Source organism: Leopardus geoffroyi, chromosome A1 (assembly GCF_018350155.1).
Source record: "Leopardus geoffroyi isolate Oge1 chromosome A1, O.geoffroyi_Oge1_pat1.0, whole genome shotgun sequence".
In the NCBI taxonomy this organism is placed as follows: Eukaryota; Metazoa; Chordata; class Mammalia; order Carnivora; family Felidae; genus Leopardus; species Leopardus geoffroyi.
Window position 1 is genome coordinate 203,206,082 of NC_059326.1, and position 72,089 is coordinate 203,278,170.

Sequence of the window (72,089 nt, forward strand, 5' to 3'; positions counted from 1 at the left end):
TTTAACAATAATTGTTTTTCCAATTCATGGGCATTGAATATCTTTCTATTTCTTTGTGTTGTCTTGAATTTCTTTAATCATTTTTTTTATAGTTTTCAAAATGCAGGTCTTTTGTCTCTTTGGTTAGGTTTATTCCTAGGTATCTTATTAAATGGGATTGTTTCCTTAATTTCTTTTTCTGCTGTTTCATTATTGGGCATAGAAATCCAACAAATTTCTGTACATTTATTTTGTATCCTGCAACTTTAGTGAAATCCTTTATCAGTTCTAGCAGTTTTTTTGTTGGCATCTTTAGAGTTTTCTATATAGAGTATCATGTCATCTCCAAATAGTGAAAGTTTTATTTCTTCCTTACCAATTTTGATTCCTTTTATTTCTTTTTGTAGTCTGATTGGCTGTGGCTAGGACTTGCACGACTACGTTGAATAAAAGTGTCGATAGTGGACATCTTTGTCTTGCTCCTGACCTTAGGGGAACAGCTCTCAGGTTCTCCCCATTAAGGATGATGTTAACTGTGGGTTTTTCATAGATGGCCTTTATTATGTTGAGGTTTGTTCCTCTTATTTTTTGAGAGTTTTATCATTATTTTCTTATTTCTTAATATTCAAAATAAATACTTGACTCTCAAGAAAATACATGGCCCTTCTATTTATTTCTTCAAAAGTCAATTTAAAAATAATTTATTTTTTATCAAGTTAGATTATACTACCAAAACAAATTTGTTTAAACTAAAAACAGTGATCTATATCAGTCTGAACTTTCTTTAATAGTAAGTACATGTAAACAAAAGTAAATTATAAGCTGGCAGTTTGGTCTAATATGATATTTCTAATATAGTCACACACCACATTATCTGTATTTTTAAAAAAACCTGAAAAGTGCAGTTACATCTTTTGTTATACCTTTGGGGTGCTCTGGAATCTTGTAGTAGAAAAACCAAAGAACATATGTTAAGCGCAATTAGATGCTATTCCGTAATCCCCAATGTTTTCATTTTTATCCAATCTAAAAATGACACGATTCCCTTTAAGCATTTCTTTTTACAAATGAAAAATAAATGATGTGTTTAATAAGATAATTCAGAATATACTTTCTGATGTCTCTGATTCTTTAGATAAAATGGCCTACAGACGACAAGAAATTCACTCACTCATTTATGCTGACATCTACTGAATACATACAATATCCCAGGCATTGTTAGATGCACAGAATGTGCTGAGTCCAGTAGAACATGTGGGCAGAGACAAATGCATTTGTAAATAGAAGGAAACCCAAATAATTGTGTTTTCAGGCACATTTAATAGCTTGACAAAGGCATGTGGTGGAATTAGGTTGTACAGGAAGAGAATTAGATCATCAAGAGGCTTATGTATACTAGGTTAAAGACTTTGAGAGTTATTTTGAAAATATAAGAGATTCTAGGAAGTATAATGACTTTAAAAAGTCCAATGATATAAAATTACTCTGAATTAAGGGCTATAAACATATATTAGAGATCATTATCTTTATCCATTTCTTTCTAATGACCAGTGAGTTAATCAACTAGTTATACCCCTGGGGAAAGTTATTTAACTTCTCTACTTTGATATTTACAATTATTGATTCTCAAACCACATCCCCAAAAGGTTTGCCATTCCATAGAGCCCTTCCAAAACCCTCTGTATGGAGGAATCTGGGAACACCCGCACAAAACACCATCCCCATACAAAGTTTTGGATAAGATTAGATTTACACAGAGCATGATCTACCCTGGACAGATATGCTTATCTACTGTCATAAGATAATGTGCCCAGATTCTAATCTAACTCAGATGATAGCATGTGATTCACCTTTCCTTCCCCATCTCCAACTCTGTCCCAACTCTACTTCCTTGTAAATTGGATTCAATTTCTCAAGTTTTCTTCAAGCAGAGAAGTTGGCCAATGACAGCTTGAGGTTTTCATCATTCAAGTTGGGAAGAACATAAGAGGAAAATGAGAACTTCAAATTCTTTGCACTCACATATGAATACTGGACAAGAAAAGTCTGAATGGCTAGTCTTGGATCATGTGTTTAGGTCACATCTCCACATCCATAGGTAATAACTTCTGATCAAATTAAATCCACACACGTACATACATACACACATACACACACACACACACACACACACACACATACACCACACACACACACACACACACACACACACACACACACACAGAGTTTCCTTTATATTGAAACATATATTTTAAGTGAAAATCTCACAACTGGTAGTAAGGAAAGGAATGATCAAAACTACTCTTCTTTCCTGTCAGTGTAAATAGAATTTGGGGGAAAGAGAGTGTTAACATGGGCTTGTAGCACAATTTAGAGTATTTCTACTTCTTATTTTTTATTACAATCTTGTACTTTATTGTCTGGATCAATGGTCCTGTTCTTTCACCCAGGCTTTTCATAGATACTCATTCTTCATTCATTTATTCAACAGACATTACTAACTACTGTAGAGCTGAGATACAGAAATGAACAATAACAAAAGCCTAAAAATCTTAACACTTTATGGGGAGCTTATTTTCTACTGGTAGAAACACACACTAAGCAAGTAAGTAATATAAAAAAAAACACAGCAATTTCACATACTGACAAGTGCTGTAAAAGAAAGTAAGTAGGTTAAAAGGTAGAACATGACAAAGGACAAGGACAGTGCACTTGAAGGAGAAATCTACTTCAAAATCTAGAGAACATACCCAGGCAGACGGAAGAGGAGGTGTGTAAAATTTTTAAAGTTAAAAAGGATAATTTTGGCATTAAAAAATGTTTTTAATGTTTATTAATTTTTTGAGAGAGAGAAAGAGAAAGCGCAAGCAGGGGAGGGGCAGAGCGAGAGGGAGACACAGAATCTGAAGCAGGCTCTAAGCACTGAGCTATCAGCACAGAGCCCGACGAGGGGCTAGAACTCATGAACTGCGAGATCATGACCTGAGCTGAAGTTAGACGCTTAACTGACTGAGCCACTCAGGCACCCAGATAATTTTGTTTTTTTTAAGACAGGCCACAAATGCCTAAGTCTGAAGCAGACTGAACTGGATTGGGAGAGCATGAAGTGAGCAAGAAAAGGGGTCAAATCAAGCATCCTTTTTAAGCCACAGTAGGAATGCTATATTTTATTACGAGTGTGCTAAGAAACCATGGAGGGATTTTGTGCCAGAGAGAGAGACATGATTTGATTTGCAAAGGATCACTGGTTGCTGTCTGGAGAATAGACTGTGAGGGGTTAAGAATAGAATCTGAGAGACCAGCTGGGCGGCGATTGCTATAAATCATGTGACAGATGATGGTGGCCTGGTTGCTCGGAATAGAGTGATAGAGTGGAAGTGGAAAGGGGGAATTTAATTCAGGATAGATTTTGAAAGCAGGAGTGACAGGGTTTGCTGATGGGTTGAATTCAGGGTATGAGGGAAGGGAAAGAGAGGAATGATGATGACCCCTAGGCTTTTGGCCTCAGAAACAGAGCGGAAGAAGCAGCAAAAACAATAACCTGGATTGTGAACACCTGAACTTGGCCTATAGCTCTCAGTCCATTCCCTGGGCAAAATTTTCAACTGGTATAAATATAATCCTGCAGAGAAAAGTTTCTGAAATGATCACAGAAAGGGAACTATTTGGGAATTTCAGATAAATTCCAAAGATTGTTGAAAATGCTAATTCTGGTAAACAGGCCTTAGAAGTACTGTTTTCAGAAATTCTGGTTATGCTCTTTTCCAATTGTTTATATTCATTTAGCACTGTTGGTTTGATTGATGGTGATTCTTTTTGAATATTTATTGTGTGATGATTATTTTTCACTGACTTATTTGGTAGCATGTCCACACTTTGATTAAATTCCCACTAGTTTTTCTACAAATATGTTCTTTTAACTTAAAGGATCCCAATAGGCTGGTTATTTATAAGCATTCTACTTTGTAGGAGCCTCTGAGCATTTTAACTAGAATATCTAACTGAAAAGAAATTTAAGTGTTAAGAAAGAAACAGTAATGTATGTGAGAGAAGTCAATTATTGTAATCCCTAGAAACCCAATGATAAGAAAATGCCAAGATTTCTGACATATACCAAGCTCTGAATATTTTCCATTATCTTTAGATTTATTTATAATATTCTACATCTAGAAACTTCATTTCAAATGCTTCCTGATGAACAATACAGCTGTACCTTCCCATATGTGAAGCCAGTGGTTTGTCCACTCGATTACTAAAAAGCAAATCATCATAATTACCTAAAGTTAATGTTAACTACACATTTTAGACCAACATGAAAATAATGCATTCTCTGGGGTTATTCAATTGTTTTGCCCATCAATTCTTAACTCTGCTCTTTCTATGGTTAATTTAACAAATAAATAACATTCAGCAAGTGAGTTAGAAAAACCAAGTAGTCTTCCTTCTATTTTTGCTTTCCACTACTTAACCACACTTAAAACACTTCTGACACCAGGGGCGCCTGGGTGGCGCAGTCGGTTAAGCGTCCGACTTCAGCCGGGTCACGATCTCGCGATCTGTGAGTTCGAGCCCCGCGTCGGGCTCTGGGCTGATGGCTCAGGGCCTGGAGCCTGTTTCCGATTCTGTGTCTCCCTCTGTCTCTGCCCCTTCCCCGTTCATGCTCTGTCTCTCTCTGTCCCAAAAATAAATAAACGTTGAAAAAACCACTTCTGACACCAGATACTTCAGGCTTTTCCTCACCAAAAATCCTGTGACACCAGCTGCCTGTCATAATTTAACTCAATTCTGACACGATCTACCAGGATATAGAACCAGATTCCACAGGTTAAGGGCTCAGTCCCATGAGACTTCTCCCCACTTTCAGATGTCAATTGCTAAGCACTAGGTCCCCAGGTTACCCATAACTTCTGCCTGACTTGGCTACAAATTGGAGGTTCCTGTGACCTTCTTCTCAGGTTTTATTAATTTGCTACAGCAGCTCACGGAACTCTGGGAAACGTGTTATTGAAACTGTGCCCCATAGGGCTAAAGAAGTTGAAACTAGCAGAAAGTTTAAAGCTTATTTTTCAAAGAACTGTTTCCCCCAGTCAGCTATTGTGTCTTTTCAGACCCCACTCACAAACTTACTAGCTGTCTCTGCAGAAGCCTGGACTTAAAATCAACTGATATAGTTTCAGCCTATGAATAATCAAGGACCTGCATTCCTTTCCCAAGGTAATGAACTCAAGACCTCATTGAGTTATACAGGCTCTTGAAACATGCACATAGCCCCTTCCCCTTGTCCTAAGATAACCTCCGGTATCAGTGCTGAATTTTGCCTCCTTCTGATATTGTCTCCACCCCAAAGTGAAGAAGGGATGTATGTTACATGCATGCTTGCTCCATCTTTCCTCATGAATAGTCCTAGGTTTCCCTGCCCTTTTCATCTATATGTATGTACTCTCAACCCCTATCATTATAAAAATCTTGTTCTCTCTCCCTTCAGGGAGGCAGATTTGAGGCTTGTCCCAGTCTCCTTTTTGGCTGCCTCTTGAATAAACTGTCCTTATAGCAAACCTGATGTCTCAGTTATTGGCTTTGCTGCATATTGAGCAGATGGACATGGGTTCAGTTACACTACCAGTTTATTAAAGAATATGATAAGAGTTACAGACGAACAGCCAGATGAAAAATATGTAGGGCAAAGTCTGGGAGATTCCCAAGTGCAGGCAGTACTATCCCCATGGAGATGGGGTATGTCCCCCTTCCACTATGTGACTGTGTTCACCAACCAGAAGTTCTCTGAACCCCCATAATAATGAGATTCTTATGGAGGCTTCATGACGTAGATATGATCAATGATTAACTCAATTTTCTTCTTTTATAACTTTTTTTTTTGAAAGAGAGAGAGAAAGTGTGAGTCATGGAGGGGCAGACAGACAGGGAGAGAGAGGAGAGAATCCCAAGCAGGCTCTACAGTGTCAGCACAGAGACCCACACAGAGCTCAAACTTGTGAACAGTGAGATCATGACCTGAGCTGAAGTCTGACGCTTAACTGACTGAGCCACCCAGGAGCCCTGATTAACTCAATTTTCTTTTTTTTTTTTTTTTTTTAATGTTTTATTCATTTTTGAGACAGAGAGAGACAGAGCATGAACGGGGGAGGGGCAGAGAGAGAGGGAGACACAGAATTGGAAGCAGGCTCCAGGCTCTGAGCCATCAGCCCAGAGCCCGACGCGGGGCTCGAACTCACGGACCGTGAGATCGTGACCTGGCTGAAGTCGGACGCTTAACCGACTACGCCACCCAGGCGCCCCTATTAACTCAATTTTCAATCCCTCTTCCTTCTCTAAAGACCAGAGAATGGGGCTGAAGTTTCCAAGCTCCTAATCATAGCTTGGTCTTTCTGATGACCAGCCTCCATCCAGAAGCCCACCAAGGGTCACCTCATTAGAACAAAAGACACTAATATCATCCAGAAAGTTCCAAGGATCCCTGTGTTAGAAACCAGGGTCAAAGACCAATAGTAGAACAAAAAATGTTCCTAGTGCTCTTCTCACTTACGAAATTATAAGGGTTTTAGGAGCTCTGTGCCAGGATCTGGAGGCAGGGAATAATATGTGTATCCTCTATTATTTCACAACAAGCATCTATACACATTGTATAGGCAGACTTGAATCCTACTAAATATTTAATTACTGATCTATAATTTCTTGCTAATAATTTTAGGGCAGGTACTGTACAACTATCTAGTTACACTTAATAAAAGAAATAGTAAGTACCCTTTAATCATTTCATTTTCAGAGTATAAAACTTAAGGAAAAAGGAAGAGAATCAACATATTTGAATATCTGCTATGTCCCCTTAGTTTGTACATAACACCCACTTTAACCCTCACAACAGCCCTGTAACAGATATTTTAATATTCACCTTTTCTAACTTAAAAAATGGGCATGGAGGTTGAGTAATTTTTCTGAAGTCACACAACTTGTAAAAGGTAGAATTGTAAACAGCGAACAGTTTTATCTGTGTGCCAGCCAATGCTATTTCTACTATTACGTTCTAATCTATTCCACTAAAGAAGAAACAGGATTTCATCTATCTGTGAATAATTTAGAGGTGGCTGTTGCCCATATGCAACCTTTGTTCTCACCCCACACTCATTTTATAGCAGGATTCAGCCTTTGTCTAGTACAAAGTCAGTTCTGACTCCGTGATATTGGAGTGTGTGGTTAATGGTTTACATCAATTTAGCTAGGCCGTGGTGCACAGTTGTGTAGTCAAACACCAGGCTCAATGCTGCCATAGTGATATTTTAGATGTGATTAAAATTTTAAATCTTAAAGTAGGCTTCAAGTAAAGCAGACTACCCTCCATAATGTGAGTGGGCTTCAACCAATCAGCTAAAGGCCTGAAGAACAAAGATTGAGGTTTCTCAAAGAAGGAATTTGGCTTTAAGACTTCAACAGAGAAACCCTGCCCAAGTTTCTAGTCTGCCTGGCCTGCAGACTTTGTTCTAAAAACTACAACATCAACTCTTACCTGAACTTTCTTCTTGTCAGTTTACCACATGGATTTTGGACTTACCAGCCCCTATTCCCATTTTTAAAATTAAGTTTTAAAAATAAACCAGTATCTCAATCTCTCTCTGTCTCATTCTCTCTACCTCTCTCTCCCCATGACTCTGTCTCTCTCTTTTTCTCGTGTGTGTGTGTGTGTGTGTGTGCGCGCGCATGTGTGTGTGTGTCTTATTGGTTCACTTTATATGGAGAACCCTGCCTAATATAGATATTGGTACCAGGAAAAGGCTACATTGCCTTGAAGACACTGTTGTTAGGAATATGAATGTTAATGATGCTTCTGATGAGGTATCAGATGGACATAGATGTTGTTATTGGAAACTGGCAGAAAGATGGATCCTGGTTATAAAGTGGCAGAGACGTGGGCTGAATTGTGCTCTACTGTTCTGTGGAAAGTAAAACTTGTAAGTGGTGTACTTTGGTATTTAGAGATTTATAAGCAAAGTGTTGAAGGTATGGCCTGGTTTTTTCTTGCTGCTTATAATAAAATGTGAGAGGAGGTAGATAATTGAAGAAGCAATTGTTAAGTGAAAAGAAGCCAGAACTTAAAGATTTGAAAAATTCTCAGCCTATCTATATTGCAGAAAAAGAGAAAGCATGCTCTGGAGAGAACACCGAATATATGGCTGGAAATGCTTTCCTAAACAGATTAGGTGTGTGATTTGTGGATCCAGTTAATAATCTTAACAGAAATGCTGGCAATATGGACCAAAGAGGAAAGAAAGCAGATACAGTAAAGGAAGGCTCTCAGACTCCTTGGATGCTCCAGACAGGAAATGGGCTAATATATTGATCTGACTGTGAACATGTGTTATCTTTCAAGAAAGGGAAGAATGACCCCCAAGGGCAGGGCCCAATCATCAGTTCCACCAGTGGGGCCATGACCCCAGTGGGCCTCCAGGACACAGATTCAGACCAACAAGGAGTATTCCCTTGCCTTAAAATCTAATAGAATTTGCCCTTCTAGGTTTCAGATTTGCTTGGGAACCATGACCTTTTTTTTTTTTTTCCTTTAAAATTTTCCCTTTCAGAATGGGAATGTACATACTATTCCTGTCGCACCATTGCATTTTGGAAGAAGATAACTTGTCTGGGATCACAAGTTCACGGAAATAAATTTTCCCCCAGGATGAATTTTACTCCAATTCATTTCAATTATGAGATTTGGAACCTTGAGTTGAAAACTTTCAGATGATATTTTGGATGGAGAGTTAATGCTGGAATGATTAAGACTTTTGAAGATGTTGAGATAAGGTGAATGTATTTTGCACATAGGAAGTTCCTGATTTTCGAGGAGGTTAGAGGGCAGATGTACTCCCCAAAAGGTGTGTTGGATATACTAACCTTTAGTACTTTGGAATGTTACCTTATTTGGAGACAGGGTCTTCATAGAGGTAATCAGGTTAAAACAAGGACACAGTAGTAATACTTCCTCTTTTCTATGTACAGTGCTTCTAATCCACATCAGAGCTATGTATAACTTAATCCTGAGAGCATGTATCATACACTGGAAGTTACCTTCACTGAAGTTCAAATTAAATGTAACAAATATTTGTAAAGCTCATACTATGTGAAATGTTCTGTCAATATTATAAAACAACTAACTAGACATGATCTCAGAGAACTCAAATGGAGGAAGTAGATGACTATAATTAAATAGTTGTAGGTTCTCCCCAATTTCCACACCAATCCCAAGATGGTTTTATTTCAAAAACCAATCTCAATGTAATTATATCCCAAAAAGTCTTTCAAGTACTTATTCAAAGTTAAATTGAGGATTACATGGAGGGAACAGAACAAAAATATCACACTGGTGAAGAAGAAGAAGAAGAAGAAGAAGAAGAAGAAGAAGAAGAAGAAGAAGAAAAAGAAAAAGAAGAAGAAGGAGAAGAAGAAGAAGAAGGAGGAGGAAGAAGAAGAGAAGAAGGTCTCTGTGAGAATGATAATAAATTGAAGATGTTAATAAATATAGATTAAAAAATTTCTAATGTTTACTTATTTTTGATAGAGAGAGAGACAGAGTGTGAATGGGAGAGGGGTGGAGAGAGAAGGAGACACAGAATCTGAAGCAACCTCCAGGCTCTGAGCTGTGGGCACAGAAAAACTCACAAACTATAAGATCATGACCTGAGCTGAAGTTGGACACTTAACCGACTGAGCCACCCGAGTGCCCCTGAATATAGATTCTAGCATGTGGATATTATTAAGCACTAACTTAAAAAGAAAACCAGAGGGGCACCTTGGTGGCTCAGTTGGTTAAGCAGTTGACTTCCGCTCAGGTGATCTCATAGTTTGTGAGTTTGAGCCCCATGTTGGGCTCTGTGCTGACAGCTCAGAGCCTGGAACCTGCTCCAGGTTCTGTGTCTCCCTCTCTCTCTGCCCCTCCCCTGCTTGCACTCTCTCTCAAAAATAAACATTAAAAAATTTTTTTTGAAGAAAAGAGGGAAAGTCTCCAATCAATAATTCAAGCTCCCATTATGAAACCTAGAAAAATAAATGCACACCTAAACCCTCAGCAAGAAAAAGAAAAAATAAAGATATAAACAAGAAATCAGTGAAATTAAAAACAGAAAAATAACAGGAAAAAAACAATAAAAAAAAAACTAGTTCTTTGAGAGAATAACAACACTGACACATCTCCAGCAAGATCACTGAAATAAAAAAAAACACAAATCACCAATATCAGGAATGAGGCAGGGAATATCACTACAGGCCCTTGCAGGCATCAAAAGAATAATCATATAGAGAATAATCATAGGGTGCTAGGAATAACTCTACACACATATATTTGACAACATGGATGAAATGGACTACTTCCCCAAAAATTAAACTACCACAATTCATGAAATATGAAATATCAGGAGCACCTGGGTGGCTCAGTTGGTTAAGCATCCAGCTTTGGCTCAGGTCATGATGCCACAGTTCATGGTCAGAGACCTGGATTCTGTGTCTCTCTCTTGCTCTGCCCCTTGCCAACTCATGCTCTGTCTCTCACTCTCTTTCAAAAATAAATAAGCATTAAAAAAAAGAAAGAAAAGAAAAAAGAAAAGAAAGAAAAGAAAAGAACAGAAAAGAAGAGAAAAGAAAAGAAAAACCAGAGGCCCTAATGGTGTCATTTGGGCCAGGCCAACTCACCAAACTGGGGCTTAATATCTAATCTAATCGCAATTTCAACCTACCCCAGAAACATCTTAACCTGTCAATCAGGAATTTTGTGATAAACACCAAGGAGGCAATCTGTCACAGTGGCTCATCCAATACCCGAAGGAAGATGAGGTAATCATCTAATAAGACCCCCTGCCTTCCCACCTAAAGGAAAGTGACTCTGTCTGGAACAATACTTTCTTTTCTTTTGTTAATAACTTTCTTGCTCCACCCTCCTTCTTAATAATAACTTTCCATTTTCACAACTACATGGAGCTCCCCTCTACTTGCTACATGCGATGCTGCCTGATTCATGAATCCATTAATAAAGCCAAGTAGATCTTCAAATTTACTCGGTTGAATTTTTTTCTTTAACAGGTGCTACTACTAAATTCACTAAGGAATGGAAATAAGAAGTATTGGCAACATCCTAAAAAATAAACGTGTCAAGTTCTGCATAGCTCTACCAGTTATCACCTACATGATCAACACTCTCATTTAAATGCTGCAGATTACTGGGGCGCCTGGGTGGCTCAGTCGGTTGGACATCCGACTTCAGCTCAGGTCACGATCTCGCGGTCCGTGAGTTCGAGCCCCGCGTGGGGCTCTGGACTGATGGCTCAGAGCCTGGAGCCTGCTTCCGATTCTGTGTCTCCCTCTCTCTCTGCCCCTCCCCTGTTCATGCTCTGTCTCTCTCTGTTTCAAAAATAAATAAAACGTTAAAAAAAATTAAAAAAGAACAAGAACAAGAATAAATGCAGATTACTTCTAAAAGCAACAGAAAAGTGACATGTCTTTAAATCAACAACTGGAGTGTCAGGTCTAGCAATCTGTAAAACTAGATTATACTGTTGTTATATAAAACAACGTAAATACTGTTGGAGAGGTTTTTATTTCCATTACAAATTCTAGAAGAGTTGATCACTCTGAGTTGGATATGCTAGACTCATGACCATTTGGTTCTCAGGACAGCCCATATATAGGTACTCTAGTATGCATTTTTCACAGTTAGAAAGATACACAAATCTGATCCCTATGTAAGAAAATTGCATGGCTTTTTGGTAGGTCGGAGTTGTAATATACAACACTAAAAGTATGTACCATAAGAAAAAAAGTTGATAAACTAGACTTAATCAGAGTTTAAAAAGTTTTACTCTGCCAAAGGGGCTGTGAAAAGATTGAAAAGATAAGCCACAGACTGGGGAGAAATCTGTGCAAAAAACATATTTGTTGTGAGAATTGTACCCTGAATTTATAAAGACTTCTTAAAATTCACTAATAATGAAATGAATGATTCCATAAAAAAATGGGCAAGAGATCTGAACAGACACTTCACCAAAGAAAATATATGAATGGCAAGTAAGGATGTGAAAAAAAATACTACACATCATTTGCCAATAGGGAAATGCAAACGGAAACCACATTGAAATGCCACTGTACATCTATTAGAATTGCAAAAATCAAGCTGACAATATCAAACCCTGGCAAGGGAATGGAAAAATAGGAAGTCTTATTCATTGCTGGTGTGAATGCAAAATGGTAAGCTACTTGGGAAGTGTTCAGCAGTTCCTTATAAAGCAAAAATGTAGTAATCCTACTTCTGGGTGTTTACCTAAGTAAATTTTTCACACAAAAATTCATACACAAGAAGCTTATAGTTGCTTCATAATCTCCCCAGACTGGACACGAGTGTTTTCATTTCTTGTTCATTGACCTTTCCACTATATAAGTACATGATTTTACTATTCCCAGACAAGTAAACAGTAAGGCTTGATTAAGACCTAACAGTAAGACGTTAATGTCCACAGTAGTATAGATTAAAAACTTGTGCACAGAAATATCTTTCATTAAAACTTATGCCGGGCACCTGGGTGGCTCAGTCCGTTAAGCTACCGATTTTGGCTTCGGTCATGATCTCACGGTTTACAAGTTCAAGTCCCACATCAAGTTCTGTTCTGGCAGCTCAGAGTCTGGAGCCTGCTTTGGATTCTGTGTCTCCCTCTCTCTGCCCCTCCCCTGCTCATGCTCTGTCTCTCTCTCTCAAAAATAAATGTAAAAAAATTTTTTTTTCATAAAAAGAAAAAATTTATGCCAGCAGTTAAAATTAAAATAATAATCTGGAATCATCTGATATTCCCATTAGATTTCTGAGCATTTTGAAGATTGCTATAAAGCCCAATCTGATGATAACCCACTAATATTCTAATGCTTTCTTGGTTTTATAGCAGTTCAGAGGCAGTTCCTCCGCTTGGGAATAATATTCTCTGATGCATTCCAAGGTTACTGGCAGGGAAAATTATGTGAAAGTCTTGTAACAGAGCCTTGGTAAATATCAGTTTTTCTCTAATTTCACTTAGGTTCAAAAGCAACATATTTTACGCTCTATCCTCTTTGTTTCTGGGCTTTGCTTCATGCAGTCAGGCCATCTTTCAAGTCAGGGTAGAATGTGGGGTACAAATGGAAGCAAGGTTAGATGGCAAAAATATTAATTAGGCTGACACTTCCTCATACTACAAATTCATTAAAAAGTTTTTTGAATTATTTTTTCTTTCAAATTTTAATGATAAAAATATAAAAAAAAGGCATTCTCTAACAACTTCCAAAAATGAATGAATTTCTTGTTGAAAGTAACACATTCCCCTTACTTCTAACAACTTCAAGCATGCCACTTTTAAGATGAGCTGACAATGCAGAAGTAGCATTCTCTTCATTTGAAGAAAAACAAAAGCAAAACACAACTTTTGTACCCTCAACACAAGCAAATAAAGATTATATGTTTACAAAGCAAGAAAAATAAACATCAGAATTATCTATCTGCAAACATTACTAATGCTTGCTTAGTTGTCTGTATCACCTACCTGATCTCGTGGCATTTGCTTAATTCTTCTCATTGCCAAGAATCACCTCCCAGCACTTATCACATGATAGAATAGATACAAGTTCTGCAGAGCAAGCTATGGTCTAACATTTTATCTTAAACAGGTTAAGGGTAAAAGGGGAAACAAAGAGACAGGTTTTCAAACCCTCTTCAGATCTTCTGCTTGGTCTGCATTGGAATGGAAGGCTAGGTCATATAGAAAGCAGATGTTCCCCCTTTAGCAGATAGTGCCTACTTTCAGAATAATTGTACCAACTAACACTCTCTATAGCAATGTGTTAAGTTTAGTTTCTCTATGTCCTGGCCCCAGACTTGATATTACCAAATTTTTGGTATGTTTGTTTGTGTGTACGTTTGTTGAAAAAGAGAACATTCTAGTGGCTATGTAGTGCTATTTCATTGCGATTTTATTTTGCACTGTTCATGTTACTATTTTTTGGACACAGCCTTTTATTTCACTTTATTTTTTTTTTAATTTTAACGTTTATTTTTGAGAGAGACAGACAGAGCCCGAGTGGGAGAGGGACAGAGAGTGAGGGAGACACAGAATCTGAAGCAGGTTCCAGGCTCTGAGCAGTCAACACAGAGCCAAACGTGGGGTTAGGACCCATGAACCATGAGATCATAACCTGAGCTGAAGTAAGATGCTTAATCAACCAAGTCCCACCCAGGCACCCCTACCCTTTTTCTTTCACTTTAAAGTGGCTGATCAAGTCTTTTGTCCTTTTAAAAAGTTGAGTTGCCGGTTTCTTTTGGGTAATTTTTAAGGATTGTTTATATATGTATCATATGAGATATGTCTACTGCAAGTATCTCCTACCATTCTGTGGCTTTTCTTTCCACTCTCATGTGACTCCTTTTTAAAACATAATTATATTTTAATGAAATTGCATTTATTAATCTTGTCCTTTATAGCTAGTATTTTTGTGCTCTGTTGAGAAATCTTTCCCTAACCCAAGATTATGTCTTTTATATAATCTGTATTATCTTCTCTTTATAATTAGATCTATATATTTAGATCTGTAGTGGAAATGGTATTTTGTGTGTATGGCTTAATGTAGAGGTGAACATTCATTTTCCTTCCCTATAGAAGCCTGAATCTTTAAGCAGCCTTGTTATTCTCTGATGTCTTTAATGTTTATTTCCATATTTCATAGTTGTTTATGGTGGGAAGTTTGGTCCTATGTATATTTTAGTCCTAGAGTTCTAAATGTAGCACACCAAAAGATTTTCCTCTTCCATTAACTTTATATATCAAATGACAAATATTTCTTCAGAACAGTCATAGGATACATATTATATGATGAAGAAAGAATTTTCTGCTTAGAGTCAAGTTCAGGTAAAACCAGTTTTTACTATTACATTAACTTGGAAGGAACATTCCAAAAACACCTGAAAGCCAGTAAGTCATAATGGTGTTTATTATATTGATAAATATGAACTATTTCTTGGAAATTTAAGAAAAAAATATATATTAAAACATTCCATGGGGCACCTGGGTGGCTCAGTGGGCTGAGCATCAGGCTCTCGATTTCAGCTCAGTTTGTGACCTTAAAGTTTGTGAGTTTAATCCCCGCATCTGGCTCTACACGGACAGCGTGGCGCCTGCTTGGGATTCTCTCTCTCCTCCCTTTGCTCCTTCCCCAACTGCACTCTCTCTCTTTCTCTCTCTCTCAAAATAAATAAACTTAAAAAAACTTTTTTGAGAGTTCAAGATGGCGGCGTAGGAGGACGCTGGGCTCACCGCGCGTCCTGCTGATCACTTAGATTCCACCTACACCTGCCTAAATAACCCAGAAAACCGCCAGAGGATTAGCAGAACGGAGTCTCCGGAACCAAGCCCAGACGAGAGGCCCACGGAAGAGGGTAGGAAGGGCGGAGAGGTGGTGCGCGCTCCATGGACTGGCGGGAGGGAGCTGGGGCGGAGGGGCAGCCTGCCGGCCAAGCAGAGCCCCCGAGTCTGGCTGGCAAAAGCGGAGGGGCCTGACGGACTGTGTTCCCTGTGTTCCGACAGCAAGCGCGACTTAGCGTCTAGGAGGTCATAAGTTAACAGCTCTGCTCAGAAAGCGGGAAGGCTGGAGGACAAAGGGAGGGAGAGCTGCTGAGCCCCCTGACGACAGAGCTCAGTTTGGTGGGGAACAAAGGCGCTCGCCAGCGCCATCTCCCCCGCCCATCCCCCAGCCAAAATCCCAAAGGGAACCAGTTCTTGCCAGGGAACTTGCTCGCTCTGCGCAAACACCCAACTCTGTGCTTCTGCAGAGCCAAACCGCCGGCAGCGGATCTGACTCCCTCCCACTGCCACAGGGCCCCTCCTGAAGTGGATCACCTAAGGAAAAGCGAGCTAAGCCTGCCCCTCCTGCCCCCGTGCACCTTGCCTACACACCCGAGCTAATAGCCAGATCCCCAGCACCACAAGCCTGGCAGTGCGCAAGTAGCCCAGATGGGCCAAGCCACCCCACAGTGACTCCCGCCCTGAGGAGAGGGGAAGAGAAGGCACACACCAGTGTGGCTGTGGCCCCAGCGGTGGGCTGGGGGCAGACATCAGGCCGGACTGCGGCCCCGCCCACCAACTCCAGTTATACACCACAGCACAGGGGAAGTGCCCTGCAGGTCCTCACCACTCCAGGGACTATCCAAAATGACCAAGCGGAAGAATTCCCCTCAGAAGAATCTCCAGGAAATAACAACAGCTAATGAACTGATCAAAAAGGATTTAAATAATATAAAAGAAAGTGAATTTAGAATAATAGTCATAAAATTAATCGCTGGGCTTGAAAATAGTATAGAGGACAGCAGAGAATCTCTTGCTACAGAGATCAAGGGACTAAGGAACAGTCATGAGGAGCTGAAAAGCGCTTTGAACGAAATGCAAAACAAAATGGAAACGATGACAGCTCGGCTTGAAGAGGCAGAGGAGAGAATAGGTGAACTAGAAGATAAAGTTATGGAAAAAGAGGAAGCTGAGAGAAAGAGAGATAAAAAAATCCAGGAGTATGAGGGGAAAATTAGAGAACTAAGTGATACACTAAAAAGAAATAATATACGCATAATTGGTATCCCAGAGGAGGAAGAGAGAGGGAAAGGTGCTGAAGGGGTACTTGAAGAAATTATAGCTGAGAACTTCCCTGAACTGGGGAAGGAAAAAGGCCTTGAAATCCAAGAGGCACAGAGAACTCCCTTCAGACATAACTTGAATAGATCTTCTGCACGACGTATCATAGTGAAACTGGCAAAATACAAGGATAAAGAGAAAATTCTGAAAGCAGCAAGGGATAAACGTGCCCTCACATATAAAGGGAGACCTATAAGACTCGTGACTGATCTCTCTTTTGAAACTTGGCAGGCCAGAAAGAATTGGCACGATATTTTCAGTGTGCTAAACAGGAAAAATATGCAGCCGAGAATCCTTTATCCAGCAAGTCTGCCATTTAGAATAGAAGGAGAGATAAAGGTCTTCCCAAACAAACAAAAACTGAAGGAATTTGTCACCACTAAACCAGCCCTACAAGAGATCCTAAGGGGGATCCTGTAAGACAAAGTACCAGAGACATCACTACAAGCATAAAACATACAGACATCACAATGACTCTAAACCCGTATCTTTCTATAACACTGAATGTAAATGGATTAAATGCGCCAACCAAAAGACATAGGGTATCAGAATGGATAAAAAAACAAGACCCATCTATTTGCTGTCTACAAGAGACTCATTTTAGACCTGAGGACACCTTTAGATTGAGAGTGAGGGGATGGAGAACTATTTATCATGCTACTGGAAGCCAAAAGAAAGCTGGAGCAGCCATACTTATATTAGACAAACTAGACTTTAAATTAAAGGCTGTAACAAGAGATGAAGAAGGGCATTATATAATAATTACAGGGTCTATCCATCAGGAAGAGCTAACAATTATAAATGTCTATGCGCCGAATACCGGAGCCCCCAAATATATAAAACAATTACTCACAAACATAAGCAACCTTATTGATAAGAATGTGGTAATTGCAGGGGACTTTAACGCCCCACTTACAGAAATGGATAGATCATCTAGACACACGGTCAATAAAGAAACAAGGGCCCTGAATGAGACATTGGATCAGATGGACTTGACAGATGTATTTAGAACTCTGCATCCCAAAGCAACAGAATATACTTTCTTCTCGAGTGCACATGGAACATTCTCCAAGATAGATCATATACTGGGTCACAAAACAGCCCTTCATAAGTTTACCAGAATTGAAATTATACCATGCATACTTTCAGACCACAATGCTATGAAGCTTGAAATCAACCACAGAAAAAAGTCTGGAAAACCTCCAAAAGCATGGAGGTTAAAGAACACCCTACTAACGAATGAGTGGGTCAACCAGGCAATTAGAGAAGAAATTAAAAAATATATGGAAACAAACGAAAATGAAAATACAACAATCCAAACGCTTTGGGATGCAGCGAAGGCAGTCCTGAGAGGAAAATACATTGCAATCCAGGCCTATCTCAAGAAACAAGAAAAATCCCAAATACAAAATCTAACAGCACACCTAAAGGAAATAGAAGCAGAACAGCAAAGGCAGCCTAAACCCAGCAGAAGAAGAGAAATAATAAAGATCAGAGCAGAAATAAACAATATAGAATCTAAAAAAACTGTAGAGCAGATCAACGAAACCAAGAGTTGTTTTTGAAAAAATAAACAAAATTGACAAACCTCTAGCCAGGCTTCTCAAAAAGAAAAGGGAGATGACCCAAATAGATAAAATCATGAATGAAAATGGAATGATTACAACCAATCCCTCAGAGATACAAACAATTATCAGGGAATACTATGAAAAATTATATGCCAACAAATTGGACAACCTGGAAGAAATGGACTAATTCCTAAACACCCACACGCTTCCAAAACTCAATCAGGAGGAAATAGAAAGCTTGAACAGACCCATAACCAGCGAAGAAATTGAATCGGTTATCAAAAATCTCCCAACAAATAAGAGTCCAGGACCAGATGGCTTCCCAGGGGAGTTCTACCAGACGTTTAAAGCAGAGATAATACCTATCCTTCTCAAGCTATTCCAAGAAAGAGAAAGGGAAGGAAAATTTCCAGACTCATTCTATGAAGCCAGTATTACTTTGGTTCCTAAACCAGACAGAGACCCAGTAAAAAAAGAGAACTACCGGCCAATATCCCTGATGAATATGGATGCAAAAATTCTCAATAAGATACTAGCAAATCGAATTCAACGGCATATAAAAAGAATTATTCACCATGATCAAGTGGGATTCATTCCTGGGATGCAGGGCTGGTTCAACATTCGCAAATCAATCAATATGATATATCACATTAACAAAAAAAAAGAGAAGAACCATATGATCCTGTCAATCGATGCAGAAAAGGCCTTTGACAAAATCCAGCACCCTTTCTTAATAAAAACCCTTGAGAAAGTCGGGATAGAAGGAACATACTTAAAGATCATAAAAGCCATTTATGAAAAGCCCACAGCTAACATCATCCTCAACGGGGAAAAACTGAGAGCTTTTTCCCTGAGATCAGGAACACGACAGGGATGCCCACTCTCACCGCTGTTGTTTAACATAGTGCTGGAAGTTCTAGCATCAGCAATCAGACAACAAAAGGAAATCAAAGGCATCAAAATTGGCAAAGATGAAATCAAGCTTTCGCTTTTTGCAGATGACATGATACTATACATGGAAAATCCGATAGACTCCACCAAAAGTCTGCTAGAACTGATACATGAATTCAGCAAAGTCGCAGGATACAAAATCAATGTACAGAAATCAGTTGCATTCTTATACACTAACAATGAAGCAACAGAAAGACAAATAAAGAAACTGATCCCATTCACAATTGCACCAAGAAGCATAAAATACCTAGGAATAAATCTAACCAAAGATGTAAAGGATCTGTATGCTGAAAACTATAGAAAGCTTATGAAGGAAATTGAAGAAGATTTAAAGAAATGGAAAGACATTCCCTGCTCATGGATTGGAAAAATAAATACTGTCAAAATGTCAATACTACCCAAAGCTATCTACACATTCAATGCAATCCCAATCAAAATTGCACCAGCATTCTTCTCGAAACTAGAACAAGCAATCCTAAAATTCATATGGAACCACAAATGGCCCCGAATAGCCAAAGTAAGTTTGAAAAAGAAGACCAAAGCAGGAGGCATCACAATCCCAGACTTTAGCCTCTACTACAAAGCTGTCATCATCAAGACAGCATGGTATTGGCACAAAAACAGACACATAGACCAATGGAATAGAATAGAAACCCCAGAACTAGACCCACAAACGTATGGCCAACTCATCTTTGACAAAGCAGGAAACAACATCCAATGGAAAAAAGACAGTCTCTTTAACAAATGGTGCTGGGAGAACTGGACAGCAACATGCAGAAGGTTGAAACTAGACCACTTTCTCACACCATTCACAAAAATAAACTCAAAATGGATAAAGGACCTGAATGTGAGACAGGAAACCATCAAAACCTTAGAGGAGAAAGCAGGAAAAGACCTCTCTGACCTCAGCTGTAGCAATCTCTTACTCGACACATCCCCAAAGGCAAGGGAATTAAAAGCAAAAGTGAATTACTGGGACCTTATGAAGATAAAAAGCTTCTGCACAGCAAAGGAAACAACCAACAAAACTAAAAGGCAACCAACAGAATGGGAAAAGATATTTGCAAATGACATATCGGACAAAGGGCTAGTATCCAAAATCTATAAAGAGCTCACCAAACTCCATACCCAAAAAACAAATAACCCAGTGAAGAAATGGGCAGAAAACATGAATAGACACTTCTCTAAAGAAGACATCCGGATGGCCAACAGGCATATGAAAAGATGGTCAATGTCGCTCCTTATCAGGGAAATACAAATCAAAACCACACTCAGCTATCACCTCACGCCAGTCAGAGTGGCCAAAATGAACAAATCAGGAGACGATAGATGCTGGAGAGGATGTGGAGAAACCGGGAACCCTCTTGCACTGTTGGTGGGAATGCAAACTGGTGCAGCCGCTCTGGAAAGCAGTGTGGAGGTTCCTCAGAAAATTAAAAATAGACCTACCCTATGACCCAGCAATAGCACTGCTAGGAATTTATCCAAGGGATACAGGAGTACTGATGCATAGGGGCACTTGTACCCCAATGTTTATAGCAGCACTCTCAACAATAGCCAAATTATGGAAAGAGCCTAAATGTCCATCAACTGATGAATGGATAAAGAAATTGTGGTTTATATACACAATGGAATACTACGTGGCAATGAGAAAAAATGAAATATGGCCTTTTGTAGCAACGTGGATGGAACTGGAGAGTGTGATGCTAAGTGAAATAAGCCATACAGAGAAAGACAGATACCATATGGTTTCACTCTTATGTGGATCCTGAGAAAGTTAACAGAAACCCATGGGGGAGGGGAAGGAGAAAAAAAAACAAGAGGTTAGAGTGGGAGAGAGCCAAAGCATAAGAGACTCTTAAAAACTGAGAACAAACTGAGGGTTGATGGGGCGTGGGAGGGAGGGGAGTGTGGGTGATGGGTATTGAGGAGGGCACCTTTTGGGATGAGCACTGGGTGTTGTATGGAAACCAATTTGACAATAAATTTCATATAGAAAAAAAACTTTTTTGAAAGGCTCTCTTTTCTCAAAGGAAAATTAATTAAATATAGACCACTTTTCAAAAATTGGATTTGGTATTTATTAAAAGAAAAGTGAACAAAGCACACACAAAGATAACTCAAGATTAGAGTAGTACATGAAAGTTTTGGCTTAATAGCCCCTAGAAAATTAACACAGTCCACCTTAAAAAAGAGATGGAAATGATATTATTTCCTGAGTATACTAAAAAACAAAAATTTCACAAGGAACAATAACTTTTAAATAAAGAATGGAATTAAGAAATGGTGTTATTGGGCTGTTTTTAAAGCAATAACAAAAATGTCTCAAACACAACTTGAATATATTCTGAAATGCTTAGGGTATGGATTCTTACACATTCCTCCTTTAAACAGTTTTAAGCAAAAGCCTGGATTTAGCACTTCTCTTCCTTCTGCAAAGAGCCTTCTTCCAGATATTGACTAGGACTTCCAAACACATCTTTGAAAACCCTGGTCAAATGTTCTCCTCATCTCTTCCCCTATAATGTTCCTTCTACAGTGATGCTCTGTCTTTCCACTCTGTGTCACTTTTCTCTGGGGACTTAACCTGTATCTTAAATTTTATTTTGTGCTGTTGTTTGCTTGTTTGATATCTCTTTATAAAGATATAAGAACAGAAACATTATTTTCTTTAACTCAATAAAGGCATTAATTCAGACAGTCCCTGAAACTCTATGTATATATTTAAAAACAAAGAAATAAGTGATTGAATAAACATATGAATTTGGCATCTTTCTTATATGTGGTCAAACACCAATTGCAGATTTGGAAATATAATCAGATTTCTTGGATCCCACTGTGTTTTCCTGTCAACAAACATGACATCATTTTTTCTTTGTGTAGACTTTTAAAAAATCAATTGTATTGAGGTATAATTTACACACATGTAAATTCATACATATATATATATAGTTATATATATATAGTTATATATATAGTTATGTAACCACCATCACAATGAAGATATAGAATATTTCCATCACCTCCAAAAATTCCCTTGTGCCCTTTTTAGTCAACCCCCTCTCATTGACCCCAACTACTGGTAAACATGGGTCTGAGTTTTGACTACTAGTAGTAGTTTTACCTTTTCCAGATCATGAAAAAGGAATAATAACATATATAGTCTTTTGTTTCTGGCTTCTTCTCCGGAGCATCCTGCATTTGAGATTGTATCAGTGTCACTGTTTGCCTTTTATTGATACTCTTGTTCCTCCTCAGAAGCTCACAGGGTTCAATTTTCTTTAGTTGTTGATTGAGGTTCTTACCTTGTGCTTAGAGTGGCAGCTGAGCATCTAAAGGGTTTAATTTGTCTACTCCCTTTGGTAATCCCTGTACACCTGTGCTACAGAGAAGCTTTCTCCTTTCTCCATGTTCTTGTACCTCCCCCAGTGGTAGATTGTGGTTGTTACAAATATGTTAAAAGATAGACTGAGGCAGGTTACAATTTCAAGACTTTATCTGAGCAAACATCAATTTGGAATGCAACAGCACCAAACCAAAAGGAGTCACCAGCGCAAAATCATGGCTTTTATAGAGAGGATGAGAAGGAAAGCAAAGAATTTATCTAATTGGTTACCGCTTAAGCCATTACTTTATTTGGGAAAATCTGGTTGGCTGTTTGTGATTGGTTGTTCGTCTGTTTCATTTTCACAGATTGGACTGCATGGACTGGCTTAGGCTTTGGTTTGCTTACCTAGGCTGTCAAAACATTAGAGATAACTCAATCTAATGGCTTCCTTGTGTAATTACTTTAACAGGTGCCAAGTTTGTCATGGAAGTCGGTGGGGTTCTCTTTTGCCTTGGTCCAGGCTCAATCTTAAGCCTGGTGCTTTCTCATCGGTCCTGCCCCTCTTCCCTGTGACAGCAAAACTCTGCCTATATCTTGGCTGAGAATTTTTTGCCCAAGGGATATTACACCTACTTTTCCCAGAAGCAATGGCACTTTGTGTATTGGGGCCACAGGGTGTTTTATCTCTCCACTGGCAGCTTAAGGCTATACTTAACAGGAGAGAAGTTTCTGTGAAACTGGACAGGTTTTTCCCCTGTTCTCCAGCAGCCACTGACCATCCCCTCTACACCTTGTTATACCAAGAGAGATCCTCTCTTTATCTCATGCCCTGCCCCCAATCTTTCCCTTAAGCACCCTACAGAAGCCCGTAATAGAAGAGTTTGAGAGAGATGAGTTGTGTTTTGTGTTTCAGCAATTCCAAAGTGGTGTTTACGTGGTTACTTCATAACCTCAGCTTTCTGATAGGCTTGAGAAAACATGCTTTTGGTGATTATTTGACATTTTTGCATTAATAATATGAAAGCAACACTTTTTTGTAGAATTCTTCATCCTAAGCAGAATAAAAATGTTTGTACAGTCAGCATGGGGATTTTCTGCAAATGCTACCCTATTTTAGGTAGGATTCATTACTGCAGGTTGCTTACCATGAGCCACAATTTATTTTACATGAAAGGATTATTTGAGATCAAAAACCAAAATGAAATTGGTCTTTTATGCCAGACATAACTCTTTTGAAATCGTCTGTCAACAGGATAAAATTTAATAAATACTATTATTTTGAAAAATAGCACAACTGAGAAATGTCAGAACAGTAGATGAACATTCTGGGTGATTTTTACCGTATTATCAATCACACACAATTTATCTGTTGCCTTTTTCATGTACCCTATGTCCGGTTTGCTTGTTTGTACTTTTTTACATGATTTCAGCTTCATCTTCTACTTTGATTTGAGCAATCAAGATATAGCTAAAAAATTCTTACAGTTTTTAAAGGCTATAAAATTGTAAACTTTCTTATGCCATCCATATAAAAATGCATAGAAAACTGAGAGGAATTACTTCAAAATGTCACAATAGTTACCACTGGGTCTTAGAAATATTGATTTCATACTTAATTTTTCTTCCTTTTCTCTTTCTCAATTACAGAAATGAAACATTACTATTAGAAAAAAGAGCTTAAAATATCCTAATATTCAATAGACTTTTTGTGTATAATATACCATCCCAAAAGTCCAATTACAAATTTCACTTCAGTGTAGAAAAAGGCCTTCTTCTCTACTCCTAACTTCCTACCCATCATTTTCTCCTTTGACTGTGGAAACTCAATCCTCAATCTTTGAAGCTTTTATCTTTGTTTCTTTCTTTGTTATTCTTCTGTCCTTCATTGATAGTGTCACAAAATCCCAATATTTTAAAATGTAATCATTATTTTCCATCTCCACAGTCCAGCCTCTCAATTGTACATTAAGTATCTAAGGTATTTATCTTAATAATGCCCAGCTAAAATTGAGAGACTATTAGTTATGCCTATGACTTTAAGATAAACATTTCATCTTTAATTGTCTTTGAATATAAAGACAAATTTCTTAACTAAGAGTGTTTCTTCTTCCAGTCAATACTATTATTTAGTAGGAAGTTACTACTCTGAGTAACTATATTTAAGTATTATTAATTTATATTAGGGAGATAAATTTTCCAAGTTTCCTTTTCTTGTTGATCTGATTATGTTACTTGCTCTGTTGGGTACTTAAATTGCTTGATTTTTACTCCATGAAAATAATCTAATAACCTTACTATGCTGTATTTATTTGTTGCTGTTTTTTTTTTTTTTAATTTTTTTTTCAACGTTTTATTTATTTTTGGGACAGAGAGAGACACAGCATGAACGGGGGAGGGGCAGAGAGAGAGGGAGACACAGAATCGGAAACAGGCTCCAGGCTCTGAGCCATCAGCCCAGAGCCCGACGCGGTGCTCGAACTCACGGACCGCGAGATCCTGACCTGGCTGAAGTTGGACGCTTAACCGACTGCGCCACCCAGGCGCCCCTGTTGCTGTTTTTTTTAAATCATAAACCTAGTCTTTACTTTTCTCATAGATAATTTTTTGGTGCCTGCAAGTTCTTCCATTATGTTCCTTAGCCCTGCCGGCTTCTACATTTTCATAAAATACTACTTCCATTTATAAATAACTTTTCTGGGGCACCTGGGTGGCTCAGGTGGTTAAGCATCTGATTTCAGCTCAGGTCATGATCTCCCAGTCCATGAGTTCCATGAGTTCAAGTCCCACATCAGGTTTTGTGCTGGCAGCTCAGAGCCTGGAGCCTGCTTTGGATTCTGTGTCTCCCTCTCTCTCTGCCCCTCATCCACTCATGCTCTCTCTATCTCTCTCTCTCTCTCTCTCAAAAATAAATATTTAAAACTTTTTAAAATAAAATAAAATAAAATAAAATAAAATAAAATAAAATAAACTTTCCAAATCTTTCTCATACGACAACAAACCCTTGGCGGGGCAGAATGGTCATAGGTCAAACAGCAAATAGTTATGTCAAGGTCATCTATCAATGCTTCATGATATTTTATGGTTTCAAAGTCTTGAATCAAACAGAATTTAAGAGGAGGCTGTGTCAGTAATCTTAATTATTTTCACGCTGCTTCTTTCATTCTTTCCTAAGTCCCTCACTTTTTACTTTGTTTTATTTTTTGATCTTCCAGCTTTAAACAAAATTCTGCCTTGAGGCACGGAGCACTTCAGCTTCAACCGTGATATTACCTGGCAATCTCTAACGTGGAATCCCTGAATCAGCAACAGTTTGCCACCCACCTCCTTATTATTCTGAGACTCCTGTGCTCATATCAAGCCCAGAACCTACTGACTCTAAGGATACATCTCTTCCCTTCACTGTCCCTATGCAGATCATGATCACCAAATTTAGCATCACTTTGGTCCTCCCTTCAAGTGCTAATTAATAATTTTATGCAAAAAAAGTAGTTCTTTTCAAGTGTAGAAGATTTGCCCCTGCACACCCTAGTACAGGCACTAAAGACCTCCAAGCCCAGGAAAATTATCCAGGACAATGACTACCTGTCTGACAGAAATTCCCAATAACAAAACTCAGCCCTCTAAAGCTCCCCCACCAAGCTCATGTACACCTGCCTTTTTCCTGTAGCGTGATCTATATAATGAAGGCCATACAGAGATCCTTATTCCCCAATACTGAGTTAAACAGTGCATACAGAAGGAATACATAGATGTGAAAAGCACTGATACCATATTGTTAAAAACAGTTGTGTGAAGTAGAATTGGAATCTAGTCCATAATGCAAGTTTTTCTGTTGCCTCTCTCAATAACAAGTTGTAATGCTATGAGGTGACATTTTATCACTTTGAGCCCATTTCCTTTTAGCAAAATGAGAAGTTTGGACTAGATAATATTAATGGTTTCCACTAGATAGAATATTCCTCAATCATTTTATATGAGTTGAAAACTTACAAAACGGATATATCACATGAAGCTTGTTCCCATTATTTAACAACTATTTATAAGCAAAATACCAACAAGACTAGTATGTTGATGAAAAAAATAAGTGTTAAAAAAAAAGAAAAAAGAAAAGTTTTGGAATCACATAAACCTGGGCTAAACACCTGCTCTACTACTTACTAATTATATGCTTTTTGATAAGTTAGTAATTATCCTGAGCAATAGTTAGCTAATTTGTAAATACAGATAATAAAGAACTGCAGAGTTATAAAGATTAAATGAAATCATTTTTCTTGGTTCATCTTACATAATTCCTAAAATATATTTTAGGCCTATCACTTGTTTCTTTTCTCAACACCATTTATGAAAGAAACCACAACATGTTTTTAACTTTTTTTTTAAGCCACCTGGTCTATGGTATTTTATTATGGCAGCCTGAGATGACTAATACAAGATTCCATTATTAAGAAACCACTAATTTTAGAAGACTAAAGTCAAAGAAATCCCACCTTCTAAATAGTAGATATTTGACTGCTTTTAATGTATGCGTTTAAGTGGCAAAATTTTTATGCAAATAAATAGTTGAGGAACATCTGATGTCATAGGAACTTCCAATTGGAAAATATTGTCGAACACAAGACTTCCTCAAGTGTATTTATTTGAATTTCTTTAAATTCTCTTTTTGATTTCCTTTCTAACAGATAAAGGAAGTATGACAAAGATACAAATCAAAGCACAAGATTATAACACACATACATATCATAAGCAAAAGAATATAATTGGCAGACTTTTTAAATTATGTTTACCAAATTTATTCACAAAGCTCTCTCAATATTCTAACATCTATGCATCACAGCTGAAGAATAAGTGTTGGCTAATTTGTCTCAGCAGGGAATAACTCTTATCTAATGATAATTTATAGTTTTGTTTACCTTTCTATTATGAAAGCTAATTATTTGTCTGAGTAAGAATTTCTGCCCTATTAAGCCATTGGTGAGTGAAAATACAATTTAAATTTTATGATTGCTTTCAATTCACAAGTTTTATACCTCTCATTAGGGAATCATATTCCTTCAGGACTTTCGTGAATGCATATCCCTAGAAGAACTAACAAGTCCTTCTTACATTTTTAAGTTTATTTATTTATTTATTTATTTTGGTGGGGGGAGGTGCAGAGAGACATAGAGAGAACCCCAAGCAGGCACTGCGCTGTCAGCACAGAGCCCAAGGCAGGGATCCATCTTATGAACCTCAAGATCATGACCGGAGCCAAAATCAGGAGTTGGGTGCTTAACTGAGCCACCGAGGTACCCTGAAATCCTTCTTATATTTTAAATCATGATTAGCAGAAGCTGCAGTAAGCACCAAAGACCAAAACCTAAGTCACTTGACATGTAGTGACTCAATTATGTGACCAGGATGGCAAGTTATTATTAGCCTTCTCATCTAAATAGCTCTATTTGACATGAATCAAAAAAATATTTTCTTCCTACTGTTACTAAATGGCTTGTGGATGACCTTTAATAATTAAAAACCGCCCCTATTCCATCATTCCTAGACCACTTCCGTGTGTAAAACCAATTCAACAGTCAAGACCAGGCACTAAAAATAAAGTTCTAGAGAAATATGAAAAAAACAAAGAAACAGCTGTCATCAAACACCTCAAGTCCTCACTTTCTGATCTCCTTCTATACCACTTAGCCTTATTTATTTATTTATTTATTTATTTATTTATTTATTTAAAATAAATACAATGTAGCAGATTCAGAGCTAATAGCTCCTGTTAAACAAGGACTCAGCTATGTGATTCCCCAACTTTCCTACTCTGAGAAGAGCCAAAAGAAAAGAGTTTTCTCCCAAAGAGAATGGATCTCTGTCAATAAACATAGAAACATGGTTTCTTACACATTCTAGAAGTGTGCACTGTTAACAATAATGTCTATTTCACAAAACCCTGGTGAGGATCAAACTAGACAATAATATGTACATGAATTCCTTGCAAACTATACTAGTCATTGTTTCATATTATAAATGTCTTGAGGTTTTTCAGGGAAGGCAGAAGAACATGGTGTAGTATATTGTATAAGTACCTTAAAATTCTAAGTTTGGTAAGTGAAATGAACTGGAGGGTTGGTTTTAGTTTGTGTACAATAACAATAAAATGAAACAGGTAATATTTGTAGATACAGATGATTTTACCAATAACGACAAAAGACAATATATAGGCACATTGGGGCTTCAGGGTTATTACACACTCTCTCTCTCTCTCTCTCTCTCTCTCACACACACACACACACACACACACACACAATCAAAAAACAGACTTTTATTAAAGAATAAATTCCCAGCCAACTCATTTACTAAGACCTTATTTTTAAGAACAATATTTACTCATTGTATCATTTTAATTCTTCTCATTTGTATAACATTAGAAGAAAAAATGATGTCAAAATTAGTATTTCCAAACATTTAGTACAAATCTTCCTCAATCTATGATGGGATTACAACCCAATAAACTCATTGTAAATTGAAAATATCCTAAATCAAAAACGCATTTATTATACCTAACCTATAAAACATCAGAGCTTAGCCTAGCCCATCCTCAACATGCTCAGAACGCTTATGTTAACCTGAAGTCAGGCATAATCATCTAAAACAAAGTCTATTTTATAATAAAGAGTTGAATATCTCATGTAATATATTGAATACGGAACTGAAAGTGAAAAACAGAATGGTTGTGTGAGGACAGAATGGTTGTAAGCGTATCAATGGTTTACCCTCATAATCATGTGGCTGGTTAGGAGCTGTGACTCACTTCTACTGCCCAGCATCATGAGAGAATATTGCACTTAATTCTCTGGCTCAGGGAAAAGATCCAAATTCCAAACTCAAAGTTTCTACTAAATGTGTATCACCTTCCCACCATCATAAAGTTAAAAAATCTTAAGTTGAAACGTCACAAATCAGGGACCATTTGTAATCAGCAGTAGATATAAGGTCTGTAAGAAGATAATAAGTCACACTGTTTCAGTAATCCCCTGAAGCTGCTTGTTCACCTCCACTGCCTACAAATCAAAGAGAATTGCTCATTAATAAAAGTGAATATCCCAATAACACAGTGAGATTGTGTCAGTTTAATGTGCCATTGAGAGCTGATTATGCATTGCTTTTTATTTTGCTTTGTTTTAGAAAGTGACAATTCTGGTACATTCAATAATTCCCTCAACTCACTTTTTCAGATTCATTGTTGGAAAAAAAAGTTATCTGTTTCGACCTGAGAACACAAATATTTTCAATTTGGAACTAAATATGTTTAGGTAGATGATGGATGAACCAGGAGTGATTTACATTAAGAATGGAGGAGGGGCACTTGTATGGCTCAATGGGTTAAGCGTCAGACTTTGGCTCAGGTCATGATCTCATGGTTTGTGAGTTTGAGCCCCACATTGGGCTCTGCACTGACAGTGCGGAGCCTGCTTGGGATTTTCTCTCTCTTTCTCCCTCTCTGCCCCTCTCCCAATCACTCTTGCTCTTTCAAAATAAATGAACTTAAAAAAAAATGGAGGAAACATCTGGGAAAAAACTCAGCCTATGCAAAGAGAAGTAAAATGCATCAACCATCTCCTTCAGCTAGAGTGTCAAGTCTATCTATTTACATGGCAACTAGTCTCCCCCAGTCTGAGACCAACTCACTTCTCTATCTTCGCTTCCTTACATTCCAAGATGTTTTCATCAGCTTAGGCTGCCATAACAAAATCCCTTTGACTGAGTGGCTTAAACAACAGATATTTATTTCTCACAATCCAGGGGACTGGAAACTCCAAAATCAAGATCTAATAGGGTTCAGTTTCTTCTGAGAGCTCTCTTCCTGGCTTACAGAAGGCCTCCTTCTTGCTGTATCCTCATTTGGGAAAAACAGCAAGCAAGCTCTCTTCTTATAAGGCATGAATCCCATCATGAAAGCCCCACCTTTATGACCTCATCTAAACATAATTACCTTCCAAAGGCTCATTACCAAAACCCACCACATTGAGGGGGAGGGCTTCAACATATCAATGGGGGTGGGGGTGGGGTGGGCGCAATTCAGCCCATAACACCTGGTTCTTCCTTCTCTATGCTTTAGCACATTGCCTGAAATTTCTTCTCACCTCTATGATGTTTATTGACTCAATTCCCTTGTCCATGCTGCATTAGGGACTCATTTCTTTACCCACCAAATTCCTAGCCACACTTGAAAGCTCAATCCTAATATCACCGGCTCCTGGAAGATTTTCTTTCACCTTTCCAAGAAGTGACTTTTCTTTATTTCATACTTACCTATATATATACACATGTCACTGCATTCACTATCTGAGTAACGAGTGGTTGTACATTTTTCCCTGCTAGATTTTTAGTTCCTTGAAGACAAGGACTGTGTTATATCCATCTCTCTATCTCCTGAGTCTAATACAGCACCTGAAATGTGATGGGCTCTGTAAAATATGTGTTGATGAATTGATAAATGAGTGAATGAAGAAAAAAAGATGGTCCAGAGAGTGAAGCCAACTTCAAAACGAAGGGAAAACATTCTGTGTAGCATATTTCTCAAACTGAAACATGTGCAAAGCCGGGGGAATATAGCAATGTAGCAAGGAGTCAATAAAACCACGTGAGAATTGGGAAGAAATGTGTTGTCATTGTTGATTTTGTATTTGTCTTTAATTTCTATGCTCTTAAAAATGTTTTTTCACGTGCACGAAGAGCAAAATCCAGAGAAGAGCAAAATTCACTTTTAATATTGGCTAATTTGGTATCTTTTCTTTTTTTCCCTCTTTCTTCTAACATTTCCTCTCCTTTCCTCTCCTCTCCTCCCCTTCTCTTCTCTTCTCCCTCCCTCCCTCCTTCCATCCATCCCCCTACCCACTCTCTTTTTTTTTTTTTCAGATAGCTCTGAAAGTAAAAATGTTGATGCACAAAGAGTGATTATAATGTGGGGTGTGTGTGTGTGTGTGTGTGTGTGTGTGTGTGTGTGTGCGTGCGTGTTTATCAGAGAAGCTGAGAGAATTGGTGATTTGTGCTATTGTCATGTCATAGTGAAGAGAATGAGGTATTACTTTTAGAACTAAATATGCTGGGCACATTAACATGGGCCTTCCAGCTTGCCCCAGCCTATTTGGCAAAGGAGATGGTGTCTGTGATTCCTTGGCATATCTCTGTAGCTTGCAATTTAGCTATTTGAAAGTGATTTTGTCTCTTTTTTTCCTTCTGCTTCCCTCACACAAATGCGTGTGCACACACACATACGCATGCACACACACACACTCACACAAATCATTTCAATGTTCTGCAGTTATGTTCACACAAGTTTGTTTAGAAACACTGACATTCTAATTCCTTCCTGTATACTTTGCCTCCCGAACACTTCCTTTGTTTTTTTAAGTAAACTCTACCGCCAACGTGGGGCTCAAACTCAGCACCCAAAGGTCAAGAGTCTGTGCTGTACAGACTGAGCCAGATGGGTGCCCCTCAAACATTTCCTTTGCATCACAAAAGTAACAAACACTTTATTTGTGGTGTTTTATTATAATTAACATTTCAATTTAATTTCTAAGGTAACATAATGTTTAGTTGATTAAACTAATGTTCAAGAGTGAAGGTTAAAAAGAAACTTTGAGGCAAAAAAAAAAAAAAAAAAAGCCAGAGGATGGAAATTTGGAAATCTGAAATCAGAAAGGATTATGACAGATATGATGCTGATCACTGTTGGCCATGACATAGTGACCCACAGAATTTGATTATTCAGGAGACATTTCTTTCAAGGTAGACTGCATATATAAAAGAGTTTGCATTGAAAAGAAAATTCGAGACTAAGACTAAGGTTAATGACCTCCTCTACAATCCTTCTAATGTTAAAATGACTTTGACAAAAATTTTGATCAATACTGGAATATAACAGGATTTTTCCCAGTTTTGGATCACTGAACTCACGTGCATTCTATAGAGGGGCCTGAAGTTGAAGCAGCAAAATTTTAAGTGTTACTCAGTAAAATCTCTGTCTTGTGGCTTGTGTGCCAAGTGGCACAATTTGGAAGGAAGTTCATTCTCCTCACTTATGGGAACATGTTAGAGGAGAGAACTGACACGGCTGCCTAGGGTGCCGAGTCATCTAACCCACATCTGACCAGAGAAGGAGAGGGAGAGGCACTGGCCAGCTAGCAACGTTGGTGGGAATGTGTGGCCCTGCCATCAAATAGGAGCTTTCACTGGATTGATTTGGAGCCTAAGTAGACAAAATGGTGATTACTCATGGAAATTGAGAAGAGATTTCCCAAGTTCACAACAAATGTCCCCAAATACCTAGACTCTTGTTGTCAGCCGAAGTAGCATTCAGTGAATATATCTCAACCCCATTCCACAGATGGTAGTAACTCTGTTCCTCACAAGGTCTCCAGGGATTCAGGGGATGGAGGTAAACAGGCAGTGCTTAAAAGGGGAAGAATCTGCTTTCCCAGTCTACTCTGGTTCTGAACTCATCCTTCTACTGAACTCGTGAGAGTTTGGTGTTACCTCATCATCCTATGTGTGTACCTCACTTTTCAAATGATAGAACTCTACCAAATGGTGTTTTGCCAAGAAACATTTATTTCAGAAACGTGTGTTTATAGCAGACTGTGCCAGAAGACAGCTTATACCTGTAGTTATGCACAAAACTTAAATATGAATGTTAGCTATATTCATGCTTGAACATCTCTAGACTATTGTCTTGTGCCGAGGCATCTAGTCTATCTCCCATGGTGCCCTCTCCACTTGGACCCTTGAGGGCCTAGATCTTCCCACAGAACGGCCACTAAAGTTATGTTATCCAACAAAGCTCTACATAGGAGAAACACTGGATAAATCATTTTAAAGTTACATAAAATTGGGGGTTTGTGGAAATATTTTTAAAGTATTTTGTAAACTACATCTGCAGTTTTAGACTGTGCAAATATCTTTTGTAATTTGATAAATGCTAAAAATCTATTTAAACAGAGGCTTAAAGAGAATTCATTCAATCTCTACAAACTCTTTGTAATTGCCATTGGGACAAAGAGAACAGGATGACAACTTTCTTACATCAATTTCTGTGAAGGCAATCATCAAGGGATGTTAAAAACAAAAGTGTAGAAAGAAAACATCATTTTTAACAAGAAACATTCCAGTGAAGATAAACCATTCTGAGACATAACAAATAAGGGATAATTTATCACCAACCTCATTATCAACAAATATTCACTAAGCCCATCTATGGTGTGCAAATGCTTTGTACAAGATTCTTTTAGTTTCTTGGCAGTCTAAAACCCCTGAAGACCCTAAAAAGAAGGAAAGATTTATAAATATCTAAGAAACAGAAAGAGGTTATTATTGATTTAGAAATTTAACATTTAGTACTTTAAGTAGGCCACAACTATTTCTGGCATACATATAGTGTGGTATGCATTAAAAAAAATGAATAAAAATGTAAAAGGCAGTAAGTTTCCTAAGGTTATTATTTACATAACAAGCCTTAGCCAATGTCTATATACTGTTTATATTCAACTCTTCAAAACAATTTATTTTGTTTATTTGGTTTTAGTTGATTTTATTTCATATTATCATCCCACAGTGAAGGAATACCATTTAGATGGGTTATATCAGTCAAGTTTACATGTAATTTTGTCTATTTTAATAATAGAATCAGAGCAATCCTTCTTAGAGTGCCAGTCATTATTAGAAATTTGTTAATTAATCTCTCTTGTACAAATACAGTATTTGTCTATTTTTCAGTATTTGTACAGTACTTTTTATTCACTGTAAAGTAAGTGGAACATAGGCCTAGTACTGTGCTTGGTTAATGATGGAGGACAGTTAAGGTCTCAAAATAGAATCTTTTTTTTTTTTTTTTTTGAAGTGGTAGTCATTCAGCAAAACTGAATTATAGAGTTTGCTACACCTAAATTGACCACATTTTTATCAAATATTCCCTCTGTCTTATATTGCAAAGGCCTAACTTGGTATTGACTCAAAACTGTAGTTGCAATAATATTGAAAAAGAAAGATCACTACATTTGGAATTAGCTCTCAGTTCTAGTTCTTATGTCTATTCATGCAGCCAGTATTAGCTTAGGTGGATAAATCCCCTTAATTTCTTTGATCCTTAGTTTCTCATCCAGAAAATGAGGGGCTGAATTGCATTATTGTTGTGTGACAGTGCATAGGGAATGGCCCTTTCAAAGAGACCTGAAATTGATGTGTGATCAGGATCTTTAACTTTTAAATGTTGTAAATAATTTGGACTTGCTGCGTCCTACATCTTGATACTTATTTTGCTTCTTTGGTTTTTTTGCCCTTGGGCCTCACATTGATCCTAATTAGATTTGGATTTTTATCTTAACCCAGGAAGGTAATGATAGCTCTTCTCCCAAACCTTATGTTGCCAATAGTCTAAGCCCTCTTAGTCTGTCATCAGAGCCCCCACATCTTTTCTATCCTCCAGTTTAGGTACAGGTTTGTAGCTTTATGTTTCTCTCTAATATATCATCAGCTCGCATTAGAATTAGCATATCCAGAGATAATATCATGTGTAAGCCTCCTCCTATTCTATTTTTCTTTTCTTTTCTTTTCTTTTTTTTCTAGGTGGGGAGGGATGTTCCATAGACCTAGAGTTCCTAATGCAAAATAAGATTGGAGATTACAAAATAAACACTTCACTGTTCTTGTTGACGCTATACCTATGAATCAGCCCAGCCTCCAACTCTCTAAGATACTCATGGTCAGTAAGGGCTAACAAAGAATATTTCAACTCTATTCATGGAGAGCACCTGTTTTGCTTCACTTTGGATTTTTATCATGTTCTCTCTGACTTTGGATTATTGCTTTCCTGAATTTAACCCCCAGTTTTTTCCATGATTTTGAATTGGCCTCCTCCTTTTGTTGTCCCTGAATTCTTTTGAGTCTCTTTCTAAAATGCAAATCCTTATGCTAATATAGATAATCTTACATGGATTAGGACTGTACATCATCATGCAATGCAAACACACACCCAAATGACATGCAATACATATTAGCTACACTGAGTCTCTACTCCCCAAACAAATAATGCAGCTATTTCTGAATGAGAGCACATGGTCAAAATGTAAAGGCAAGCACATGAAAAGTGTCTCAACATCACTAGCCATCAGGAATATGAAAATCAAAACCACAGTGAGATACCACTTCATACTCAGTGGGATGCCTGTAAATAAAAGGCAAAGAGTAACATAAGTTGGTAAGATTGGGAAGAGATTGGAACCTTCACACACTGCAAGTGGGGATGTAAAATGGTGCAGCAACTTTAGAAAACACCCTGGTAGTTCCTCAAAAGATTAAACACAGAGTTGCCATATCATCCATTAATTCCACTCCTAAAGAAATGAAAATATATATCCACACAAAAACATGTACACATATGTTGATAACAACATTTTTCATAACAGCCCCAGATGGAAACACCCAAATGTCCATCAGTGGGTGAAATGGATAAATAAAATGTGACATATCCATACTGTGAGATGTTATTTGGCAATAAAAAAAGGAAGTACTGATACATGCTACAACATGGACGAACCTTGAAAACATATGCTAAGTGAAAGAAGCCAGTCCCCACAGACCATATATTGAGTGATTCCATGTATATGACAAGTCCAGAATAGACAAATCAAGATGGAAGATAGATTCATAGTTGTCTAGAGTTGGAAAGGAAAGGTTTGGAGGGAAATAAAGAGTGACTGACCCCAAATACATGGTTTCTTTTTGGGTGATGCAAATGTCCTAAAATTGATGGTGAAGGTTGCTAAACTATGAATTTGCTAAAATCCATTGAATTGTGTACTGTAAATGGTTGCGTTGTATGGTATGTGAATTATAACTCTATAAAGCTGTTATACATAAAAATAAAAGTAAAGACAAGTGAAAATCTGGAAAACAAGTTCTTAGTAATTTCTTCTTTGTCTTACTTGGATTTGGAGATACCAATAAATTTTAAACCAGCACTCTTAATTCTCAATGCTTATATGAAACAAACCTCAGATTCTTGGAAAATTCCACAAAGATGAAAGGCAACGAAGTGATCCCTTGACTAATTATTTCATTTTAGAAAGGGCAGCACTCACTGAAGCCTGACAGTGAAAAGTGAAATGATCCAACATGCTATTTTTTTCCACAATTGCAAAGAATGAAAACAAACAACTACTTATTTCCTCCAGACCCAGAGTTGCCAATTTACTCACAAAAGAGAACTATAATGTTGTGGCAGCTATGTCATAAATGCAAGTGGGAAATTTGAAATTTGTGCTCTAGAAAATATTCACAAAGATGCATAAAGTGAAATTACGCCTCCCAAGATTAGCTAATGAGCAATCAGTGAATGAGATCCTTTCCAGGGGAGGAATCTTTCTCACCCAAATGTTTGTGCAGTGTCCAGAATACCTCAGCATATCTGACAACCTCAATCAAAGATTTTGAGGCTTAGAAAAATTTTCTGCAAAGTTTAGGCCAAAATGCAAGCTAAGGGTGGCTGATATTTTTAGAGTCTAAATACAACTGCAACTTCCAATCTCTATATAATTTTTTGTTGTTTTATATTCCTATAGTAAGCAATAACATAGATACTTTGTGATGGCTGCAATTTTTCTTTCATAAACTTTTCATGATTTTAACTTTGACAATGCTGCTATGTGAATCAATTTTCCTATGTGAAAAATATATTATAATAATAATACATCCCAAGTTCATTGTCAGAAAAGTAACAGAGGTTGATCAAGAATGTTTGCAAATCATTTGAAAATATCAAGTATTTGGCAATACAGCCTAGATTATCATAGGCATGCTAAAAACAGCATAAGCCACACAAGAAAAAAATCATCGGCCATTGAGCATATGTTAGCTTATACATAATTATAATCAATGAACCTCAATATTACACAAATATATTTTGATATAAATTTGTGGATTTTCCTTGATGAGGACCTGGTATGAATGTCTGGAACCAGTCTCTCTTCCCATATTTTGCCAATGTACTTTTTGTCCCATGCCCACTGGTGCCTTACCCTCCCTATCTGTTTGTGATGGGTTCTTCTTCAGTTGCAACTCATTACTATTTGTAGAAAGTCATTAGTCTTCATAAATTGATTTCTGTGCTTTATTTTTTCCAATAAGCTTTTCCCTTTGGTCAAAAGATTTGCTTTCTAGACTGATAGTGAATTCTACCATTGCTCAGTACCATGAAACTACTTGTGCTAAATTCTAAATATTCCCTCAGCAGCAACAGCTGTCCATTTACGATACTTGCAGAAGCTAAATTAGTAAACAAAACCCATGGTAACTTCTCAGATTTAGTGACTCGACCTTTGCACTCAATTTCAAATTAGCTGTACTGTTATGAAAGTCATCAATATACTAAAGTTTCTGGACTCTAACAGCATTTCTGTTGAGATCCTCTAATCAAGAGGGAGACTGAACAGGAGTCCTTCTTACCATATGCTCTGATGAGATGCAACAAATTTATTTAGGACCCACCATGCAGCCTGGGCAAGGCTTGAAGAAGCCTTCCTAGGTGTCAAGGTTTAAGCTGTAGGGGGTTATATATTTCCTGCTGCTTGATATCCAGATTTCTGTACATTCCTAGGGCACACTGCCTTCCCAACATAGACCATGATATTCAGTCACCCTTCACAGCATGATTCTCCGATCTTGTCTCTGGGAGTTAAAGTCATTTATATCATAATCAATGGTCATAACTTACAGTTGCTAAAAAAGACCAAAAAAACTAATGACTTCTGTTTACATATTAATAAACAGGCAAACAGCATAATAATCATCATACCTACTGTATGTGTGCGCTTGTGCTGAAACTAAGATAAGCATTTATGTACATTATCTCATTTATTTTCAGAAGGATTATTTTAAGAAGATATCATTATTAGTCTTATTTTATAGTTGAGAAAAGTTAAATTTAATAAGGTAAAGTAACATGCCCAAGATGACACAGCTAAAAAGTGACATAAGCAGCTTTTGAGTCCGAGACCTACCTCATACTTGACACTTTCTCCTTTGAATCACTTTAGAGGTATATGTATGCAGTACATATTATATGTGTATAATATATATACGTGTGTGTGTGTAATAAATGGCTTATGACTGACAATTTATGAGGTCATGATAAGAATCACTAATTATAAGAAAATATATTTTTAAGCAGTGTTGCTTAATAAGGTATTCAAGATAAATGACAGAAAGTCTTAAGCAATAAATGCTTCTCTCTCAGAGAGAGAACCACTCTTTTTTAACCACTTAGTTCTCTGTAACTTCAACAAGTGTAAAATAATTTTAATGGTGTGTTACAGAAGAGCAATGATTTTAGACATTATGGGGAAAAGAATGGAAATGTTCAAGCTGCATGGAAGAACTTCATGTAGGATTGCAAAAGGCCATGCCAGTTCCCTTAGCTTTTCCATCTTTTTTTTTTTTTTTTTTCATAAACTAAAAGATTGGAAACACAGCTGTGCCCTCTCTAGGGGTTTGTAACTTGGCTCTCTGCAAGTATATTTTTGATTTACTAGCTGAAGTTTTTTATCTCTTTTGTGATTTCTTTAAACTACAACATATTCATCATTAAAAGAAAAAGATGATACTTGAGAAGACAGAAATAAACGAATAGTTGACTTCCAGTTCTTCTTTGGTATTTGACATTGAATCGAATTCAAAGTTTAAACGTTACAAGGTGCATCCTTGTTGAGAAGAAAAGAGTGAAATCCTGTGTGTCTTGGGTTGATGTGACTTTTTTTTTTCCCAAAGAGCACTCGGTCTTAAAAGTTTAAAACAATGAGGAATCAACAGAAGACAAATGATCATCACACACACATGCATGCACACACACAGTCTATTGATATGTATTTACTGACACTTCTGAAGACTGAGTTTAGAGCTATATGAACAATTCTGTTCTACTCAATTAATTTTTTGTTTAAAAACAAATAATTTTAACCGAAACACCAATAGATCAAAAACAGTAAGAAGTTTTCCCAAGTCTTTACTCTGCACATAAATGTTCTGGACCCATATTATTTTAACAAATTGATCTATTGTGGGAGACCCTAAACTATCAGTATGCATGTAAACTAATATCTTAAACTAAGTTTTTCTTTGTAATACTCAGGACACTCTATCCTGTGGGCACAGAGCAGGGGCCCCTTTGCCAGAGTCTAAGGGTGGAATTTCTCCCAGTAATCTAATGAAGTCAGTACTATCCCTATCCTCGTCTGAAGATATGAAGAAAGGGACACATAACAGTTTATCTTACCCAAGGATGGTCAGCTAATATGTGGTAGAGCCAGATCCAACCCAATCTAGTTAAATCTAGGAAACCAAGACTGAAAAACTGCACGGAGTACTATGACCCTTTTAGGACTACTGATGCCGAAGTTATTTGTTGCTTCCTTAGAGACCTCAGAGCTCTTCAATCTTCAACTCTGTCCTCTGCTGAGAGAGAGTTGATTGATGTCCTGTTGCTTTATCTAACCTCCTGCAAGATCTTTACTCTGAACTTCTTCTGTATTTATTATATTCATTGCTTTCTTTTTTCCTTCCCTTCCCTTCTCTTCCTTTTCTTCCCTGTGATTACATCCATTGGTCTTCAGTCAATCCCACCAATTATTGTGTTTCAGATTATGCAATGCTAAATAAAAAATATTTTTTATTCTATTTGTCATTGTTCTTCATGAAGACACAGATTTTACATCAACAAATTGAATCATATAACTGTTAAATTATGGAAATCACAATATTACTTTGATGAGTTATTTTTTAGTTTTATTTTTCTGTCTTGCCACATTTTAACCATTCATGGAAAACAGGAAGACTTAAATGTGTAGCATGTGATTAAACTTTGTAGTCACTTTAGATTCTGATGAAAGTTTCCACATCGACAAAGCTACTCATCCAATTATTCAGGTTTCATTTTTGCTTACAAAAAGAAAGTACATATTGATTCTCATTGTCTTTGAAAACTGAGTGGTGAACAGAAGTGTTGTGGATTTTTTTCTGTGTGTATAAAAGTATTTTAATTTTTCTTTTATAAAACAACTCTCTCCTATTTCTATGACCAAGTATTAATGAGTATTATAGTTCCAGTGAAAGAGGGCAGTGCTGTGAGGGATACTCATAAAAATAATGGAACAAATTCCATAACCCACTGCAAGTTATTTAATTACTTTATAGTTTTAAAGAGAAATTTCTTAAAATTCTGTTTGCAATTACTTCAGAATGAGTGGTGAGTAAAATAAACTAGTGTCAGCCTATGTAGGGAAAACTTTTTAAATTGTATTTTTATGATTATGTTACCATCATGAGGAAAAAAGCAAGTCATACTATGCAGATTTTGACTGAGAACACACTATACATAAGAAATAAATTTGTGTTAGTGAGATCCTTGAGTATCAGTTAAACTTTGTTCCTTTTTAAAATAAAGCAACTGAGCTAATATTAATTACTCCCATTGATCTTAGTGTCTTATGAGAAAAGGAGTGTATGAGAAGTATGTTCATACCTTCCATGTAACACTCTGGGAAGGGAGAGATCAATAGGGTGCTTATCTTATAATCTTCAATACACTCTTACATTGAAATAAGATGGAAGAAACACTAAAAGAGAACTGATACTCTATTGTGGTTTAGAACAAATACTGTATGTAACTTCCTTATTTACTTAAATGCTTTGAAGTGGAGATCAATTCTCCACCACAATGGAAAAAGCACCAAATGGGGGCCAACTAAAGCCAAAGATGGCCCTAAAGTGGGTTATTAAGATCATCTCCTTCATCAGCTACATGCATCCCAATGGAGTTTCTTAGACTTTTCCACTTGAAGATCATGGATGGGAGAATGCTAGGGTGAGGAGAATGGACAGGCATTTCATTACTTCCCTTTATTAAAAAAAAATCTGTCAGTGGCTCAGTCAGTTAAGCATCTGACTCCTGATTTCAGCTCAGGTCATGATCTCACAGTTCGTGAGTTCGAGCCCCACGTTGGGCTCTGCGCTGATAATGCAGAGCCTGCTCAGGATTCTCTGTCTCCCTCTCTCTGCCTCTCCCCTGCTCACGCTCTCTCTCTCTCACTCAAAAATAATAAACATTTAAAAAAAAAAAGAACTGCTTAAAATAAATAAATAAATAAATCTCTTGTCCCCATAAAATATAAAATAGGTGTACATATGTGCACACGTGCAAACACACACACACACACACACACACACACACACAGATTCTAAAGGTGATTGATTCTAAAAGCCATGTAGACAGGCTAAGAAGCAATTTTGATGAAATGGTTCCCTCCCCTAAAATTTTTATAGCTAATAACATTATTGAGCAACTATCCTATCATTACTTCACAAAAATATATAAAATGTCTCTTCAATTTTAAGAAATTCAGAATTCTGTTCACACTTTGTGTCTATATAGTATATCAAATCACATATTTCTTTGGCTTTTTGTAAAGAGTCTTTAGCATCAAAGATTTATTTCTTCTTCAGTAAGTAGCAATAAGGAGATGATAAAGATCCCAAAACAAAGTGTTGGATTCTATTTCTCTTGATTAGACAGCACAAGAGCAGAAGGAATTGTGCTTTCATTGGCTGATGATAACTCTAAGTGATAGTAAAGCTAGATATTAAATATGGAGTGTATATTATGCTGGATGCTTTATGCATCATCTCTTCTTTTTTTTTAAATTTTTAATGCTTATTTATTTTTGAGAGAGAGAGCACGAGTGGGGCAGAGGCAGAGAGAGAGGGAGACACAGAATCCAAAGCAGGCTCCAGACTCTGAGCTGTCAGCACAAAGCCTAATGTGGGACTCAAACCCATGAACAGTGAGGTCATGACCTGAGCTGAAGTCAGATGTTTAACCAACTGAGCCACCCACGTGCCCCTGTATCATCTCTTTAAATCCCTACCAAACAGTATGGTGGTTAGAGACTCTGGAGCTAGACTAACCAGGTTTTAATTCTGATATCACCCTATCATGAACTGTGTGCCACTGAATGGGCTACTTAACTTTCTGTGACTCAGTTTTTCCATCTGCAAAATGCTGGTGTACTAATAGTATCTACTGCATAGGGTTATTATGAAGATCCTGGATTGGTATTTGCAAAATCAATACCTGGCATATAGTAATACACAGAGTATAAAACCCTACAAGGCTGGAAATGCTTTCCCTATTTCAGATGAAGAAACTGAACCTCAGAGAGGCTTACTGATTTTCTTAGATTTTTCTTAAGGGCCTGGGTTTGGTAGCAAGACTGGACATGAAGAGATTTCTGTAATAGACATTGCCAAATCAGACTTATTAGTTATAGGAGTTTATAGGACTTAGCAACTGTTTAAACTTGGGAAGTAAAACGCTTCTGAGTATGGCCGCACTCAACAAGAAAGCTAAAAACAAAACGCCATCTGTTACTTTTTGTTGAACCAAGGTGACAAGTTGCCGGCCACTTTCACAATGGCTTTTAGAACCAAACACCTGAAAAGCTTAGATGTATTTAGGTCGCTGTACTTCCATCTTGAACATTAATCTGTTTTTCACTCAGTCCTTTTTACAGAATGCAACATAAGTAAGGAGCATAACAATAAACATGAAGTTGTTCATAAAGATCAATGTGTTCTGTCATATCGTTTGCAGGGATAATTTTGTGCGAGTTTGCCCCTCTACCCCTGAAATCTGTACAATCACAATTGAAGCAAACATTCTTAAAAGTCAATGCTCCTGTGAAGCTAAAAAGCAATTCAGAAAGGGCTTCCCAGGAGCGCATTCTGCAATTTGGGGAGGAGTGAGTATCTTTTTACAAAATCGCTTTTGTAAGCCTACATGTTTTATTCTATTGAGTCTCGGTGTATAAGAAAAAGGTGGTGTGCTGAAGAGTTTGCCTGCTTTTGTTTACTCCTCATTTATGTGGTGTAGTCACAGAATCAGCCAAAGGAATTTCAATTAATTCAAAGGCGTCTAATAATAAAGCTGTTGTTATGTGAAAGAAACTAGGCATTATGGCAGCAACTAAATGCCTTGAGCATCAGAATATTTCAGGTTTCTAGAGAAAGCCAAAACATCATAAGGGCTTCATTCTGCCCTCTGCCTTCAGCCCCCACTGATCTTAATGGCTCTCAAACACAGACATCCAAGATTTTTGTCCCATGTAGGGGATGAGCAGCCAAGTGGCTTTTTGATGGGTCTCTGTGTGGCATCCATGAGGAGGGGAAAGGGGATGATGACTCAGAACATGACCAACTGAAACACCAATTTTATACGAGTTTTGTATTTTTTAGAAAGCCTTTCTTAAGCACACTTAGGTGGTCTAATTTATAAAACAGCTTTGTCTTCTATTACTGAGTAATCCTACAAATGGGAAAGGCACCAAATAAACTACAGAGTGACTTAAATGGAGTTTAACCCTCATAAGTTCCTGATGTCTCAATAAACTAAATCATCAGAAGCTTATTTGCCTCAAATGTTCAGTTACCTTGTTCAATGGGTCTAAACAAGTCAGAGGTAGAGAACTGAGGGCTGGATGACAGGGCACAGCGTTAAGTATTAGAGGAGATAGGGAGACATCGCTAATTGAATCTTTGATTGAAAGACTAAATTTTCCTAAAAATCAATCCATGGGAACCATTTCCATGGGGGATTTCCACTATATGGCATTTGAGCACAAAAAGGATGAAGGACAGATGCCTGGGTGGCTCATTTGGTTAAGTGTCCAACTTCAGCTGAGGTCATGATCTCATGGTTCTTGAGTTCGAGCCCCGTGTTGAGCTCTGTGCTGACAGCTCAGAGCCTGGAGCCTGCTTCAGATTCTGTCTCCCTGTCTCCCTGTTTCTCTCTCTCTCTCTCTCTCTCTGCCCCTTCCCCCACTCAATTCTGTCTTTCTCTCTCAAAAATAAATAAACATTAAAAAAATTCTTTTTAAATGATGAAACAGTACAATGATGGAAATAATAGCAATGGTAAATTGGTATTTTCATTACTTTTTTGGGTTATAAGGAAATATATATTGATTATAAAACAAATCTGGAAATTAGAGAAAGCCATTAAGAGAAAAATAGAAGTCCAATTCCTTAGAGAGTAATATTTATTGTCCTATTACAAATATAATATATACTTCAATATAAAAATAACTTTGAAGCTGAAGAAAATAATGAAAAACGTTATTCATGATCCTCATATCAAGGATTAACCAGTCACTCTTGACTGATCAGTTGATGTGATAAACTTTGTTACATTAAGGACATTTAAAACTTAATAATTTTTGTAAAATCGACTTAAAATACTAGATTTAAACAAGCCCAGCCTAATTAATACTAAGGTAAGATGATCATGCAATCATTTCACATTTTAAATACAAGCGTGTCATGCAAACATTCAGGGGTGTCCATGGATCATTCTCTTCATGGAGTCAAATTTAAGAAGCACCTTTAAGTATCATAAATAAGTAGAAAAAAATTGTATCTGATAGAGCCCTCGATATTCAATATCCAACCCCACAATATCACTTTCTAGAGACCCTTTATTTACTGCTTGATTCTCCATACCCAGTAGCAGTAGGTCAGAAACCTCTTGCAATTGAAACAGCAAATTTTCTTTTCATTCTTTAAACTCTTAATATGCAATTTAAATTTAGAAGCTCTGGACAATTGTATTCCCAACCTCAATCCAATGCCTTCTACCTTTTTAGCCTATCTGTCTTTCTAAACACCAAGAAAGCACAAAGATCAACTTTCCTCTCCTCAGAGTGTTGGGAGGGAGAGAAATTCAATTGCAAATAACTGTGTATGTGTGTGTGTGTCTGTGTGGGTGTAGGAGATGCAGAAAGAAAAACTGTGAAGACTTTCCTGGTAGTTTATTTTTCACCTGCCATATGACCAAACTTTGGAGTTTTGTAAGATTATTTTTGCAATGTCCCATTTTCACTATAAAGTTGAGGTGTATTGTTTTTTTTTATTATTGTTATGGCCTAGGTACTATGAAATATCCATTGAGCCACATTAAAACGTTGCAAAATAGTTGAATATAGGAATGTGTGTGTGTGTGTGTGTGTGTGCACACGTGCATGCATGCTGGGTAAATGTATCACTATTTTTGTGAATATATAAATACGTATCAGTACAAGGTTAAGGAAGGGAGGTTTGGAACTTAAGTAAATAAACAAATTGACAAATATTCATCAAGAGCAGGAATATCCAGGATATTCTTTTGTATTTATCAGAAACCTATCTATAGGCAGGAAAATGTTTTCATAAGAAAACACTAGATTGAGTTATAAATACTTCTGCAAATAGGAGGTCTGCAAATAGGAGAATTATTATAATCTTGAATGAAAATGAAATCAAAATGAAATAATATGATGAAAAAGGATAAATAGAACTTTTTAAAAAGAAAAACTCAAACATATTCAAAGAAAAGAACAATGAAGTTACGGGAATTTTATGTCTTTCCATTATTACCTTATATGGAATGCAGACCATACATGGTAAGAATTCAATTAAGAGTCAACTAGTGGCATTAAATGTAGGTTTAAAGAGGTGCTATTACGGCTTAAATTATAGTTTATATCAACTCTCCTTTGTGGATAGTAGAGTGATTCCCTTCTGAATAACAACATTTTCGGTGGAAAAATAGGCAAAATTCCAGATATGTAAGGAGAAACACGTTTTTTACACATGCCACAGGACTACCAAAATTCCAAAGTTAACTGAGTTATTTGACAACAAAATTTACTCTGTTCTGGAACATACTAAGTTATCCTAGTTGATTACCTACAGTTCTCCTTAAATTTGACATGCCTGAGGGAGGGGCCAAGATGGCAGAACAGCATGGAAGTTTTTTGTGTGTCTCACATCCGTGAAATACAGCCAGACCAACACTAAACCATCCTACATACCTAGAAAACGGACTGGAGGATTAACACAACAATCTGCACAACCTGAACCACAGAATTCAGCAGGTATGTGGCGCAGAGAAGTGAACTTGGGGAGCGAGAGGCGCAGGAAGGGAGGTGCTTTTGCCAGCGGAGTGAGGACGGAGACTGGGGGCGGGGGAGAATACGGGAAAAGCATCCCTCCCCAAAAGCAGCTGGAGAGAAAGTGGAATATTGGAAACAGCCGCAGGGACTAAACTAAAAAGGGAGAAAGGAGAAAGGAGAGGGTTTAAATTCCGTTAAGACTGTAAACAAGGGGAGCGAAGAGGCTGTAATTCCGCAGCTACATACCTGGCGATGCTCTGGTGGGAAAGGTGAAGCCCCAGGAACAGAGTGGGGTCCGGGAAGTTCTCAGGCCACACGGGAAAAAGCGGTTCCACTGCTGGAAGGACATTTGGTAGAGACTGTTGAAGCTACCTGGTCCCAGCAGACCCCGGAAGGCAGCCACATTCGCTGGTGCCGGGGCAAGGTTGAGGGTGAAGCCTGGTGCCAGATGTGTTGCAATTTTCCATGGTCCCTGAAACGCTGAGGCTATACTGTCTCGCGATTTTTTTGGGGCGCGGGCTGGCACCTGGCCGCAGTCTTGGGGCACCAGCAGCAGCAGGGTCCAGCAAGCGTCCTGGGTGCAGCCTGCATTCAGCCATTGCTCTTTCGGCCATTGCTCGGTGAGACCCTCCTGCAGAGGGGCGGAACGGGTCAAAGCGGCAGTCCTTCAGAAGTAAGGGGCTGGGAAAAGCAGCCGCATCTGAGACAAAACTCGGGAGACAGGTACTGCCTGGGGCCTGGTCACGGAGAGTGAAAAAGCAGGGAGTAAACGAAAGCTGAAGACAGAGGATGGGTACACCATTGCTGATCCGGAGAACAGACTGGGTAGCTGGGGGGCGCCATTTTCACCACTATCACACATGCGCATACACACCTACAAGTGCCACAACACTCCAACTCGGTAGGCTAGTAGCGCCATCTAGTGGCAAGTGGAGTTATTACACTGAACCCCACCCAACCGGGCCAGCCTCGCTCTTCAAGAACACAAGTCTCACTGCCGGCTTAGTTTATGGACTATAAAGCACTACATAGACTGACTTCTAGGGGAAAATGAGGTAATTTCAGTCCTACTTCAATCTGTTAGCAGATCCATCTATTCAATTTTCTTTTTTTTTCTCTTTTACACTTCTTTTTCTTGAATACAGAAAGAGAAAAACTTTATTATTATTTCCAATTTTTATTAAAAATATTTTTCTTTAATTTTTATTACTATATTTTTTACTTTTGTGTAAATTTTTTCAAATTCTATTTTACTTCCAATATTTTATTTTAGTCTACTTCAGTGTGTTCACCTTTTCAAATTTTCAAACAATAGCCTTTTTTTCTTTTTCTTTTTTTCTCTTTTTCACTTCTTTTCTTTTTCTTGAATATAGAAAAAGAAAAAAATATTTTTAATTTTTAATAAAATATTTTCTTTAAATTTTTTCTACTATATTCTTTACTTCTGTGTATATTTTTTCAAATTCTATTTTACCTCCATCATCTCATTTTAGTCTACTTCAGTGTATTCGTTTTTTCAATTCTCAAATGATTTCCTCTTTTCTTTTTTTTCATTCTCCCCCCTCCTTTTTTTTCTCTGATCAACCCATCTTCAACACGCAGAGCAAAACACACCTAGAATCTAGCATCATTTATTCAAGTTGTGTGTGTGTGTTTAATTTTTTAATTAATATTTTTTAATTTAATTTTTTTATTTTAATTTTTCTACCTCATTAATTCCTTTTCTCCCTTCAAAATGACGAAACAAAGGAATTCACCCCAACAGAAAGAGCAGGAAGAAACGACAGCCAGGGATTTAACCAACACAGACACGAGCAAGATGTCTGAACCAGAATTTAGAATCACGATAATAAGAATACTACCTGGAGTTGAAAATAGATTAGAATCCCTTTCTGCAGAGATAAAACAAGTAAAAAATAGCCAGAATGAAATTTAAAAGACTATAATTGAGCTGCAATCACGGATGGTTGCAGTGGCAGCAAAGATGGATGAGGCAGAACAGAGAATCAGCAATATAGAGGACAAACTTATAGAGAATAATATGCAGAAAAAAAAGAAGGAGATTAAGGCAAAAGAGCACGATTTAAGAAGTAGAGAAATCAGTGACTCATTAAAAAGGAATAACATCAGAATCATAGGGGTCCCAGAAGAGGAAGAGAGAGAAATAGGGGTAGAAGTGTTATGTGAGCAAATCATAGCAGAAAACCTTCCTAACCTGGGGAAAGACACAGACATCAAAATCCATGAAGCACAGAGGACCCCCATTAGATTCAATAAAAACCGACCATCAACAAGGCATAACATAGTCAAATTCGCAAAATACTTAGGCAAGGAGAACATCATGAAAGCAGCAAGGGGAAAAAAGTCCCTAACCTACAAGGGAAGACAGATCATGTTTGCAGCAGATCTATCCACAGAAACTTGGCAGGCCAGAAAGGAGTGGCAGGATATATTCAATGGGCTGAATCAGAAAAATATGCAGCCAAGAATTCTTTATCCACAAAGGCTGTCATTCAAAATAGAAGGAGAGATAAAAAGTTTCCCAGACAAACAAAAATTAAAGGAGTTTGTTACCACTAAACCAACCCTGCAAGAAATTTTAAGGGGGACTCTCTGAGGAGAGAAAAGATGAAAAAATATCTATATCTGTCTATCTATATCTATATCTATATCTATATCTATATCTATATCAAAAGCAACAAAGATTGGAAAGGACCAGAGAACACCACCAGAAACTCCAACTCTACAAGCGTCTTAATGGCAATAAATTCATATCTTTCAGTACTTACTCTAAATGTCAATGGACTCAATGCTCCAATCAAAAGACACAGGGTAACAGAATGGATAAGAAAACAAGATCTATCTATATGCTGTTTACAAGAGACCCACTATAGACCTAAAGACACCTTCAGATTGAAAATAAGGGGATGGAGAACCATCTATCATGCTAATGGTCAACAAAAGAAAGCCAGAGTAGCCATACTTATATCAGACAATCTAGACTTTAAAATAAAAACTGTATCAAGAGATGCAGAAGAGCATTATATCATAATCAAGGGGTCTATCCACCAAGAAGACCTAACAATGGTAAATATTTATGCCCCCAACGTGAGAGCACCCAAATATATTAATCAGTTAATCACAAACATAAACTCATAGATAGTAAGACCATAATAGTAGGAGACTTCAACACCCCACTCACAGCAATGGACAGATCATCTAATCAAAAAAATCAACAAGGAAACAATGGCTTTGAATGACACACTGGACCAAATGGACTTAACAGATATATTCAGAACACTTCATCCTAAAGCATCAGAATATACATTCTTCTCCAGTGCACATGGAACGTTCTGCAGAATAGACCATATACTGGGCCACAAATCAGCCCTAAGTGTGTACAAAAAGATCGAGATCATACCGTGCATATTTTCAGACCGCAACACTATGAAATCGAAATCAACCACAAGAAAAAATTTGGAAAGGTAACAAATACTTGGAGACTGAAGAACATCCTACTAAAGAATGAATGGGCTAACCAAGAAGTTAAAGAGGAAATTAAAAAGTATATGGAACACAATGAAAATGATAACACCACAACCCAAAACCTCTGGGACACACCAAAGGTGGTCATAAGAGGAAAGTATATAGCAATCCAGGCCTTCCTAAAGAAGAAAGATAGATCTCAGATACACAACCTAACCTTATGCCTTAAGGAGCTGGAAAAAGAACATCAAGTAAAACCCCAAACCAGCAGAAGACAGGAAATAATAAAGATTAGAGCAGAAATTAATGCTATCGAAACCAAAAAAACAGTAGAACAGATTAATGAAACCAGAAGCTGGTTCTTTGAAAGAATTAACAAAAATGATAAACCATTAGCCAGTCTGATCAAAAAGAAAAAGGAAAGGACCCAAATAAATAAAATAAAGAACAAAAGAGGAGAGATCACAACCAACACAGCAGAAATAAAAACAATAAGAGAATATTATGTGCAATTATATGCCAATAAAATGGGCAATCTGGAAGAAATGGAAAAATTCATAGAAACATATACACTACCAAAACTGAAACAGGAAGAAATAGAAAATTTGAACAGGCCCATAACCAGTAAGGAAATTGAATTAGTAATAAAAAATTTGCCAAAAAGCAAGAGTCCAGGGCCAGATGGCTTTCCAGGGGAATTCTACCAAACATTTAGGAAGAGTTAACACCTATTCTCTTGAAGCTGTTCCAAACAATAGAAACAGAAGGAAAACTTCCAAACTCTATGAAGTCAGCATTACCTTGATTCCAAAATCAGAGACCCCACTAAAAAGGAAAACTATAGACCAATTTCCCTGATGAACATGGATGCAAAAATCCTCAACAAGATATTAGCCAACCAGATCAAACAATACATTAAAAATATTATTCACCATGACCAAGTGGGATTTATACCTGTGACGCAGGGCTGGTTCAATATCCACAAAACAATGAACGTGATTCATCACATTAATAAAAGAAAGGACAAGAACCATATGATCCTCTCAATAGATGCAGAGAAAGCATTTGACAAAATACAGCATCCTTTCTTGATAGAAACCCTCAAGAAAGTAGGGATAGAAGGAGCATACCTCAAGATCATAAAAGCCATATATGAATGACCCAATGCTAATGTCATCCTCAATGGGAAAAAACTGACAGCTTTCCCCCTAAGGTCAGGAACAAGATAGGGATGTCCACTCTTGCCACTGTTATTCAACATAGTATTGGAAAATCTTAGCTTCTGCAATCAGACAACACAAAGAAATAAAAGGCATCCAGATCGGCCAGGAGGAGGTCAAACTTTCACTCTTCACAGATGACATGATACTCTATATGGAAAACCCAAAAGATTCCACCAAAAAACTGCTGAAACTGATTCATGAATTCAGCAAAGTTGCAGGATATAAAATCAACACACAGAAATCAGTTGCATTCCTATACACCAATAATGAAGCAACAGAAAGAGAAATCAAGGAATTGATCCCATTTACAGTTGCACAAAAACCATAAAATAGATAGGAATAAATCTAACCAAAGAGGTGAAAAATCTATATGCTGAAAACTATAGAAAGCTTATGAAAGAAATTGAAGAAGACACAAAGAAATGGAAAAAGATTCCATGCTCCTGGATAGGAAGAACAAATATTGTTAAAATGTCAATACTACCCAAAGCAATCTACATATTCAAAGCAATCCCTATCAAAATAACACAAGCATTCTTCACAGAGCTAGAACAAATAATCCTAAAATTTGTATGGAACCAGAAAAGACCCTGAATAGCCAAAGCTGTCTTGAAAAAGAAAACCAAAGCAGGAGGCATTGCACTCCCAGACCTCAAGACGTATTACAAAGCTGTAATCATCACGACAGTATGGTACTGGCACAAGAACAGACACTCAAATCAATGGAACACAATACAGAACACAGAAATGGACCCACAAACATATGGCCAACTAATCTTTGACAAAGCAGGAAAGAATATCCAATGGAATAAAGACAGTCTCTTCAGCAAGTGGTTCTGGGAAATCTGGACAGTGACATGCAGAAGAATGAACCTGGACCACTTTCTTACACCATACACAAAAATAAACTCAAAATGGATGAAAGACCTCAATGTAAGACAGGAAGCCATCAAAATCCTAGAGGAGAAAGCAGGCAAAAACCTCTTTGATCTTGGCTGCAGCAACTTCTTACTCAACACATCTCTGGAGGCAAAGGAAACAAAAGCAAAAACGAACTACTGGGTCCTCATCAAAATAAAAATCTTCTGCACAGTGAAGGAAACCATCAGCAAAACTAAAAGGCAACCGACAGAATGGGAGAAGATATTTGCAATTGACATATAAGATAAAGGGTTAGTATCCAAAATCTATAAAGAACTTATTAAACTCAACACCCAAAAACAAATAATCCAGTGAAGAAATGGGCAAAAGACATGAATAGACACTTCTCCAAAAAAGACACCCAGATGGTGAACAGATACATGAAAAAATGCTCAACATCACTCATCATCAGGGAAATACAAATCAAAACCACAATGAGATACCACCTCACACCTGTCAGAATGGCTAACATTAACAACTCAAGCAACAACAGATGTTGGTGAGGATGTGGAGAAAGAGGATCTCTCTTGCATTGTTGGTGGGAATGCAAGCTGGTGCAGCCACTTTGGAAAACAGTATGGACGTTCCTCAAAACTCAAAAAACTAAAAATAGAACTACCCTATGACCGAGCAGTTGCACTACTAGGCATTTATCCACGGGATACAGGTGTGCTGTTTCGAAGGGACACATGAACCCCCATGTTTATAGTAGCACTGTCAACAATAGCCAAAGTATGGAAAGAGCCCAAATGTCCATTGATGGATGAATGGATAAAGAAGATGTGGTATATGTATACAATGGAGTATTACTTGGCAATCAAAAAGAATGAAATCTTGCCATTTGCAACTACGTGGATGGAACTGGAGGGTATTATTCTGTGAAATTAGTCAGTCAGAGAAAGACAAAAATCATATGACTTCACCCATATAAGGACTTTAAGAGACAAAACAGATGAACATAAGGGAAGGGAAACAAAAAGAATATGAAAACACTGAGGGGGACAAAACAGAAGAGACTCATAAATATGGAGAACAAACTGAGGGTTGCTGGAGGGGTTGTAGGAGGGGGGGATGGGCTAAATGGGTAAAGGGCACTAAGGAATCTACTCCTGAAATCATTGTTGCACTATATGCTAACTAATTTGGAAGTAAGTTTTTAAAAATAAAATAAATAAAATAAAATAAAATAAAATAAAATAAAATAAAATAAAATAAAAATTTGACATGCCTGAGTAATCAGTTTGTCTGACTAAAATGTAGATTCTTGGGGCACCTGGGTGACTCAGTTGGTTAAGCATCGGACTCTTGATTTTTGCTCAGGTCATGATCTCATGGTTAGTGAGATCACTCAGTGCAGAGCCTGCCTGGTATTCTCTCTCTCCCTCTCTCTCTACCCCTCCCCTATTCCTGTGCACTCTCTTTCTCTCTCTAAAAATAAATGAATAAACATTTTTAAAAAGAGTAGATTCTTACTCACTAGGTACATGGCAGGCTGAGATTCTGCCTTTTTAAGGTACTCCCACATGTTGTTGCCACCAGTTGTTAGTGCTGTCAGTCAAGTCTTGTACCATACCTTGCTTAGCAGTGAGTATACCCGCCTTATCCTTTAGCAGTTTCTGTGTTGGTGGAAGTATTTATATCTGTGAATGGCTATTGAACACTTGCAGTGTGGCGACTGTGACTGGGGAATGGAATTTTTATTTTATAAAATTTAATTAAATTGATATAACCACATATGACTGGTAGCTACCTATTGAACAGTGCAGGACTCTACACAATATAATTCATCAGAAAAGTGTCACTTATATATAATTTGTGTAAATGCACACTATTGGCAGATGTGTTATTCTTTATAAGTCTGTGAGAACACAGGTGTACTAGCTGTGGAACAATGCACTTCACTGAATTCTTTGGGTGAAATTTACTATCCTGATAGTTACTTACTGGGAAAGTTCATTTTGGAGTGTTCAGAATTTCACCTGCTGAAGACTGGAAAATAGAAAATGAGTCATCAGGAAATGTTGCAGATTACCAAGGATATTTTAAGGCAAAATAAATTGTTCTGTTTTTTCTTTTCCTTTCAACTGAGTGAAATAATCACCGAAAGCATATACACAATAGAAACAAGCGTCATATGCAATCAGAACCATAGTTGCCAAGATGATTCCAATTTCAGATAGGCTTTTATGCTATGATTGTTTCCAACAGGATAATGGCAACATCAAAGTCATTTCTGAGCCATGTGACAAGGAGCTACAAGTCATGAACTTGAAGCCCAGACATTTGAGTTATAAGCTAAATTCTGGTTTTATCCTGGTATCACTCACTCTCATCTTGGCCTTGGGGAAGGTGCTACTCATCATAATATTCAGCTCACATGCATAAACATGGAAACATAATGGCAAAGGGTGATATGAATATTCATTGCTGAGATAAGTATAATTATAATGATACCAGTAATGGTGATGAGAATAAGACTATGGTACCCTTATCAATTATTTTGAAGTTTACAAAGTACTTACACACACTATTCTTATTGATTTTGAGTTAAGATAGTAAACAAAGTGCCTAAGAAAAACAGCTGTTTTAATTTTTGTGGGACTTTTGTTGCTGTTGTTGTTAATATGCTGCCAAAGAATATACCATTATAATCACAAGCTCCTTTGGTGATGTGTTTTGATGCTTCACAGCTGCCATCCTCCCCCTCCTCCCCTTCCTACATTCTAATCCTCCTTTTCTCCCTACTCCTTCTCTTCATCATTCTCATCACCTTCATTTACATGACAATGTCCCTAACGACTAGAGTAGAAATATCAATATTTTTCATGTCTACCAGAAATCCAGTGGTGTTTTATGCAAGAATAAAGATACCTTTCGATTGATAAGAATTGTTTTTCCTCCCCTAAAACCTACCTCATACAAAAGCCTTTTTTGATGAGGGTAAAAAATTTAATTCCAAAATCATAAAATTGCAAGAAATATCAATGAGTACTTTGGGTTGCTAATAAGCATCCAAAAACCCAAGAGTAATATTAGAATCAAACAAAAACAACTAAAACATATTGCATAAAACAATGTCCATGTCCCTAGATAAATTTTATCCTTAAAGCTCTGCCTTTGAAAATCATAAACAGAATTCAGACCTCTGAAAATGTACTCAGCAAAGGAATATGATCTTGCTACAATTTTCAAATTATAAACTGTCTTTAGCCCAATCAATGTGATTTGGTGTTCAAGGGATATGAACAAAAGGGCATCTGAAATCTTTATACTTATAATGAAGAAAGCAAAGTCAAATATGTGCATATTATTTGTGTTTGAAATATTCTAAAATGGAGTCAAGGTCATTTCAGTCTGATCTTTGGCAGATTTTTATTAACATTTCTAAGTTTTTTAAAAGAGTTCTATTGCCTTCTAACACAAAGAAGGAGAGGCTATAAATTCAGTTACAAAAACCGAAACATATGCCATCTGATCCTGAAAATGTAACAGCCATGAAAGTATCCAACATTAGTGCTTTCTTACTGGCTTCTGAGAATTTCTTTCCTTAACACATGTTTCTATTGTACATAATCTCTTCTGATTTGGATCCAGAATTTTTACCAGTGTTGGTTTTAAATGAGCAGATAATCCATTTGGGTTCTGTTTCAGAATGTCAATAGGTGACCTTAATTAAGTTTTTTATACTAAGCATGTACAGTTCTGCGCGTTGACCAAATTTTATAGGAGAGAGTGGAAATAATATTTTTGTTTATTTGGTAGGATTAAATGTGTATACAATTTGTAAATTGATACATTTGTCTTGGTTCTTTGCTTCCAGGATCTCAAATGCATACTCTATTTAAGATTAAAGATGCATTCTTTTTTTCAATTTATTACAACCAATATGAGTTAAAATGTTTACTTTGCACGGTATTCAATTCTTGAAAGCTGAAGAATTAAGGAGCATTTTTTACATAGGTCAAAATATCTTTAATTTCAAGGCTGTTAGACAGTTATGATACCATTAGATTACTGTGTATCCAATAAAGTTTTACCATGGACATATATTTATGAATGTAGAAAATTTTTTTGAAACATACACTTATTAAGTGCTAATTGGTCTATATTTTTATAAAGGGAAACATAGAAATATACACGCAAACATGACACCAAATGTCTGTAAAGATGTATGTCAAAATTGTAATAGTGGTGATTATTTATAGAATTATAATTGGCTTTAATTCTCCATATACTTTTTGAAGTTTTGGGTGTTAAGCATAAACTACATTCTACCTAGAAAATGTTTTAGGTGCACATGTACATATGTGAAATATCTCTTTCTTCTAAGAAATTTTTCTCTGAAATCCATTTCCCTATAGGGATTTTACAGGGTTTTAACCACAAATACCATTATTGAGCTTATTTTTTATCGTATTACAAGATTTTCTGCTAAAATATAAACTCCATTCTTTAATTCTTGCTATCACAAACAATTGACTTCAAGATTACTACAAACATCAAAGTTGACAGAGCAAGGACCTTATTCTAACAATTAAGGTTTTGTAGCACAATAAAATTGCCATGGATAAAGCTGTTGCCTTTTAAATGCTTAAAGATGATTTAATTTCAGCCATAACCATGCAAAAACATTGCTCAGAGAGTTTTATCCCCTGATGGCTGAGATGAAAGAGTTTTACTGTTTGTTTACTTCTTCAAGGAAAACAAAATACCATTGAGACAATGTATTAGGCAATTTAACAATTGACAGTTGGAAAATTAGGCAATTTAACAGTATGAATCACTAAATACTCCTTCTGGGGAACAATTTATCCTGCTGTATTCTGTGAAATACTGAGAGCTAGTTTAGTTAGCAAAGTTGGTGATAATCATGATAATCTGTAGTAGTCAATTCAATTCAATTCAGCAAGTACTCATGAACAAACACTGGGTTTTACTAGGCTTTGAGTCTACTCATATACAGTGACTGCTCTGGAGACAGAATTCACATTTGAAATCTGGATCCAGGACTTCATAACTCTGAGACTCTGGGACAAGTTAAGCAACCTCTCTCTGCTTTAGTTTCCTCGGGTATAAAATGGGGATTATAACTACGTAATAAGGTTAAGTATGCTAGAAACATGAGGGCCCAACTGAATTTTACCAAGCAAAATGTCATCTTTCCAAATGCAAATAGTATGTCTTCAGCATAACCCATCTGGAAAGGTAATTAATAGATAAGCTCACAAAGTTTCTCAAGTTAGTCTCAAACTAATTTTTTTAAAAGCTCCCAAATTTAATCAAGGAAGTCATGGTACTTATCACCCTGTACTATAATATGCCTTGGAAATATTTATATGTATCTTGGATAGAGAATTCTAAAAGAAATTTATGTCATTGTAATCTGTAACCAGCATAAGAATGAGTATCAAGCTGAAAGTGTTAAATCTTTCTTCACTGTCCTTTAAAAATTTTTGAGTAAATTCTATAATTCTCTGCCAGTTTTAGGTTTTAAATTCCAATCCACCCGAATCCACTTTAAATTGTTAAACTCAATTGTGGGCGGAGCTAACACTGTGGAATAGTAGGACCATGGACTTGCCTCATCCCTCATCCCTCCAACACAGCAAGATAAATATCAAATCATTCTGAATACACAAGAAATCAATCTGAGGGCTGACAGAACAAACTGCCCAACTAGAGAGAGAGAGAAGATGACACATTGTGGAAGGTAGGAGATGCAGAGACATGGTTTGGGGGAGAAACAGGTCAAGGGTGTTGTCTAGGGGAGGGAGATCTGGTTATGGAAGGGGGCAGAGAGAGACAGAGAGAGAGGACTGTACAAGAAAAACAGTTCCCCAAGCCATTGACTGGGAAAATGAGAGGCGCTGATTTTCATGAGTTTTTATAACCATTGGGGCTCAAAGACTGGAGCTTAAGAGGTGGGAGGCATGACCTGTATTGAGCCTGGTGGGCCTGCACTGCTCTTGTGGAGGAGGGCAGGTGGCTGATCTGAGAGTTCTCTGGGTCACACTGGGAGAGACAATTCCCCCTTCTTGAAGCACAACCGGGAGAAGGGGCACTGCCATTGTGGGGACAAAAGAGTCTGCAGGTGCCATTTCCCTCCCCTGCCCCTAAGCATAAACTAACATCAATAAGTAGCATAGCACAAACACTTGCAGCCTTTCCTAATCTGGGGAAGGACACAGACATCAAAATCAAAGAAGCACAGAGAACTCTGTTGGATTCAACAAAAACCAACATCACAAAGGCATTTCATTGTCAAATTCACAAAATACACAGGCAAGGAAAGAATTAGGAAAACAGCAAAGGAAAAAAGTCCTTAACCTACAAGGGAAGACAGATTAGGTTCACACCATATCTGTCCACAGAAACTTGGCAGGGCAGAAGGGAGTGGCAGGATGCTAAATTGGAAAAATATGCAGCCAAGAATTCTTTATCCAGCAAGACTGTCATTCAAAATAGGAGAGATAATGAGTTTCCCAGACAAACAAAAACTAAAGGAGTTTGTGACCACTAAACCAGCCCTAAAAGAAATTTTAAGGGGGACTCTTTAAGTGGAAACAAAACAAAACAAAACAAAAAAGACCAAAAGCAACAAAGACTATAAAGGACCAGGGAACATCAGAAACATCAACACTACAGAAAGCACAGTTGCACTAATTCATATTTTCAATAATCCTGTAAATGTAATTGGACCAAATGCTCCAATCAAAAGAAACTGGGTATCAGAATGGATAAGAAAACAAAACCCATGTTTGTGCTGCCTACAAGAGACTCTTAGACCTAAAGACACCTGCAGATTGAAAGTAATGGGATGGAGAACTACCTATCATGCTAATGGATGTCAAAAGAAAGCCAGAATAGCCATATTTATATTAGACAAACTAGATTTTAAAACAAAGATTATAACAAGAAATGAAGAAGGGCGTTATATCATAATTAAGTGGTCTATCCACCAGCAAAATCTAACAATTGTCAATATTTTTGCCCCCAACTTGAAAGAACCCAAATATACAAACCAATTAATAACAAATATAAAGGAAATCATTGATAATAATACAATAATAGTAGGGGACTTTAAAACCACACTGGCATCAATGGACAGACCATCTAGACAGAAAATCAACAAGGAAACAATGGCTTTGAATGGCACACTGGACCAGATGGGCTTAACAGATATATTTAGAACATTTCATCCTAAAGCAGCAGAATACACACCCTTTTTGAGTGTTCATGGGACTTTCCCCAGAATAGATCACATCCTGGGTTCACAAATCAGGCCTCAAGTAGTACAAAAAGATTGAGATCATATCATGCATATTTTCTGAGCACAATGCTATGAAACTTGAGGTCAATCACAAAAAAAAAAAATTGGAAAGACCACAAATACATGGAGCTTAAGGAACATGCTACTAAAGAATGAATTGTCACCCAGGAAATTAAGAAAGAAATTTAACAATACATGGAAACAAATGAAAATGAAAATATGATGGTCCAAAACCTTTGGATGGCAGCAAAAGCAGTCATAGAAAGTAAAGAATATAGCAGTTTAGCCCTACTTCAAGATGGAACAAAAATCTCAAATACACAATCTAACCTTGCACCCAAAGGAGATGGAAAAAGAACAACAAATGAAGCCTAAAGCCAGCAGAAGAAGGGGAATAATCAAAATTAGAACAGAAATAAGTGATATAGAAACAAACATCATCAATAACAAAAATAAAAACAGTATGGGGCGCCTGGGTGGCGCAGTCAGTTAAGCATCCGACTTCAGCCAGGTCACGATCTCGCAGTCCGCGAGTTCGAGCCCCGCGTCAGGCTCTGGGCTGATGGCTCGGAGCCTGGAGCCTGTTTCCGATTCTGTGTCTCCCTCTCTCTCTGCCCCTCCCCCGTTCATGCTCTGTCTCTCTGTCCCAGAAATAAATAAACGTTGAAAAAAAAATTAAAAAAAAAATAACAAAAATAAAAACAGTAGAACAGATCAATGAAACCAGGTACCAGTTCTTTGAAAAAATTAATAAAATTGATAACCCCTAGCCAGATTTATCATAAAGAAAAGAGAAAGGACCCAAATAAATAAAATCACAATGAGAGAGGTGAGGTAACAACCAACATTACAGAAATACAAACAATTGTAGAGAATATTATGAAAAATTACATGACAACAGACTGGACAAGCTGGAAGAATTGGATAAATTCCAAGAAATGAATAAACTACCAAAACTGAAACAGGAAGAAATAGAAAACTTGACACAGACTGGTGATCAGCAAAAAAAAAAAAAAAAAAAAAAAAAAAAAAAGAATTGGTAATCAAAAATCTCCCAACAAACAAAAATCCAGGGCCAAATGGCTTCACAAGGGAATTCTATCAAATATTTATGAAAGAGTTAATACCTATTCTTCTCAAATTGTTCCAAAAAATAAAAATGGAAGGAAAATTTCCAAAACTCCAAAACCTGACAAAGATCCCATTAAAAAAAAGAATTTTAGGCCAATATGCCTAATGAATATTGATGCAAAAATTCTGAACAAAATACTAGCAAATCAAATCCAACAGTACATTAAAAGAATCATTCACAATGATCAAGTTGGATTTATTCCTGGGTGCAAGGGTTGTTCAACATTCACAAATCAACAATATACCACATTAATAAAAGAAAGGATAAGAACCATATAATCCTCTAAATAGATGCAGAAAAAGCATTTGACAAAGTGCAGCATCCATTTTTGATAAAAATCTTCAACAAAATAGGGATAGAGGGTACATACCTCAATACCATAAAGGCCATATATGAAAGACCCACAGTTAATATCATCCTTAATGGGCAAAAACTGAGAGCTTTTCCTCTAACGTCAAGAACAAGACAAGGACGACCATTCTCACCATTGTTATTTAACATAGTACTGGAAGTCCTAGCCTCAGTAATCAGACAACAAAAAGAAATAAAAGGCATTCAAATCAGCAAGGAAGAAGTCAAACTTTCACTACTTGCAGATGACATAATATTCCATGTAGAAAACCCAAAAGACTCCAACAAAAAATTGCTAGAACTGATACATGAATTCAGCAAAGTTGCAGGATATAAAATCAATGTACACATATTGGCTGCATTTCTATACACCAATAATGAAGCAGCAGAAAGAGAAATCAAAGAATCAATCCCATTTACAATTACACCAAAACCATAAGATATCTAGGAATAAACCTAACTAAAGACATAAAAGATCTGTACTAATTACAGAACAATGAAGGAAATCGAAGATGACACAAAGAAATGGACATTCTATGCTCATGGATTGGAAGAATAAATACTGTTAGCATATCTATACTACCCAAAGCAGTCTACATATTTAATGCAATCCCTATCAACGTACCACCAGCATTTTTTTTTACAGAGCTAGAACAAACAATACTAAATTTTACATGGAACCACAAAAGACCCTGAATAGCCAAAGCAATCTTGAAAAAGAAAAGCAAAGCGGGAGGCATCACAATTCCAGTCTTCAAGTTATATCACAAAGTTATAGTGATTGAGACACTATCGTACTGGCACAAAAACAGACACATAGACCAATAGAACAGAATAAAAAACCCAGAAATGGACCCACAACTATGTGGTCAACTAAGCTTCAACAAAGCAGGAAAAAATATCCAATGGAAAAAAAGATGGTCTCTTCAACAAATGGTGTCAGTAAAACTGAACAGCAACATTCAAAAGAATGAAACTGGACCACGTTCTTACATTATACAAAAAAATAAATTCAAAATGGATAAGAGTCTAAATGTGAGACAAGAAACCATCAAAATACTGGAGGAGAATACAGGCAGTAACTTCTTTGACCTTGGCCATAGCAAATTCTTACTTGACATGTCTCCGGAGGCAAGGAAAACAAAAGCAAAAATGAATTATTGGGACTTCATCAAGATAGAAATCTTCTGCGCAGCAAAGGAAACAATCAACAAAACTAAAAGGCAACCTATAGAATGGGAGAAGATATTTGCAAATGACATATATGATAAAGAGCTGGTATCCAAAATATATAAAGAATTTATTAAACTCAACACCCAAAAAACAACTAATCCAGTTAATAAATGGGCAGAAGAAAGGAATAGACATTTTTCCAAAGAGGACATCCAGATGACCAACAGACAAATGAAAAGATGCTCAACATCAATCATCATCAGGGCAATGAAAATCAAAATCATGATGAGATACCACCTCACACCTGTCAGAATGGCTTAAATTAACAGCATAGGAAACAATAGATGTTGGTGAGGATGTGGAGAAAGGGGAACCCTTTTACACTGTTGGTGGGAATGCAAACTGGTGCAATCACTCTGGAAAATAGCATGAATTTTCCCCAAAAAGTTAAAAATAGAACTACCCAATGATCCAGCATTGCACTACTAGGTATTTACCCAAAGGATAAAAAAATACTGATTGGAAGAGAAACATGCACCCTGAGGTTTATAGCAGCATTATCAATAGCCAAATTATGGAAAGAGTCCAAGTGTCCATTAACTGGTGATTGGATAAAGAAGATGTGGTACATATATATGTTTGCCATTTGCAATGACATGGATGGAGCTAGAGAATATTATTCTGAGTGAAATAAGTCAATCAGAGAAAGATAAGTACCATATGTTTTCACTTGTGTGGAATTTAAGAAACGAAACAGATGAACATAGAGGGGAAAAGAAGACAGAGGCAAACCACAAAACAGACTCTAAACTATAGAGAACAAACTGAGGGTTGCTGGAGGAGAGGTGGGTAGGGGGATGGGTTATATGGGTGATGGGTATTAAGGAAGGTACTTGTTGTGATGAGCACAGGGTGATATAAAAATAAAGAAAACAAATAAAATATCAAGCTCATATCTAATTGATTGCTCAGATCCTCTACTCTCCTCAGTATTTCTGTCATGGTTCTGAAAGGAGAAGAAAGCATGGTCAGCTCTCCCATAACCTCCATCCTTACCCCTTCTGGGTCCATGTGCTCCACGATTGTGAAGACCAAGATACATGTTTAGAGAAAAGGGGAAAAACTTTTTAAGCCGGGCTATTATAGTTCTCTTCTGCTTTCTGTAGCTTCTCTGACTAATCTGAACTGGTTGTGCCTTTGAGAGGCAACAATGACAGAGAATCTTTCATGGGACACACATGTTAGGGGTGACAACAGTCAGGTGGTACAACTTCTGAATTTCTGCAGTGCCAGTTTGACCTCCATCCTCAATACATTGTGGATGTTCCAGTGTTGGACTATTGTTTATCTCTCTACCCCACTATCTCCCTCTAATTTTATTCTCTCCCCTGCTAGCCCTGCCCAGAGGGCAAAACATCAAGCTTTCTGCATAAAAAGAGGTCCATCTTAAAAAAAAAAAAAAAAAGGTCCATCTTCCAAATGAGTTGCCAGTCCCACCTCCTTTTGTGTATCCAATCTTTCGATTGATTCTTTTAGAGTCATCCCCCCATTTGACTTGAAAAAAAAGAAGAGGAAAGAAAATAAAAACATCTTTCCTTGGGTGGAAAACTCAGAATTCCTCAAATGGATTTAATTTTTTAAGGATTGGGAGGAGAGAAGGATTCGGGAAGTGGTTGAGAGTAGCCAAGCTGATTCGGATTTGGATAGTTTTTCATAAGCCCTGAACAAAGCTCCGAACACCACTGTTTTCAGTTCTATTTTGAATGGGCCCATGGTGGGTAGAATAATGGCCTTCCAAAGATGTTCATGTCCTAATCTCTGGGACCTATGAATATGTTTTATTGCATTGAAAAAGGGAATTAAGGCAGAAGATAAATTCAAGGTTACTGATCAGCTGGACTTAAGATAGGAATATTATCCTGACAGATCATCCAGGTGATGACCCAGTTAATCACAAGGGTCATTAAATATGGACAAAGGAGGCAGAAGAGTCAGTGTTAGAGTGATATGATGCGATAAAGAGTTGGCCAGTCATTGTGGACTTTCAAAGTGGAAAGGAACCACAAGTCAAGGAATGGAGACAGCCTTCAGAAGCTAGAAAAGGGAAGGAAACAAATCCTCCCTTAGAGCCTCCAGAAGGAATGCAGCCCTAGAGGCACCTTGATTTTAGCCCAATTAGACCCATTTCAGAGTTCTGACCTCTAGAACTATAAAATAATAAATTTGCATTGTTTTAAGATACTGTTTGTAATAATTTGTCTCACCAGCAATAGGAAGCAAATACAGGGTCTTACTAATCAATTTATTCCCCCCCCCCTCAAAAAAATCCCTCTCTCCTGTTTCATGACTAAGAAAGATGCACATCATGATTTGCTGACATAATTTTGTTATTTTACTTTGAAAACAGTCTGGTTGTGTAACATTGTACACCAGGCTATCCATTCAGACTCAATACACTTTGCTTTAAGACCACGTTTGTAAAGCAGTGTTTCCATTTAATCTTTTTTGTTTAAGAGACATTAATATGTGTGAAACAATGTTTTTTTTTAATGTTTTATTTATTTTTTTTGAGACAGAGAGAGACAGAGCATGAACAGGGGAGGGTCAGAGAGAGAGGGGGACACAGAATCTGAAGCAGGCTCCAGGCTCTGAGCTGTCAGCATAGAGCCTGACGTGGGGCTCGAACTCACGGACCGTGAGATCATGACCTGAGCTGAAGTCGGACGCTTAACCGACTGAGCCACCCAGGCGCCCCAAGAATATATTAAGTCATCATCAGAAAACTTTTAATTTCTATTGTGCTGATATGGGAGGCCTGACACTAAGGAAGATTTTGCATGCCAGGCCATGAAGTTTGAAATGAATTGGTAAGCAATTCAGCAGTCACTGGATACTTTTCCACAGAAATTCTGAGATTAAGCTTAAGAAAAATGGTTCCAGCAAAAGTGCATACAATGGATGGAGAAGAAGGATAGGCAAAAGAGATGTATACTGCCATAATGTATAGGCAGGTGATAATAACCATCTGAAACTAGAAAGTGGTAATGACAACAAAAAATGGGAGAACTTAATTAAAAGTAAATTGTGTCAATAAATTTTAGCAATTAGCTCTGTATGAAAGGACAGACATGTATGAGTTAAAAAGATCAATCCTAATTTTTGTATCTGAAACTGAAGGTATCAAACTGCTGTGGAAAACTATTTGTAGAAAGAAAGAATTATTATAATGATGCTGAAATACAATTTCTAGGCACAAAATGGAGTTTCCCCTGCTGAGGTACCATCAGCAAACCAAAATTTAGATAACCTTCGTGTCCCTTTAAACACTCTGCTTGACTGGAAATGTGGTATATCTGATCCAAATGATCCCAAAAGCCAAGTCAACTCTCATTCCCTTGTTTCTTATTCATGTTTTTTTTTTTTTTTCTTTCTTGCTCCATATTCCTTATCCTATTAATGCTTTCTGCTTTCTGGCCCCTTTTGCAGTTCTCTGAGCCCTTGGGAATGGAGACTGCCATTTCATGGAGTGTTAAATAGAATTTATGTTACCTAAATCATCTTCTTTAATCATTTTCAACAATAATAAAACTACTAATACTTTTCTAGACATTTCACAGCTGAAATATGCTAGACATTTATACTGGGGGAAATAAACTTTAGACACAATAATATATTCCCAGGGTAAAAAGTCATTCTACTACCATTAATTCATTCTATTGAAACTTCTGCCTGATTCATTTGAAAGATAGTCTAAGACAAATTCAAATTAACTACTTGTCTTAATCCTTTCATGCTACTATAACAAAAATAGACAGGGCAGCTCAAACAACAAACATTTGCTTTTTCACAGATCTGGAGTTTGGGAAGTCCAAGATTGAAAATCTAGCAGATTTTTGTCTGGTGAAGGCCCACTTCCTGATTCACAAGACAGCCATCTTCTCACTGTGTCCTAACACGCTGGGAGGGATAAGGAAGCTCTCTGGGGTCTCTTATAAGGGCTAATCCTCGATTTTCTCCATGTTAATTGGTGTTTATTTTTATGATATTTTTGCAGAGAGTATGTATCAGTTTATATTCTATTGTGTAAGTAGAAACCCTCTAGGTATCTGAAGCAGAAAGAGCTTTCATACAAAAAAAATTGGTAATTGTAGAATTGTTTGCAGGACTGGAGCAAAGGGAGTCCCATTAAGCCTATACCACAGAAGGCCAGAGAAGAGATCACCAGAGTAGCTACCACTTCTGTCACACTCCAAGAAGGCTTAGGAACCTGAAGGATGCCAAAGGAAGTTTTAGATTTAAAGAACACTTCTCTGTAGCACACTGGGAATCAAGAAGCCAGGATTGAAAAGCTGTGTAGCACCACACGGTAACAACTTCTTGACCCCAAAGCTGGTGACTAGACATGAAATTCTGCTACAGAATACAAAAACAAAGCAATGATTTCTCCACCCCACTGGTTACAGCAGGAATCAGCCAGCAATAGAAGGAAGATGAAGTTTGTCTCATTTCTATCTTCTAAATCTCACACGAGGCATTTAATAGGCAGAAAATTATTTATATCTAGAATGTTCATGGCAAGGAAATGGAATAGTTAGCTTTCTGGGCCATGTAACACAAGAAGAGCCCCAAGAGAGGGGTAAAAAGTAAATATTGGGTCCCAATTAATCATATCCAACACAGGGTTTCATTTTAAATAGTTTATCTTATTTATCGTCCAAGTTTTTTCTATCTCTCTTAAATTTTTGAATGTAAATATCTTGTTAAGGCTTAGTTTTTGTTAATTATATAAATGCCCCCCTAATCTTATGCCTTCTGTAGGTAGTCTGCTCAAACCACACTGGGCCAGGTGGTGAGCTGAGGCACATACCTGAATTCAATTCTTTATTTTTCTGTGTTCTTAGAAAATAGGGTCCATCTGGAGATGTACAAATCTATCCATTATAAGTTACCTTGAATATAGTTTAAAAGGTTTAGTTTCCCAATTCACTTCCTTCAACACTTCCAATTGTGAGGTCAAAATCTACAGAGTAAAATTATGTTTCCTTGATTTCTTTATTATAGATCCTTGGATGAACTATTTAAGCATCCCCAAGAAGTACTGGTTAACATTATTTCAGGTTGAGTTACCTTCCTCTAACAGTACGTTGAGTTCAAAATAATTGTGAGGCAGTGCTCTTTGCAAGGACGTGAGTAATAAGATGTGAATCTCTTATTCAAAAGAAGAATTTTGGAGATAGGAAAAAAAGTACCAAAAAGCTTAATTTATAGTTTGGTGTATTTTATACTTAATTCCATCACATCCTCCATGCCATCCTCAATTACAAAAAAAAAAAAAAAAAAAATGCCTAAAGTATGACCATTAAAGTAAAAATAAAAGACAAGTGTAACATAACTTAGGGGAAAATCTGTCCAAGCAAGACTAAACATTGTTGCAATTTAGTACAAAATTTGGTTTTGAAGTTCATTGCTATTAAAACCAGAAATTAAGTGTGGTGGATCACTTAAATCTTTTATTTAAATAAAAGCTTAGGGGCACCTGGGTGGCTCAGTCCATTAAGCATCTGACTCTTGATTTCAGCTCAGACCATGATTTCACAGTTCATGGGTTCAAGCCCCACATCAGGCTCCATGCTCACTGCTTGGAATTCTCTCTCTCTCCTTCTCTCTGCCCCTCCCTTTTATTTAAAGGTTAAGTAAAATAACCATTAGAAAAAAGCATAAAGATAGGTGATATTTTTTTTCTAATAATAAATGATAAAGGACTGTGTTATATATGGCTTTATGAAAGATAATCCAATGACTATATCTTGAATGTAGTTAAGATAGAAAAGCAAAACATTTATTTCTAAGAGATTGATACTGATATGCCATAAATGCATAAATTCTGTAGACATAATATAGATAAAGTTTAATAAAAACAGAATACAGACAGCTTTAAAAATGGGTAGGGGTTAATTTTTTCCTCATTTCATCTTCAACATTCAGTTAATCATGAATTCTTTCTGATTTCATTTTATAAATTTCCCTCAAATCCACATAATTTAACCAAGAATGTTCCACTACCCCCAAAATGGCACCCCCAATGAGTGCCATTTCAACCACTCATGTGAGTAAAATGAGTGCCTAGCACCCATTCAGTTTTTTCAGGTGGCTCGCTTATCAAAGTTGTACATTGGACTGGCTGAACATATGTGACATGTCTGCATTTTAACTGCAAGGGACGTTAGACATTATAGCTTTGAAATTATATCTTGGAGAAATCAAACTCAACGTGCACTAAAATACCAAGATTTGAGAACGTTTGAAGGCTGTCAAGCATCCACTTCCAAGCCTTTGCATGACATAGAACCTCTCCTTATCTCCAGTTTCATTTCAAGCCATCCCTTCTCATATTTATATGATGCAGTCATGAAGGATTTCTTTAATTTCCCCAAATGTACCCAAGTCTATCCTGGCCCCTGTCCTTATGCATTCACAATGATGATGGATAATGAAGATGATGAGGATGCTGCTAACTTTATTGACCACTACGTGTAGGCACTCCTTTAAGGAGAAATGGTTATGAATCCATCAGTAAGGAACCTACAGATTTACTTTTACTAAATAGATGTTTTACTTTCACTTAAAAAGAAGCAACAACCCTTTTAAAACATTTCTTTGGTTATTTCTAAAGAATAGGGCCATACCTTTGTTCAAATATTCAAAATGACTGCCAAGAGTTCCTCTTTTAGTGACACAGTGCTTTCTTTGGCCCTGACACCAGTGCACTCTAAGGAACTTGCGCTGATTGAACTGAAAAAAATTTGTACTTTCAGTCATACTAGTTCATTTGAAGAATCTAAAGTACTCTTTATCCAGCTTCCTCAACTAGAATTTAACTCAAATGTTAAATATTAACATCATAAGAGGTTCTGTGATCTTTTAACTTTCTCTGATGTACTTCGGAAATGGTTATTTTCAATATCTTATACTTGGCTGCTGCATAAATGTATTCTTTATTAAAAAAATAAACTATTGTGCATGCCTGGGAAATTTTGAAATCTGGTATTACTCAACAACTTTAAAACGTATAAAATTGTCATCCTATTAAAGGATTATAAAGGCTTGAAATCCATGAAGCCTGCAAAAATAGTTCTAAGAAAATCTGGAGTCACCAAATAATACCATTGTGAAGTAATTGCGCAAGCAGAATAAGACCAATTAAGTACACCACTCCAAAGTGGCCTGGGGTGCGGGAAGAGGGATAGTACTAGCAAAAATTCCATGAAAATTGGAACCAGTTTGCCTGAAGGAAGCCTATTAGCACTGATTGGTTTGAAATGCAAAATATTCTCTAGACTTAAAATTTTTTGTTGGTTTCTTTAATTTCCTTACTGCCTTCCCAATTCTTCAAGTAAATACAAGTTTAAGTAGCAGCATTATTTCATGGCAAGAAGCAAGTGCTTTTCCCTGGTATTAACACAGATCTCAAAAGTAGTAAAGCTGAAGCTATTACCTGTTGTCAGATTTCTCTACAGCAAGTCTTCAGATCTCTGGGGTTTGCAAGTAAAAATGTAAATTAGATATTGAAAATAAAAATTAATCAGGATGTTATTAAGTTATTTTTAAATATCAATTTTTATTGTTCATAGACATATCTAATCAATTATTTTCCTATATTCCTAGCTGTTCAGGCTTTAAACTCTAAAACTTTCTCAGTGGAAGATAGAGCTGTATGTCACTAAAATGCATGCCATGTGCTTTGAACTCAATTTCAGGGAGATATAAAATCTTGAGTCTGAGATGTTATAAAAAATTGTACTGAACTAGGTACCTACTAGTGATACGTCTTTATCTGCTATTTTCCAAATCTCTAAGTTGTAGTTATATTTCAGATCACAGGAGTCATAAGTCAATGAGATACAGAGAAATTTCCAATCTTATAAATTAGAATACATTTTAAACATCTAGCTACTAGTGCTACACCCATGGTTTAATTTATATTCCATGTTGGATAGTTCTGGTACTGGAATGAAGATTTTAGGCATTTCTGTGCCACATGTAGAAGCCTGACTTTAATTCCATAAACAATCAGTTGCATTTTTAATTCTGAAATTTTTAAATGTGAATTAAAGGAGAAGATACTTTTCAAAACATAACAATGCTCTCTATACCATTGTTAGTTAGATTGGGAGTAACGTACAATAATTTTATATATTCTAAATTTTTGACTGCTTAACATTTCCTAAAATTAAAGGAGAAGCTGATCACAAGGATCCTAACACCACCCCCAGAAGTTGTCTCAGGCTGTGGAAATATAAAATTAAATCATTTAAAATTATCATTTAAAAGCCAGGGAAAGAGGCTCAATGACAAGGTATGAGGTTAAAGCTGGCATGCTATATGTACGGTCTCCTCCCCTTCTACTTTATTTTATGGTTCTGCAGATTAGCTGGGTGCCTGCCAATAGTCAAGGCTAAACACAATTTTCAGCCAGCCATTCAGGGTAAAAGGCTAGAAATGGAATATGTATAAAGAATGTGAAGACAGTGGATTTAGCAAGAGAATTGCTGAGAACATTATGCCTGAAATCTGAATGGCTGAATGTGTGACACAGGCAATTTCCAAGCATGATAATTTCATTTCCATTTTAATATGTTTGGACAGGATATTCAATAGATAAGCAATTAGTTCTCCGATGCATATCACAATCTAAAAATGACAGATTATTTTTTACCTTTCTTTTCATTTTCTATTTAAACAGATTTACTTTTAGCTGATCTGGACATTTGTGACATTTCCTGTTATTCACAATATCTATTTCTTTGATGAAGAAAGCTTTTCAAAAATTATAAATCATTTGGAAACTGATTATGATGTTCAATACTATTTTATATCAAGCAAATATTCTGTTCTTTTAAGTTAAAATGTGGCAATTTTCTGATTTTTTAAAAAACATGGGATATATTTATAGCTTATATACTGTGCCATAGATTACACAAGAATATCAGCTGTTTATTCAAATGACAATGTGGAAGGTTTGGTGTACTAGATGTAAAATTAATGTCCACTAGAGGGTTGAGGAAAAAATAGCATGCCTTGATATAGTGATCATTTGTCTATTTTAGGCACTAGATACAATTAGATTTGAACCCAAAGAAAAAGAGTAATTTTGTTTCACACACAAACACACACACACATACACACACACACACACGGTGAATAAGATGTCTAGAGGGATAGAAGGAGCTGCAAATCTGTATTAAAAAAATTATAGTCAAGATTAAAACCGACATCTAATCAATAAAGATACACTTAACCAAATAGCTTTGGTGGCATTTTAAATTCACCCCTAGTAAGATCTTGAATCAGTCATTAGATTTTTCCACATGTGTGGTGTTTGTTCTATGTTGAAACTCTTCTAGCCAGTTAAGGCACAGGTAGTAAAGACACGCTATGATTACATCACAATGACTGCCTATCAAGATAGAAATAAATGACCTTTTCTTGGAACACAGCTTGGAAACCTTTCATTTTTTCCTTTGCCCATGTATGCATGTGAGTGTTATTTTTCTTTTAAAAAGCATAGAAAACTACTGTTTATATCGTCCTTCCTTTCTTGTTCTTATGATACACATCTACTTAAAGTGGCATGTTCCATGACCTGTATCTTGCATACGTGTATACAGGAAATATAAGTGGATGAACAAACCACCTGATATACAACAGGCATGGTGAAAGAACGTGGGCAACTCAAGAGCATGTGCCCCTATAAAGGAGTCAGTCACTCTTTCCCTGCACTAATTGTTGCCAAGAGCCCAGTAAGGAAGATTGTCCTTCCTCTCCTTCTCGTTTTTCCTTTCTTCTTGTTTTTTTTTCCAGAAGTTCAATTTTAATGCATCGTCTCCTCATTTTGAAAATAACCTACACAAAATGCATAATAAATATAACGCATATAAAGATGGATATTGCCAACAAGCCACCAGTGTAATTTATCCTCATCTTGCAAGTGAGAAA